Source organism: Mustela nivalis (assembly GCF_964662115.1).
Source record: "Mustela nivalis genome assembly, chromosome: 11".
In the NCBI taxonomy this organism is placed as follows: Eukaryota; Metazoa; Chordata; class Mammalia; order Carnivora; family Mustelidae; genus Mustela; species Mustela nivalis.
The window spans coordinates 84,775,244-84,837,093 of record NC_139030.1 but is presented as its reverse complement, the minus strand read 5'-3'; the positions used below and the strand labels follow the sequence as shown (position 1 = coordinate 84,837,093).

The following is a 61,850-nucleotide window of genomic DNA, read 5'->3' as shown; positions in this document are numbered from 1 at the left end:
ACAAAGGACCACAAACTGGGTGGCTTAAAACAACAGAAATTTATCCTCTCAGTTCCGGAGGCCAGAAGTAAAAAATCAAGGTGTCAGCAGGGCCAGGTTCCCTTGCATTTACCTCCAAAGCAAATCCTTTGCAACAACCTGTGTCCTTGAGGGCAGAGCAGAAGTGTGTTGGGAGATGATGAAGGCCAGGGCTAGCACGGTGATGCCGGGCAAGATACCCTGGCAACAGTATTACCTTGTACTTATTGAGACTTAAGAAATTCTTTCCCAAGGAAGGGAGGGGTTCACCGAGAGTCTCTGAGTGGGGATGACAGGCTTGGTCACAGATTGCATACAAGGGCTGAAGGCCGGAGAGTGGCTGATGATGACGGATTTCTTGCTTGAGAGGCCAGTGGTGTTACTGACAGATTTGAGGAAGCTGGGAAGGCAACCCATGCTGGGAAAGCAGCTGGTGAATTTGCTTTTAAAGACTGGAGTCCGGCCTCATTAAAGTATAGGAAGCTCCTCCCCCATCCAGACAGTGCCCAAGACTCGCCACCACCATAGCTATACTATTGTGCCACGTGTGTGTTTGGGGGAAGGGTGGGTAAGGTGTCAGACGTTGAAATCTCTAGGATTGTCAGTAGTCGGACAAGAAAAGCTTCTTGAAGCTCTGTTTTTGGTAGGTCTGCGGAGCAATTTCTACCGGCTATTTAAAATGATGTGTGCAGCTTTGAATGATTTATTATTTTCAAAGCTAGGAAAATATACAACTTCTTAGGCTTAGTCAATAATTAGTGAATAATAAACTCCGCCAAAGAACTTCTATAATTTTTCAAGTACCAAATGTTTTACTTCTTAGATATCTGTTTTTCTCCATCATTGACTGCTATTCAACCATTTAACTGGTTAATATGAGCACCCAAAGTAAATAAATGGAGACCTTTTAACCCAGAGACTTTGAGTGACAGCTTGAACTAAACCATCAGTCTTCCACCAAAAGAAAACACAAAAGCGACCCTTAACTAAGTGAAATGCGGGCATGTTTTGAAGGTCAGGTAATTTATTTTTTTGAGGGAGCGGAAGAGTAAAGAATTAAATTTTATTAATTACATGTATATTTTCAGTCCAATTTAGTTTTGCAATACTGAAGGACTGCAGAGAGTGACTCAAATTATTATAAATTACAGAAGAGGTCTAGACATGGTGAGCTTTCTAAATTAAAGTTGTTTTTCTCTACCTCCCAGGTCTTGGTGTTCTGTCCATAAAAATGTTTTTCTCTATGATAGTTTTGCACAATTTCAGGACTTCATAAACACCTGAGAAAAAATACATAGTTTTTTTTTTTTTCTCTCCAGATAATTTGGCCTTCAAATGGAAACCCTGTCACATGAACTCCGGCTTTGCACAGTCCAGGAAAATAGGCTACTGAGATATCCTCTGCAAACTACAAACACGCTCTTGCATGTGCACGATGACACACATATGTGCACTCACGGGACACCTGGGAAAGAAAATGGCTGGCATGAAGGCTGAGCAGTAGAAGCGGAATAAAAGCCCCAGACATACTGAAGAAAGCTCCCAGAGGCAGGCTGCCTCATCAGTAAAACACTTGTCATTTCCTCACTGCAATACTGAATTGCTCCACTGTTCTTACGAGATTGCATATTCATAGAATAGACTCTTCCGTTGGAAATATTGCTGCTCCATCCATGCAGGTTTTCATTCTGCCTTCTCATTCGTCCTTTCCCAAAACGAGTCATTGGAGGTGTGGGCTGTGATTCCACGTTTGGCTGTGTTGAGGCATCAGCCATGAAGAGATGTGAAAGGTGCTTTGTCCGGAAAGGAGATGCATTTCCGGCGGGAAAGAGGAAGGAAGGATTAAAAGCAGGAGGCGTGCCTGGTTTGCCAGTCCGCTCCCTGGTGTTTCCTCAGAAGGCAATATCACTCAGAAGAGCCCAATTAATGGGCATGCCCACTGGGCGATTGCTGAGTGTTAAGACATCACTGAAACTTTGGCAAGAGTGTGCCCGTTAATTCAGATTATTACATGTAGCCAGAGAAGAAGACAGAGCCTCCCAATGGAACTGTGAAAATAAAACGCCTCCTCTTGCCCACGAAATAAATGCTGGACAGAAAGGATATCAGTCAGAAGTAACTCCAGATTGTTGCCCACGTGTCTGGATGCCACTCGGCCGGTCCACTCACTTTTCTGACCGCTGCCGGTGACAGGGCACGGTGGCAGCCCAGGGGCACCCAGGGCAGGAGCTGTGGCCTGTAGGCACTTCTCAGTTGTGTCCAAAAGGCATGTTTGGCTGTAGTGCCCACCTTCCGGAAGTGTCATTCTAGTCTATTTTACATTATCTAGCATCATTAAATAGCAATGACTATTACCATGCTTTTCTCTAAATCTGTGTCTTTGTTTCTGCCTAGAATAACTGATGGTGATTTCCTGCCTTTCGAAATCCTGGTTCTGTGTTCATGCTCCTGGTCTCACTCCTGGCTTCTCTCTCACCTGCCTATGAACCCCATCCTTCCCTCCTCCAGTCTGACCCCCTCCTCCAGACCCCCTCCCGCCACCTGCTGTCCCCATCTCCACACATGCCCCACTGTGGGTAGGATGGGTTCACATATGGGACAGAGCTTCGCTGGTGGCCTCTGGGCAGGATTCCATTTTAAAAGAGTTCCCTCCAAACCTTGATAAGAATCTGCAAGAGTAAGAGTGTGAGTTTTAAATAATTGTCTGTATGGCTAAAACTCTATGGGATTTTATATAAACTATGAACAAATATTTCCACTGGGAAACTTAAAAAAGAAATAGTCCCCGATTGGCCAGTCAGGAGGAAAAAAAATGCATTCTATTGTGTTTAGAGAACCCTAGTAAATTACAGCAGATCTGACCTGCTCTGGAAAATCTGAAAGGGCCTGCTGGCCTCTGAGTTAGGTGGGTCTCCCTGTCCCAGGACCTCCACCTCTCTCAGCATCTAATTAGGCTTCAAGGCAAGCATCACCCCCAGGTCACAGAGCAGTTTAAAGATGCAAATGGTCAGAAATCTTCCAAAAGTTTGCTTCTAAGAGGCTTACAAGGTAAACCCCGGTCTGTGCTTAGACATATTCCTAGAAAGAAAGGGGTTTTATTGGTATATTTTCAGAGGGTAACAGACCTATGAATGGAAAGGAATGAACCATTATCGAGCTCACTTTTATACGTATTTATTTTGTTTGATCTTTATCAAAAGCCAACATGTGGACATGTGTTAGGGAGTCTCAGGGACATCCTTGACTTCAAGGATGACTGGCAAATGTAGCCTCCCTGAGTACCCAGGAAGAAGAGCGTCTGGGATATTTGATGAAAAAACTAGTGATCACTGTTACAGGTGCTAAATGGTAGACTTTATTATTCCTGTTTTACGGGTAAGGAAGTTAAGTTATCCAAGGTAACTCAGCTAAGTGAGTGAATGAGGAAGGATTTGGGGGTGAGGTACAGCATATCCTGGTATCCTGACACCTTCCCAAATTCCTGGCTAAAGCCTTGCAGTAATTCTAGTTGCAGTAATTCCCATCCATGGGACATTATACCTTCCTTTCACTTCATAATGGCATTGAGGTGTCTATGTCGTTATCCCTCAAGCATCAGGCAAGGGAACTGTGGGTCAAGGTTGTTCTGTAACATATCCAACTAGAACCAAGTAGGACTGTGATGCAGATCCCTTCCTTTTAGACCCCATTCCCTAACTTTGGCTGTCTTCCTATAATGCTTTCTACCCAGAGAATCAGCTCTGGATTCGTAATGGCAGCTGGATACAAGCTGGGGGAGGGCTGGGTCAACTAGGTTAGGTGTCAACTTTCCTTGAGTACATCTTGCCCTTTGTTAAGTACAGCTTTGTTCCACTCCTGCTGTTTTAAAGCTCAGTTTTCCCATCTATTCATACGGCTTTGACTGGAAGCCTAAATGGCAAAGTAGGCCTCTCTGTCGAATAATATTTACAGTGCTACTGTCTCCCATATATTCACAGACATTATTCTGCAAGAAAAGAGGGGTTGGGAATTATCATCTTAAACAAATGTTTATTGACCACCTACTTACAGAGGAACTCAGGACCGTGAGGTATGCCATAGGGTCTCTTGTCCTCCCTGGCTCACAGAGGGGCTGAGGAGACAGAACATGGCTATGTCAAAAGATAAAGGACTACGTGGGGTGGAGTTTGCTGGGGGCCACAGGACCAGCGCCAGTGCTGGCTGAGAGATGGGTTTTGAGCAGTCCCTAATGTGCCTGCCTCAGTCCTAGGTGATTTTACAGGTTATCACATTAATCCTACAGGAAGTCAATGGTGGGAATAATTACTGGGGACAGGGATGGACAGAATATCTTCAGAGAGGAGGTAGAGCTTGAGCAGGGTTGAATTATGTGGTGATTTTTTTTTTTTTTTTTTTTTTACCAGTAATGAAAGCTGGCTGAGCTGAAACCCAAAGCAGAGTTTCTCACTGGCTGGCTGCTCTAGGTCGTAATAGCTTCAGTGCCCACCAGAATGGAATTTTTCTGAGCCTGTGAAGTTGTGTGAGGTGCGCCTGGCAGGTAAGCCTTCGTTCATTGTCTTCTACCTGTTGCTTAACTGAACACACTTTTCTTCTCTTGGTTAGTTCCTCCAAGCCTCCCAAAGTTCTAGAAGCAACTGAACGAGCAGTCCCCTGGGTAGAAATTAGGCGGGGTTGGTAGGGGAGAGATCTTTTAAGTCCTTTTCCACGTGGGTGGTGAGATTAGGCATGGAGATAGTGGGGTCTATCTGAAATACAGAGGGAGGGAATGATTCTAGGAAAGTGGTCCTTGTATTTCCAAGTCCCTTTTCTGATGTCATTTCTTTTTTTTTTTTTTTTAGTATTTTATTTATTTATTTGACAGACAGAGATCACAAGTAGGCAGAGAGGCAGGCAGAGAGAGAGGAGGAAGCAGGCTCCCCGCTGAGCAGAGAGCCAGATGCGGGGCTCCATCCCAGGACCCTGGGATCATGACCTGAGCCGAAAGCAGAGGCTTTAACCCACTGAGCCACCCAGGCGCCCCTCTGATGTCATTTCTGCTGCTTATACAGAATTCATTTGGGGCTCATGCAGGGGAATCCCAGATTAATGGTCTTTTCCAGGAGTTAGGAAATAGTAGGAAACATAGCTAACATTTACATATATAACATTAACATATATAACATTTACTATCAACTTACACCCTTCCTACAGATTATTTGATTTAATTTTTACAATAATGTGGGTCCCTTTTACAGATGAGGACCCTGAGGTTTAGAGAGGTTAAATGAGTTACTTCAGATTACACAGGTAGTAAGAGATACACAGAAGGACTGGAACTCCCAACATTATTTTTAAACTTATTTTTAATTTAAGAGCTTTATTAAGATATAACTCATATACTTATAATTCACCCACTTGAAGTATGCAAGTCAGTGGTTTTTTTTTTTGTTTGTTTGTTTATTCAGATGTACAGATATCACTGCTATCAACTTTAGACCATTTTTATCTCTTGAAACAGAAGCCCGATACCAATTAACAGTCACTCTATTTCTCCCTAGCCCCTCTCTCCTGCTAGGCAACCAGCCTACTTTCTGTCTCTCTAGATTCGCCTCTTTCATATGAATGGACTCATACATTGTGTAGGCTTTTGTGACTGGCTTCTGTCACTCAGCAAATGTATTCCAGGTTTGTTCACATTGTTGCACGTATCAGGGCTTCATTCTTTTATATGGCTGAATAATGTTCCACTGTAGGGATGTATCGCATTTCATTTATGGATTTGTTGATGGACCCAAGGGTCAGTTCCACTTTTGGCTATTAGGAATAATACTGCTATGAGTCTTTACATCTTAGCATTTGTGTGGGTGCATGTGTTCATTTCTCTTGGGTGTACACCCTTCTCTTGGGTGTACAAGCGGAATTGCTAGATCATATGGTAACTATGGTTAACCTTGGAGGAACTGCTGGGCTATTCCCCAAAGCAAAGGCACCAATTTACATTTCTGCCGGTATGAAATCCTCCATGTTGACCACGAACAAGGTAATTTATTCCTTTGTCACTTATTTGCGCACAAAAAAATTCCATACAACTTAGTAAAGCTCTAATAAAACCAATTAGAAACCAGAGAATTTTCTTAATGAGAAGGCTTAAAGCTGAACTCGGGTTTGGAGGCTTTGTGCTTTTTGATTTGAAGACATCAATTGAGCCAAGTGATGAAGAGATAAATGAGGAGGACCGCCACATTTGTATTTCCCTCGATTCCCTGTGGCATTAGGGGGATTTTTCCTGCTTATTTCTAAGGCTGAGTAGTTTCTAGCAGTCCTCGCACAGGTGCTGCAACAGCCCAGGATTGTCTATTATTCTGAAAAGCCATTGACATTTGCTGAAAGACCGCACACAAAGAAGACATGCATAATGTCTATGCATATGTCATGCTGGTCTTGAAAAGTTAGGTACTCCGGCATCAAGTTCACTGCCACTTGATTGCAAGTGACACAGACCTCAAGGCCATTAAAAAAAAAAAAAAAGAAATAATAATAATAATAAAAAAAGAGAAACACAGAAAGTAATTTTTTTTTTTTCCTTTTGCAAGAGATTTTTGAAAGGGTCCTGAAAGGTGATTTTCAACAAGGTATACTTGAGTGAGTCCTGAGGCTTGCTGTCTGGGTATGGAAGAGCATTTCTTGAGTGCTTATTCTGAGTGCACTGGGCGGATATGAGAAGAACATAAGCCATGGTCTCTGCCCTCTGGGAATTTCTGTCCTGTGTTATTACAGAATGACTCAAGGCTAAGCTGTGACTGTAAATGCTACAGGGGTGGTGAGAAGGGACAGGTGGCGTGTGTTGGAGTGGCGGCTAAGAAAGCCGATGCAGGATGTGGGAACAGCTTTAAAATAAGCCAAGCCAGGACTTAAACAGGAAGGAATGACAGGACTATTCCAGGTGGGGGCAGCAGTGACCACGTGACAAAAGCCAGGGGGTATGTAGGGGCCAGGGAAAGATGGGTAGGCTGGAGAAGGTGTACGCGAAAGTTGGAGAAGGGGTTAGCCTCAATGCATCATGGCAAGAGCCCTGGACGGTGGATCTGGACCCGATTCTGCTTTCGATTTTGCTGCTAGCTAATTTTCGATGAAGGCTCTGTGCTTGAGCAACCTGGGGCTTCTGTTTCTTAATCTATAGACTATGGAAGTTGGACTGGTCCTGTTCTCAAAATTGGTTTCACATTACAATCTCCTGAATGTTTATTTAAAAATACAGATTTCTGGATCCCAGCCCTGGAGATCATATTTCCGTCGGTATGAGGTAGTGGTTCTCTTGGCTCCACATTAGAAACCCTCAGGGAACTTTTAAAACCAGTGATGTCTTGGTTTGCGCCCCCAGGGATTGTAATTCCACGGGTCCTGGGTGCAGCCAGACGTGTTCGGAGTGCGCCCAGGTGGTTTCAATGGGCAGCGATGTTGAGAACCATGATCTCTGGTTGATTCTGAAGTGCTGAAGGCTGGCTGGAGACTCCATTCCTCCTGGAATGGAAGAACTCTCTCCCCTTTCTGGCTCTGAAGGCTTTTGATTCCCTGAAAAGTATGCTGGGATCATGCAGCAGAGGGCCTTCACTGCTGGACTGAGGGATCTGTACTTTGTTTTACAAGTAGCAGGAGACATGTCAGATGTTTGAGCAGAGCAATCATTTATGACCTCTCCCCTGTGTACATTTCATTGCTTTGGAGCATGATCGCAACCTTTGGGGGAAGAAAGGAAAAGAGTAAACTGCCTCTTCAGTCATGCTTCTGGCTAGAGGTGATGGGTGCCAATTCTGTTGTGTGAGAGAGTCTTGTTCTCTGTGAGACACAGACACAGTCAAGAGAGATAAATGCCCAAGACATGGCCTGGGGGCGTGGGGCATGGAGTATGACCTTCACTAAAGTCATCATCCTTACTCAAAAAGATGCTACTGGGGGACCAAGACAGTGGTAGATAGGGTAGATTTTAAATTACATTTTATATTATATTCCCTTTTCAATTCTCCTTTTAATCCTCCGATGAACAAGAGGAGTCTCTGTTGACTAGTAGTTTGGCTCTGAGGGCTCTCTGATACTTGTGAAGGAGTATACTAATAAATGATATTCAGGAAGCACTGGTGGGATCCTTCCAGAACGTGGACTTGGAGGAGGAAGCCCTAATCTGTGCTCTTAATGCTAGCTGGTCTCCTCACGTCTCTAGCCTGTAACAGTCGAGGAGTCCACTAGATAATCTTAAAAATTCTTGTCAAGTTTGAAATTCTATGTTCCCATGACAATATTTCTAAAATACAGTCCCTTCCCTAGGAGACCGTTCATACCTGGTTACTCAACAATGGTCATGGTACCCACTTCCCCCCGCCCAACCCCCATCTTCCATTAGGTGTGGAAAGCTTGCGGGCAGCTCCCTGGAACCCTGGCAGGATTCACCAGCACCAGATTTCCTCAGATATTTTAAGGAATATTTTAAGGGATATTTTAAGGAATGTGGGCCCTGCAGGCTACAACATAAAAAACTTTCAAGGGGGAAAAACCAAACAAAATGTACAACTCGAAACAAAACAAAACTAACAAAAACCAAAACAAACCAAATTAACTTTGTAGTTAACAACTGAATATCCCCCCCAAAATATCCATTTTTTTGGGGTGTGGATGTGTTGTTTCTTTTCCTAAAAATGTTTTATTAGGGACAGATGATGAATTCTGTTTGAAATGTTTTTGCTGCCACTATATCTTTGCTTCGTTGGACCAACATGGAAAAATATCTCTTCAATCTCTCCCTTAACCATCTCCTCCCGGTCAAAAGCTAATGCCCACAGATATGGTTTGGTAGATCATTTGAGAGGAATTTTGTGGTTTTCTAAGTGTGCAGTTCTCAGCTCTCAACGTATATAAAAATCACCTTAATGTATCTAAAAATCAGAGCTGCAGGTCCTTGGGTCCCAGGCTCAGCAATCTGACTGAGAGGTTGTGGGAGGGGTCCAGGAGGCAAGGATCCCAGGTGACTGTGATGTTGATGGTCTGCAGAGATCCGTCCAGAAGTCCTGCACTAAGGGAAGGTATGTGATTCATGCATTAACTTCTCTGTTATTATATGTTCTCAAAATCTCTAGCCAGAGAAAGCCATCCTTAGTCTTGTGGTATATAAACCTAGACATGCTCCCTTTCTTTCCTCATTTTTACTCAGACTTCAAATGAATATCAAGGTCAACCTGATGGGATCAATATCCCAACAACAGAGGAAGGATAATGTAATGGTTTAAGGGTGTAAGTTCGGGCAGTTCAAAGCCTGCTTTCAAATCCTTATTTTCTAGCTTTGTGATCTTGGGCAGGTTGCTAATTCTCCGGTCTCAATTTCCCCATCATTAAAATGAGGATCACAACAGGGTTAATTGAGTTAAGCCCTTCCTACGAGGTAAGCATTCAATGAAGGTTAGGCTTTATTAGTATGGTTGTTATTTGGGAAGAAAAGAAAAGGTCAGGGGATGGGAGGTGTCATGAGAACGGAGATTGGACCCCAAGGGTTGCAGGTGGCCAGGGAGAAAGGCAGAGTTCCTTCTGAGAAGGGATGTGCACGTACAGCTTCTCATCTTTATCCCATGCGAACTTCTCTGGCTTCTTTAGTGCACTGAGAGGCAGCAAAAGTCAAGTGTAATGTGGGATAGGAGCAGGAGAGAGCTGCTGTGCTGTCTCCAGGATTCCCAAGGGTGGGTCTGAGTCTGGCATTCACACCACAAAGATCACTCCATGTCAAGTTTCTGGGCGTTAGGGGGTGCTCGGGGATATCATGCTGCTCACAGCTGAGTGTCCCATCTACAAACCTACCACGACTGTGTCCTGGGCTGTTCCTGACAGGACGTCCCCTGGGCAGTCTCTAGTGCTGGGGGGTGGCAGGGTAGCGGTGGGGGGTGGGTGGGGCGGGGGCTGGGGCTGGCTACTGCCTCCTAGAGATGGTTTAATGAGAAGGACTCAGCACACAAAGGGTAGTTGCTTCCAGAAAGCCAGTGGGGCTTTGTTAGCACATCACTCAGGGTTCTGACACACACCCTGATTTGTTTTGTCTGCGGGTGCCTACAGAAGTCTGCGCATAAATAATGCAGGCGTGGGGGTTGAGGAAACAATGCCCTTTATCCTTTTGCTCTGCGAAAGTACTGTAACTTAACTTGGGCAGAGAAGGCAAACCTTTATTTCCGGGAGGCTCAGGTGTGTCTGACTCTCAGGGAATGAATTAAGTTTGTTTGAGCTCTTAACCATGTTTTCTTTGAGTGGTAAAACCTGCTGACAAGGAAAATGGATAAATTTAAAGAGTAAAACGAAGGGGATTTCATATACAGAGGATGGAAAGTTCAAGGTGGCCAGTGTAGTTGCTGCTCCCTCTCTGGGCATTTGGTGATCCAGAGGAGGTAGGACACCAATTCTCCAAACTGGCCTCCCCTCCCTTTTCTCCAACTGTCATTTCCAGGAAAGAATGAGGTAGAAGGGAGCAAACACGAGGACAGAGCAAGGAGTTGCCTTTCTGGTATAAACTTTTGATGTTTAACACACTTTAGAATTTTTTTTTTTTTATCATGTTTGGAATTTCTTTTTTTTCTTTTCTTTTCTGTTTTAAAAGATTTTATTTATTTATCTGAAAGAGAGAGAGCAAGAGAGACCATGAACGGGGAGAGAGGGAGAACCAGGCTTCCTGACATGGGGCTCAATCCCAGGACCCCAAGATCATGACCTGAGCCCAAGGCAGACGCTTAACCAACTGAGCCACCGAGGCGCCCCACAATTTGGAATTTATAACCTCACCTTCCAATCTTGGAGTCCAAATAGTAGAAAAAGAATCTAACTACTGAAGTCAGGTGTTATTTTAAACACCAATAGTAATTGAATTTTACTGGAAGGCGCAGTGTTAAAACATACAGATAAACCAGAAAGTCACCACCTTCTGAAGTCCTGAACTACCCTTTCTCCCCCGCCCATCCTGGCATCTTGGCTGCTTTTTTTTCCAGCCACCAGGATACACTCTATTCCTGCCTTGTAGGCGCTCCAGCCCTGCCTCCTGCTGTCCGCCAATATGAATCCAATAAGGGGCCTCCCTCTGTGTCGCCAAACAAACCCCAGCTCCTGATGCGGAGGAAAGATGCAGAGACCTGACCCCAGCCAATAACAACAATGTTATAACATGTTCTAGATTTGCCTCTTAGGCGCGCGGCTTTGCTTTCCCCACCTGCCTTTAATTTTTCTCTTACCACAAGCCGATAGAGATATGCATCAAAGACTTATCAGATGAGCGCTCTCAATAGAACTGAAATGCTCAGTCCATCTAATTTGGCAAATTCTAAATAGCTACCTTCAACTAAGTTCAAAGAATATCATTGTTCCTATGTTCTTTCTTTAAAAAATACGGGAGGGGCGGGGGGGTGCAGCTCCTTTGGCTAACTGAATCAAGACAAGCCACTGAGAAAATGTAGCAAGGTATTTAAAAAATTGGAAAATACAGGAAAACTGGAAGTTAACAGAACGTTTTCAAACAGTAATTTAAGTTTTTGCAAAGATTTAGGGTTGGTCTGTATTCTGATGTCACCGAAATATCCCTGATTTAAACATAAGTACTTTAATAACTAGTTAGGGAAAGAAAAACTTTCTTTCCCAGGCAAGCAGCAATAGAAACCTTTCTGTTAAATTCCTTTGATTACAATAGTTCTTTTGTTAGCAGATTGTAACTTTGCCCCAGGGCCGTTGATAAGCTCCTATAATCAAGAGGACCTGTCCTTCTAGTGAAGTGTTCACCTTGAAGATGGATTGGAAAGAAAATAAATGCCTACTGCTTAAACTTTTTTATTTGTCTTTATGCATCTCTTTGCCTGAGAAGTCTGACAAAAATCAACATTAGTGTGGAAATAACGTAAAGCCAAAGCATACTGAATGGAAAAGATTATTCACACTTGTTGCTTGGGAACCCTTCTGAAATTAGAAAATAATTAGGTGTGTCCTTGCTGCTCAAAGCAGAAGTTGGGCAATTATCGGATTCATTTAAGTGGGTTATCAGGAAGAAAATACCCACTTTGGAGACCTACATGATTTAGCCTGACTTTCTAATGATCAAATGAATTAAGTACTGGATCACTAATTCATTTGGAAGAGGGTAGCTAACTGCCTTTGGGTCTCACCCAGGAGTTGTTTCATCAGAGAATGAGCCAATTATTTTGTAATTCTATTATGATTATTGTTTTATAATACTATTATTTTGAAACATTACAATTTTGTAATACTAAGGATTTTATAATGCTTTTTTTCCAGCTACAGAAATTCTAGGAGATGAAAGATGATTCCATTTCCTCCCATTTTAGTCGAAGGCATAGAGACTCAGGGTTACACACCTAGCTGGTCTGGATTAGAACCCAGAGGTATGAATTCCTGGGCTAGTGGACTGTCTGTCCCCTCCCATCGCCTTATTATTTGATGAGTAAAGACTTCGGCTGGGAAGAGCAAAGGAACTGAGATGCACGGTAACCTGGTCTTGCCGTGTTCTTCTCCCTGCCCTGGGCCCTCTTCTCTGTGTCCCTTCCAGTCCATTGGTCATAGTGATCAAGGAGAAAGAATGGAGAAGAAAGATGAGACACATAGAAACAGAGGGATTAAGAAAGATTTGGTTAGAGAGGGAGTCTGGGGAAATGGCTAAGTCAGATGGGGTGGGTTCCTCTCCACCCAAAATGGGAAGAAAAGGCCAACCCCCCTTCTCTCTTCCCTAGCCCATGCCAGCAGCGCTTGCTAAGCGTTTCTTCCACACTTCATCTCCATTTCCCCCTCCAGTGGATGAGTGTTTTCATTCCTGTTATGCCTGAGAAAGTTCCAAAAATACACAGAGAAAGTCTGGTTAAATGGTATTTAGAATTGGCCCCAGAACAGAAACTGCTTTGAAAAGGAGCTTGTTTTCAGTGTCTGTTTGTTTGCCAGGATCCAGCATCACTATGTAGGCTTGGGGTTTGAAATAAGTACTCGCATATCTATGTTTTATTCCAACCAGTCTCAAACATTTGACTTTTTTCATTGCCCAGGCCCATTTTCATGATAATACGGTGGTTAGAAATCCAAGACTTTTAACCAGGCAGACAGGAGTTGAATCCTGGCTGGACACCGTATGAAACTGTGGGCAAATTTGTTAATCACTATAGGCCCTGGTTTTCTCAACTGCAGTGGGAATCATATATATCTCCTGGAGTTAATAAGGAGTAAATGAGATAATGTTAATAAGAGGATTCCCACAGTACATGACATGGAGTCAAAGTTCATTATCACCATCATCATTATCACCACCATCATCACCATCCTCATCAAGTGAAAGCCATGCCCAAGGACCTGACATCTATCTGTTTACAAAATGTTAACCTAATCGAAGCTTTCATAGAATAATCTGGAATACACTTTCTATTCTGGTGAAGGTATAGCTATAAGTATTGGTGAAATTTAATTTCCCTTAGATGCATACGTTTGAAGGATTTGGGCAGAAAGAGAGTTTCTGTAGAGAGAATGGAACTTCCCAAGTGGTGTCATCAGGGATTTCTGGGGATGTTTCCTTTGCCATGCCTATGACAGGACCTGGAATTATACCATTTTTTGGTTCAAGTCCTGGTGCCTCCATTAACTAATTGTGGACCTTGTCAATCTTGGACTCCACTGAGAATGCTTTAGTGGGAACTGATTTATCAGGTTACTAGCCCATATGAGGGCTGGCTGAAGAGGTGGGAAGGGGAACATAATCAGAAATATTTAATACATATTGATGGTATTGGTGTTAATAATGGGCAGGCAAGGGATCCAAAGGTAGGAGAGGGGCAAAGCCTGGAGAATTTGCATAGCCGGGGTTCTTATAATTGCTCAGGATATGCAATTTTGCAAGAAAGCCAGAGCCAGGCAGATCTTCTTGTAGCTTTTGAAAGAGTGACAGATGAGACCCACATATAGCCTGGACTCTGTTTTGGGTGTGTAAGTCACCATGACACGGGACAAATTCTTTGACTTTTCTCGTGTGTAAATGGGGATGCTAACCACTTCCTTGCTCTCCCTGCATTGTGTTTCGTGAGATTCAAGATCATTGCATGAAAGCACTTTGTAAAGTTGACCTGAAATGGAAACATGTTCATAATTTTTTCATACCGGAGGAGATGACTGAATAATCAAGATCAGACGAGATCGGGTGTATTCAGGATGGTCTGACCATAGACAAATGACGGAGTAATCTTGATCTCACTTCTTCCTGCTACCCTTTCCAATACATCCTCTTTCATTCTGCTCGTTTTCACTCACTTGAGGATCAGGCCATGTGTTCCTTAGTGCCATATAACAAAAAATAAAAAAAGCCATTGAAATGATATATTTACAAGACTTAGCAGCATGCAAAGGAAAAATGGCTCCCTTTTTAGTTATATTAGACAAAAGGTAAACAAATGATCGAATTGAATTTGACATTTGTAGTCAGAAGAGGGCTTTACTTTTTCCCAATAACCTCAAAACCAAAGACTTGAAAAAATTATCTAATTTGCGGGCTGTAGGACAGATTTGCAATTAGGGTGGGGCGTGATAATGAAGACTTAGAATTGGAAAAGCAACCGGAGGGATTACAGCCTAGAAAATGCCTACAGAACCTATTCAGTTCTGCAAAGGAAATTTCCATATCGGAACAGCTCACTTGACCATATGCATTATAGCTCTGCCTGCTCCTCGTTTTAACTTTTATTAGGTTATTCCATCTGGCTCCTGGTCACCATTAGAAAGTATTATATGTGAGGAATCTCTGCAGACTGAGGTTTTAGTTCACTGAGAATTTTGATATTTCTACTTATCTTTATTGGGCTGCTTGTAAAGAGATTGAAGTTCTTTAACCAAACACTGTCTGTAAGTCCATATGGAGAGAAGATGATGGCTAAGTGATTAAGCTGTTGAAATGGAGAAAATGCAGAATCCATTAATGGTCAGAAGGAAGACATCAGGTGGTGCCCTGAGCTATTTGGCTGCTTGTTGAGGCTACCTAACAAGAATGGTGTGTATGTGCATGTACACACACACACAGGCGAGTTTGTGATATCCACCTTGGGCAAAATTGTGATTGAGGCTAAGACATTTCTTCTCATTCTCCCTTTTTCTTGTGTATTTCTTCTCCCTGCTTCTCTTTTCTGGCCAAATAATTATTCTCTCCCTGTCTGCTTCAACTTTTCTCTTCAAAGTCTGCATTAGGTGCTTTGCTTTCCTACACACCAAGTGTCATTGATCATTAACAGTGTAGAATGGTATTCATGGTGATGTGGGAACCACTTGCTTTGTCAAGTTCTTGCTTCAAAGAAACTCTTTGGCCCAAAAGGGTGGAAATGTTAACCAGGATATCAGGGGCAGAGGTCTAGTGCTTGGAAAAGTCACTTCACTCAAGGACTTGATGATATTTTACCTGGAGGAGCTCTTGAGACCAACGGAAGTGAGAGCCATTCTAGGGAGTAGGAACAGTGAGGAGGGGGAGGACTGCGGTGGGTTCACTGTAGTGTGCAGGACTAACAACAGTGGAAGCAAGCCCCAAGGAGAGGATTTTATCTCAGCTCTCGGAAGAAGGGCCCCAGGATGTGAAGGAGTGAGCTTTGAGGCCCTGGCAGGACTGTGAAGGGCATTCTTGTACTGAGTGGGAGTAAGGGAGGTGACACATTAAGGCCTCCCCAACTCATCCATACTCCTTCAACCAGTTTTGGGCTGGCAGGGAGGGTATCAGCTCTCTAGTCAAAATTAGTCCATATTTTCACTAGAAAATGCAGTTTTCCATCTTCTCTGTCATGTTGGGAAAGCAGTATCAGACTTGGGACAAAGTTTAGCCTGTGCCTCCCTTTTCTTGCCAAATGCTGGTTTTTGCTTCTTCATCACTGCTTCATTCTATCTTTTTAAAGGGGTGGTTGGGTAGCTTGAATTTGCTAACTTAGATTTTCACAGCTTCCTGGAGACTAAATAAATTCCTGCCTTGCAAGTTGCAGTTCTCAAGTGCAAGGTCATTCAGATGACATGAAATATAGCGGAAAATGGCATCATTCTCTTTTTCAATAAACATCTTGGGTTAGTATTCATTTGAGATATTAACAGTGCTCAGAGTAAACACCAAGGTTTTATCCCCTCATCTAAATGGGCATTAGCTCAAGATATGTCCCTTCTGTTTTGTCATGATTCATAAATCACCCGCCTGTAAAAATCAAAGGCTGAGAATATTTGGTTACCTGTGGCAGTGATGGACTTTCTATCAGTGACATTTGCCTTCCTGCCTTGGGTTCTTCTTAAGTACTGGAGCCTTTCTCCTTTCACCTTTGACCTGGACTTCCTGCCCCAGCATAAACATCTCCTCTTTATTCTGACAGATGCCCATAGAAGAGCAGTGAAATGTTATGAGATTTGGGTTTGTTTGTGTTTATTTGGTTCCTCTGCAAAGTGGTCTGGCTCTGTGTAATCAATGTTGTCCCTCTGCTTTATTCAATGGGTTCCGTGTAATGATGTGCAGATGCCAAACATGGCATGTTTGGGCAGAAGAGAGTTTAATTCTAGTCTTATTTATGCCTTGTGACTTAATAGCATTAAGGGTTTTGTCTCCAAGAAGCTAGTTCAGAGAGAAAGCCAGCCACTGCTCAGCACACTATAAATGCAGATATGTGCTATTAAAGGTTGGAGCACTTACTGAGCTATCAGTTCCAAGTTGGAGCACTTAAGAACTGAGCTAAGTCATTGTGACCTTTCTTTCCTTTATTTTTTGTTTCTTTTCTTAAATGACAGTTATGAGTCTGTCCCTCAATTCACACCATTTGACATAGACCATTTAGAAGGTTGGATTGTTTAAGGAGACCATTTCAAATGGTCTTGAAGTTGGGAGTTTGGACTTAAGCTCAGCCTGTAAACATCTTGTTAACATTCCGATTACAGAATCTGATAGGTGGGAGGTCTCTGTGTTGCTCCCTTGGTGATACCCTGGCATTAAGTGTCATTACTATGAACAGTGGTCTTCCCTTGACCTCAGATGTCCCAGATATTCTGGTAAAACAAACATAATACAAAATTTACTATTTTAACCATTTTTAAGTGTATGGGTCTATGGCATTAGTACATTCTCATTGTTCTGCGACCATCACCATCAACCAGCTCTAGAACTTTTTCATTTTCCCCAACAGAAACTCTGTTCCCATTAAACATTACTTCCTCATTCCCGCCTCCTTGCAGCCCCTGGCATCCACTCTTCTGTTCTCTGTTTCTATGAATTTGATTGCTCTCAGGTGTCATATTCCTAGAGGACCACAAATACTTCCCTTTTACCCCAGGTGATCACCCCTTCTCTCCCTGGAGATGTCTGATTCTGGTGGTGTGATGCAAATGTCCAGTTTCCTTCTATGCTTTTCCATGCTTACATACCTCCAAATAAACATGTTTCTTTAAAAAAAAATTGAAGAGGGCACAGTATTCTAACTATTCTGTAATTTGTTCCTTCTGTGTCATAATATGTCTTGCAAATCATTTAGGGTTTATTTCCTTCTTCTACTGGCATCAGTAGTCCATAATATAGATATACCATAATTTATTTAAATTGCTCCTGAATTGATGTTTAAATTTCCAGTGTTTCACTATGATACACGATCAATAGCACTACCCAACTTTTAACACCCTCTTTTTGTGCATATGGGCAAGTATTTTTTAAAAGCTTGATTCCTAAGGGGTGCCTGGGTGGCTCAGTGGGTTAAAGTCTCTGCCTTTGGCTCAAGTCATGATCCCAGGGTCCTGGGATCGAGCCCCGCATCGGGCTCTCTGCTCAGCAGAAAGCCTGCTTCCTCCTCTCTCTCTGCCTGCCTCTCTGCCTACCTGTGATCTCTGTCTGTCAAATAAATAAATAAAATCTTTAAAAAAAAAAAAAGCTTGATTCCTAGAAGTGGAATCACTCAGTTAAAAGGCATGTGAACTTACAATTTTGATAGATGCTGCCAAGTTGTTTTTCAAAAAGGCATCACTAAGTTACACATTCCCTAAATGAATGATGATGTTGCATTTTCTGGCATCCATTCCAGCATTTGATATTGTTAGTCTTTTAAACTTCTGCCAATCTGACAAGAAAACCCCTAAAATTTGCTATTCACATTTATTTACTATTGTGAGAGAAGAACCTAAAGAAGAAATAGAAATCGCTGAGGGTCAGATGGGGGAGAAGAGAAGGGAAGTGGGAAGGGGAATTGTTCTGGAGGTGGCGGGACTCCCTTAGGAATGTGCACGGGCTGGATGAAAGCCATTGGGAACAGATGTTCCCAAAGACATTTGGCTGGCTCATTTCTGCTGCATCTACCATGTGGCCTCTTGCTGTGTTGCTGGGGAGTGACCCAAGGCTACCTACCTGCCATGAGTTGACCACAGTTGCCTCTATTCACAGCAGAGGCCAACAGAATGGTGATCTCAGAAACAACAATGCTTTGAGTTATCCTGGGGCTTCCCTTGAATGTGCTTCATCCTCCATGCTCCCTCTGCCCAGACTGCTCTCTCTGCAACTCATCTGACCAATCCACTCATCCTGAAGTCATTTTGAAAGTCACTTCCTTAGAAAGACCTTCCTGAAGTCCTACCAGTCCAGTGCTTTTCCTTCAAAGCACTTGTAATGATTGTTGTTAAATGTTTTTCCAGTGATAATTGGATAATTCCACTGTTGATAATTGGCAGGAAAGCTGGTCTCTTCCTCTAAAGTATACGTTTACTTAATGTAAGAAACAAGTATATCAGATTCACCATGATAGTCCTGTGGCTGGCACATAGTGGGTACTCATTAAATATTTGCTGGATGAATCAAGGAAAGCCAGACACTTGCAATATAGAACATCACTACTCTTGGTTTGCAAATGAGAAAACTGCAGTTGAGAGAGGTTCAAACACTTATATATATTGAGTGATTGCTGGGTGCCAAACCCAGTTCTCAGCACTGTACTCAGTGTTCAGAGCAGTGACTGGTGCTTGTTTGAATCATTGTGCCTCAAAGCAACCCTAACAGGTAGTTAGTATCTTTATTCCCGTTTCACAGGTGAGAACATCAAAACACAGAGCCTTTCTTGGAACTAAATCGAGACAATTTACTTGGATCACAGCTAGGGTTGGTCCCTGATAACTCTGTAAGGAACAGAAGGCCAGTCTTTCTTCTGTTCCCTTCCCTTATAAGGGAGTTCCATATCCTGGACTTGCTTGTCTTGGTCCCCTTCCTTTGAAGGATGATTGGCTAATTGCTCTTGAATAAACCAAATGGGCCAGAGCATTAATGATCTAATTATCCTGCTAGGGTCCTAAGCATTTATTTTTAATTATTAATTAAATAAAATCATATTTATAATTATTCATATATTCATATTTATAATTAATAAAGAGTATTTTAAAAAAGATTTTATTTATTTATTTGACAGACAGAGAGCACAAGCAGGGGAAGAGGCAGGCAGAGGGAGAGGGAGAAGCAGACTTCCCACTGGGCAGAGAGCCTGATGTGGGGCTTGATCCCAGGACCCTGAGATCATGACCTGAGCTGAAGGCAAATGTTTAACCAACTGAGCCGCCCAGGCACCCTAATAAGTAGCATCATATTAGTTTTAGGTGTGCATTATAATGACTCAACAATTGTGTACACTGCTCAATGCTCATCAGGATAAGCATACTCTCTAACCCCTTTATCTATTTTACCCACCCCCTACCCACCTTCCCTCTGGCAACCATCAGTTCTCTCTATATTAGAAGTCTGTTTTTTTGTTTATCTCTTTTATTGTTTGTTTGTTTTGTTTCTTAAATTCCATGTAAGAATGAAATCATAAGGTATTTGTTTTTCTTTTGTGTGGCTTACTTAGCATTATTCCCTCTAGGTCTATCCGTGTTATTGCAAATGCAAGATTTCATTCTTTCTATGGCTGAGTAATATTCTGTTGTATCTATCCATCTATCTATCGTCTATCATCTTATCTATTCATCCATCCATCCATCCATCCATCCACGCACCACATCTTCTCTACCTTATTCATCTGTTGTGGGACACTTGGGTTATTTCCATATTTCTGCTATTGTAAACAATGTTGCAATAAACATAGGAATGCATATATCTTTTCAAATCAGTGTTTTCGTTTTCTTTGGGTAAGTACCCACCAGTGGAATTACTGGATCATCTGGTAATTCTATTTTTAATTTTTGGGGAACCTCCATACTATTTTCTACAGTGGCTGCCCAATTTGCATTCCCACTGACAGAACAGAAAGGGTCGTTTTTCTCTCCATCCTCACCAACATTTGGTATTTCCTATGTTTTAGAGTTTAGTCATTCTGACAGGTGTAAAGTGATACCTCATTGTGGTTCTAATTTGCATTTCTCTGATGATTAGTGATGTCCAGCATTTACCAGGAAAGAGGATTCCTGGGGGAAACAGTTTAACCAAAAGGAATAACTCTCCTAAGATGGAAATTCCAGGGCCTGTTGCAGACTGGGGAAAGATTACAGTGTTTCCTCACCTTTTTGACGTCACTTCAGAAAGGGCTCAGTCCCCAACTCTCCTTCTGGAAGAATCTGGTCTTGCTCGTGGCTCTGCTTGTATTGTTCCCTGTTGAAGCTAGTCCATCTCTAGGAAACGACTCAATTTCCCCATATGAGCGTTCTTAGCTTCAACAGGGAAAGTCAAGTTTTCAGGCCGGTGAAATCTCTTAAATTCTGCCCTTGTTAAATTTATTAGGTTTTGCAAGACTTTTAGAAGCATCTGTGTATACGATACATGTGCTTTATTTCTACCTCCTCTTAATTCAGTTTATATTACGACCTTATGAAAAAAATGTGTGATTCATCTAATAGTCACATTGGTCCTGGAGAATGATTTTTAAAATTAGTATGCATCTTTCAGTTATTTATATATCTTAAAATTCCTATCTGTATTTTCTCTCTTTAGCTACCCATAAAGCCATTACGAATTTATTGACAGTCATTTTCCTGGTACTGTAATCAGGCTCCATCTCTGAAAGCATGACAATTGCCTTTTAAACTTTTAATGATGTAGGATGATTTTTATTTCTAACATTAAGATCTTCAAATGATATATGTGCAATGAATGTAAATAGCAATGATAAGAATCACATAGTTTGAAAAATTTCAGTGACCATTTATACCCAGGCCAAAGTAGATTGGAGATTGAATATAATGGGAATAGGGAATATGGTTCAGTAAGAGAATTTAGCCTGCAAAGAGATTGATTGGACACCTACCTATATTATGGATTTTTGTGTTCTCAGGATCTAACACACAGTAGGTGCTGAACAGGTATTTATTGCATGAATGCATGGATAAGAATTGTTTTCCCTATCTCTGTGCCATGTTGACCTGTGTAACTTCTATAAATCTTAAGCCCTTTACTAAACTTTTTGTTCATTCTGCATACTTTTATTGAGTGTTTGCTATATGCCAAGCACTGAGTTTGGGGATACACTGATGAGCAAAACCAGATACAATCCTTCTTTGCTCTCTTGGAGCTTATGTGTTTAGGCGGGTTAGGCATTATGTGGCTAAAAAATAAAATCAAGACACATGTAGTCCAGGAAGGGAGAAAACCAGAGTAGAAGTAAGGGAGTAGTTAGTGGCCTGTGAAGGGTCTGGAGAGGTGAGCAGGGACAGGCCAAACAAGTTCATTGCAAAGGACTGAATTTTATTCCCCAAATTCCTACTTGAAGCTCCAACCCCCACTGTGACTGTATTTGGAGATAGGGCCTTTAAGGAAATAAACTAAGGTTAAATGAGGTCATAAAGGGGGGGCTCTCATCCAATAGGACAGTTGTCCTTATTGGAAGAGAAATACCAGGGATGTGTGTGCACAGAGGAGACCTTACATGAAGACACGTGGGAAAGTCTGCTATCGGAAAGCCAGGGTGAAATCAACCTTCTGTCAGTACCTTATTCTTGAATGCCCAGTCTCGAGACCGGAAGAAAATGAATTTCTCTCATTTAACTCACTCAGTCTGTAATATTTTGTTATGGTCTTGTAAGCTACTATAGCTATAGAGGCCACACTGAAGAATCTGGTTGTTACTCCAACAGCAATGGAAAACAGTGGAAGATTTTAAAACAGGGGGATCAGCATGATCAGCTTTGTGTCAAATGATTACTCTGGCTACAATGAGAAAACCCACTGGGTTGGGGCAGGGGAAGTTTCAGGAGTCCCAGTCTCAAGTGTAAGTCTTTTTCCATCATGCTGTTCAGAGTTGGTCTCACAGAGTTCCATTCACGGTGGGTTCTGGGGGAGGATGATGGTAAAGCCCCATGGTTTGGTCACCAATAATGGCTGTCACAGTTTATGGAAATCTCTTCTTCAATTCTCTGAAACTGCTGAGCAGAAAGATTCCTGCAGCAAAACAGGGGGCACTGGTGGAGACCTGGCTCCTTTCTCTCTGTCTGTCAGGTTATTTTTGGTTAACTTTGCAGGCCAATCAGAGAAGGGGAGGGAAGTAAATGGACTTCAAAGCAAAATGTGGCAAGATGCCTTTCTTGTCCAGCCTTCCTACCCTCTTCCAAGGGTTTGTTTGCTTCAGCCCTCAACCAATATTTCTAGGACCCCTAAGAGCAACTTTGATAAAAACAAAAAAAAAATCCCGAGAAAAACTTGGGAAACTGCTGTAATTACTAGTCAAAAGAAACAAAATTGATGAGCTTGTGTAGGTGGTAGTTTTAAACAGCTTCCCCCCCCCCCCCCCCCCGCTCATGGTTCTGCATATTGACAGTTTGGGCTGGGCTCTGTGGATGGTGCTGCTGATCTAGACATAGGGATTGGCCAGCTGATCTGGGGCTCCGGTCATGTGTCTGCAGCCAGTAGCTGGGTAGGGACTGGCTGATTGTCAGCTGGTTGTTCTACTTCATAAGGTCTGTCATCTTTCAACATGGTAGCTGGGACATGAGAGGATGCCCAGTGAACACGCACTTTCAAGTTTCTGTTTATGGCATATTGGCTTATGTCCCAGTTGGCCAAAGCAAACCCAAGGACTGGCCAGAATCAAGGGGTTGAGGAATAGATTCCACCTCTTGAGAGAAATTTTCTGTAAGGGACACAATGTATAGGGATGTGGGGACTGGGAAGGGAAGAGTTTGTGGCCAGTTTTACAATCAACCTCCCCCTCCAATTTCAGTCATTTGGTGTACAGTGCTTACAACTCTTGCCATATCCACATACTATCCTTGTTTGTTTTCTTTAAATCAACCTCAACTTTAAAAGTACCTATTTTAGGAGCACCTGTGTGTCTCAGTTGATTAAGTGTCCATCTCTTGGTTTCAGCTCCGTTTGTGATCTCACCGTCCTGAGATCAAGTCCTGCGTTGGGTTCTGCGCTCAGCGTGGTGTCTGCTTGAGAGCCTCTCCCCCTCTACTCTTAAAAAAATAAAGTATCTCTTCTTAGCCTCCACCTGAACAAACTTGTCTTTGAAATCGTGACTCAATGTGATATCGTGACTCAAAATCCATATGGTAAAGTCCTAACTCCTGGTAACTCTGAATGTGATTTTATTTGGAAATAGGGTCATTGCAGATGTAATTAATTAAGACAGGGTCATACTGGAGTAAGCTGGGCCTCTAATCCATTATGATTGGTGGCCTTATAAGAAGATAGGCATGTGAAGCCCAAGGCATCAGAACAGCATGTGATGACAAAGGCAGCTGTAAGCCAAGGACTGCCAAAGATTGTCAGCAAGTACCAGAAGCTAGGGAGAAGCAAAAGCTTCCCCACAGGTTTCAGAGGGAGCATGGCCCTGCTGACACAATTTCGAATTTCTAACATTGAGGACTATAAGATAATAAACCTTCATTTCTGTAAACCAACCAGTGTGCAGTATTTTGCTATGACAGACCTAGGAAATAAATAATTATATAAAAAATTAGCTTAAAGCATATGAAATTGTCACCATTGTATTTTTTAGGTAAAAAAGCTTACACAGCAGCAGTTTCAGATTCAAATAAATATCTGGCTATTGAAAAAGTTTGTGGACTCCATAAAATGATCCTGTATGCTGTCATTGGTCTATCATTACATTTTAGAAGATATTGATTTAAAATGTTCTATGAAAAAGTAAGGCATTTAAACTGCAGTGGGAATGTCTGGCTCTAGATGATGCTTCGTCTCCACAACGTCATCTTTTCTGGCTTCACCTACTTGAGGAAGCATTAGCATAAAAACTATATAATTAATTTGTGTGTGCTCTGAACCTAAAATCAGAAGAAATGAAAATTTTCTTAGTACTGAACCTGACTTTTCAAAAACAAAAACAAAAACAAAACCAAGAAAACATGAATTAATCTCCAATCTTGAAATATCAAAAAAAAAAAAAAAGGAGTGGATTTTCTAGACAAGACAAAGTGTGCCATTTGGCTTCTAAATAAGATGTGTGGATTGGCTCAAGTTTCTTTCTTCAAGACAGTCCCAATCAACTTGAAACTAGTTCGTAGAATTCCATTTCAGTCACTTTTTCATGGAAATAATAAAAAGAAGGGAATGAAATTTAAAATTTCTGAATCTTGCACATACTAGCTAATTAAGAGACTATCTGTCATGATTATTTTGAGCACCTGATCATTTCCATCAATCACCCAAGCAGCCCTGATAAGCCAATCCTTTTTTAATCGATGTTGAGCCACTGAAAAGTTGCCATAGATACCAAATTCTACAGCCATCACAACAGAAAGTCAGGTTGGAATTGGAAGTGACAGGTGTATTCATCACATAGTTAACAAGCCTTTGAAGGGAAAGAGAGAGTTTGTCAGAGTCCTTAGGCTGGGTATAAAAGATTGCAAAGAACACTCAAACAATTCCCAAAGAGCACTTCAAAAGCAGGGGGGAAAGATCCGTTTTTCATTAGAAATGCAGGAAGATGTTTGCTTGAAATTCAAGCTCTAAGTAGCAAGTTCCTTGAAGTTTTGCTTGGCTGTCATTTACCAGGGGTCACCAGCAAGTTATCTGAATAGCAGAGCTTCCGTTTTCTCCTCCTCTTCTTTCTGCATCAGAGTAAGGGTGGTTGAGGGTATGGGGCTGTAGTTACCATAAAAACAAACACCAAAAAACAACAGTCCTGATGGCACTGTCTATACATGTGAACATTTGAATATCTATGCATTTTTATGGATGTGTGTGTGTGTGTGTGTGTGTGTACTAGTTATCACTATGGTCGGGAAAAAAGTGTAGTGCCAAGAAATATCTTTAAGGAGTCCTTTGTTCATAAGCCAGTAAGTATTACTAGTAAAAATATTGGATGTTCAGAACTTTAGAGAGTTGGTAAAAAAAAAAAAAAAAAAAAAAAAAAAAAAAAAAAAAAAACAGAGGATTTCAAGTGAAGGAAATGGATCTATCCCAGAAGAATAGCCTACACCTTCTGGTGTGTTGCTCAGGCTGAGACAGACCTGGTTTTACCTCTTAGTGAGCTGGTGTTTCTCCTTCATATCAGCAGCTGGGCTGCATGGAAACACAGTGATGACCTTGATGCCTAGGATTGGGCACTGGAAAGGGAGTCAGGGGAACAGAGTCCTGAACCCAGCTCTACTGTGAGTTCAGTTCATCCAGGATTGGATGACCCAGGACGGGCAGAGGGTCTGCCTCGATTGCTAGAAGTTTCATTTGGTTCTAAGTCTCTTTGAGTCCTGATGGTTCTTTGTGTCTATACTACACAGCCAGCTGAGGCTTGTGGGGACACGTGCCTGACTTGTCTACCCTGCCCTGCCTCATTGTTGGCTGTCATCTGCTTCCTAATGTGTGTCACGGGGCCCTGTGGTGCCACTTTGGTTTTGTGCTTCTAAAGTGCTGGGTTTGGGGACCCTATCAGAAAACGAATAGAACTAGTTTAATAAAGGAGAGGAGTTTTCAGGAAGTTCCTGAAGGCTCAGAGCCAAGGATGGAAGTTTAGATAGAGTGCGTGTACCTGTGCAGGAAGTGATTCTGCTCATCCACAAGAGGGGTGGACAGCAGAATCTTGACTTCGATGCTCAACTTGTCCAAGCATTCTGTATCTCTGTTCTTTACAGCCCCCGGAAGGTGGCATCTCATCATAACACCCACACACCAGTAGAGAAGAAATGAATCCAAAACAAAGCAGGGACGATGCAATTTATTACACAGATATGTGATCTATTTTTAGTTATATTATCTATGAAATCTATTTATGAAAAATAACAATCTAGTGTGAGTCTGATATGAGGCACCCCTAATTTACCCTTTTCTTTTTTCTCCTATTTCTCAGTTCATGGCTATGGTCATAATTGGTCTGGGGTGCCTAATTTCTTCTTTGCTTACTTATATGTATGTAGTTCTTTTTATTCTGACACCTCAATGCCTTGCGTTCGTCAACATCATCAATGATTTTAATGCCGCGCAAAATGTAATAATGCCTTTTATGCTGTGCAAAATGTACCAATGCCTTCCTATGCCTGTATTTCAAACCTATGTAAGTGGAAATTTGTTATAGATTTTGTTCCATTTCTTGTGCTTTTTTTTTCACCGAGCATTACGCTTTTCAGATCCATCCTTATTGCTCTGTGTCCTCATCTCTTTAGTTGGACATTCACTCATCAAATTAGTCATTGAGAACATACTATGTGCTAGGAGCTGTTGTTAGCTAGAAGGTGGTCAGTGATGAAGTCTGCAAAGCCTACATTCTCCTGGGAGGCAATAGGCAATAAACTAGGAGATACATACATGCATAAGACAGCTTTGGGAAGTGATCAGCACTGTAAGGAGAATGAAACAGGGAGACATGGTGGTATCTGGAGGTCTGCTGTACTTACGGCCTTGGTCAAAGTCATTCGAAGGGGGTCAAATTTGAGTTGTGGGGGCACCTGGGTGGCTCAGAAGGTTAAGCCTCTGCCTTCGGCTCAGGTCATGATCTCAGGGTCTTGGAATCAAGCCCCTCATCAGGCTCTCTGCTCAGCAGGGAGCCTGCTTCCTCCTCTCTCTCTGCCTACTTGTGATCTCTGCCTGTCAAATAAGTAAATAAAATCTTTAAAAAAAAAAAAAATTTGAGTTGTGACCTGAGGGAAGAGCATTGCAGCAGAGGGGATGGCAGCGTGATTGTTCGCAAAAGGCTTACATGTTCAGAAGCAGGAGGCCATCAGAGGGTTGGTGAACCCCTCAGGCAGGAGTAGCTCAGGACATTTGGATACACTTTTAGCTTCTTCAATCCTTTGTCTCTCTTCCTGTGCCATGTTCTTTTTTCTGATCAAAGGCAGGGGTTTGAATGGACAGAGGGTAACTGGCATGGGCCATCGTCACTCAGTTCCTAAGGTACTCTGACACCAGTGAATCCGTCCTTCTTCCTTTTCTCCTCCTGCTCTCCCCTTCCTTCTCCCTTTTCTTTCTTCCATACCTTCCTTCTCCTTTCTTCCCCCTTCCTCTCCCTTTTCCCCTTCTCTCCAGCAAGCATTTACTGAGAACCTAAAGAGTATCTGGCACAGTGCTAAACACTGGGGGTACATTGATAAACATTGTTTTTACTCTGATGGACCTTGGGTTTTGAGCATTTTCTCACTTTTGTTGTATATCAGGATGTCCTTTTTCTTCCCATTCTCTCCAAAATGTAATGGTAATGAGAGAAACAGCCGTTCTCTTCTTGTTTTCCAGTAGGGACACCTGTCCCCACGACCACCTTCTCCTTTTCTGATTACCACTAATGGTTTGCAATCTGTCAAAGAATATTCAGAAAGGTTTTCTTTGGTTTCTTCTTGCAGGAACAGTCAGAAATAAATAAGTTAATAAAATTGTATTTGCTAAAAAAAAAAAATTGAGAATCCGGCTGTGTGTCACCACATAAAGATGTGCTAATCACGACTTCAGCAAATAAAAGTGTAAGTTGGAAGGAATCTGTGTGTGGTTGGCAGGGAGGATAGTAAACTGATGAACACAAACAGTGCCTTCCCTAAGAACGGGCTGGACTTAAGTGTTCATATAGAAGAGACTTGGTTAGAAGGCTGTGTACTTTCTCAGGGACACAGGGTTTGGGTGGAGTGATGTCTCTAACCTTAACTGCGAAACACTGGTTAACCCATAACATACCTGGTAAGTTGTCTGAGTTGTCTAGTTGTACATAAAATATGTCCAACACTTAGCAGTGTTTACGGGCATTCTCTTCCCTGTCTCCTCAGCCATTGCTTGGTTTGAAGTCTGTTCTTCCTTATTGAGATCACTCCAATAATTTCCTCACTGGTCTGTTTCCGCTGTCTTTTTATCTGTCCACCTCTTGTCTCCCTTAGATGTTGATCATCCATGTTACAAGCATGAGATTTTTTTTTTTTTAATTTTGTTCATTTATTTGCCAGAGAGACAGGCAGGGGGTGAGGCAGAAGCAGAGGGAGCAGCAGGCTCCCCACTGAACAAGTAGTCTGATGTGAGACTCGATCTCAGGACCCTGGGATCAGGACCTGAGCTGAAGGCAGACATTTACAATCTGAGCTACCCAGGCATCCACAAGCATGAGATTTCTAAAATATAAGTCTGACTGAAGTCATTCCCTCTAACTCAGCAGAGCTTCCTCTGATTGCAGAATAAAGCCTAGACTCCTCACCAGGAGTCCAAGACTCACAGGGCCTCTGTCTCACTTACCTTTGAGTTCACCTCTCCATGCTTCCCCCCTTCATTGGGCCTTTGTCTCTCCGCTTGGAATGCCCTTCCTCTCTTTGTATTTATAAATTCTTTCTCTTTTTTCAGGATTTAGATCAGGTGTTCTCTCTTCTCTAATTGCTTTCTCCCCACTCTCCAGAGTCGTTTGTCCCTCTTTAATAAGGTAATATCACATTATTTCATAATTATTTATTTACATAATTCTCTCACTGGGTATGGAGTTCCTTGAGGTCAGAAACTATGTCTTACTCATTTGTTACTCTAGTACTTGGCACAGCAAAGGTAGTTAATAAGTATTTATAGAAGGAATGTGTTCAGAGCCATGAGGCTGGGATAAGAACTAAGGGCTAGGAATGGGCTCCCCATATTCATTTCAGGAGTGAAGACCTAAGGTTGGCTCTAGGATGAGGACCCTGGTGATGATGTAGAATGGGCTGGGCTCTGAGTGGTCAGTCATATGTGTGTGTGGTTCTTACAGGCTGAACCATAGGATTTATGTAGGGGAATTAAATGAAATGAGATGGAAAGTCAAATTAAGTTCCTGAATGCCAGACTAAGGCATTTATCTACTTTCTCTGTAATAGGGAATGCTAAGTGTTATATGAGTGTAGAAATGACATAATCCAAAATGACCTTGGGAATGCTACAACCCAAAAGGTACTCTGGACCATGAATTGGCCCATTGTAGCTGGGCTGATATGGGAAAGCACAGCCAGAGAGACAGTGTGAGAAAGATTGGTGTGGACTGAGTATGAGCTGATAGGAATCTGAGGTGTAGAAGCGTCAGTTGGGATGGAAGGCAAGTCTCTGCAAAGTTTGTCCTGATTATTGAGCTATATTTCCCATTAGCTCTGTAAAACATTTGACATACTTTGAAGTATTTTATCAGTGGCCTTTGTCCTTGGACTACTTTAGAGCTCCACTAGGGTTAGTCTGGGACTGCTGGCTCTCTAAAGCCAAGAAGAGTCAGAAGTGAGGAGGCATGAGTTGAGGTTTGCACCAGAGAATATCCTGACCCCTGTGAGGATGGGTGACCATTCCTCCTCACCTGAAAGGAAGATCTGTTTTTTTTTTTTGTTGTTGTTGTTTTTCTTCTGTTGCGGTTAATGAGAATTTCATTCACTCAAACTTCTTCACTCAAATTCAAATCTCATTGCGCTTGAAGACAAAAGCTACAATCAAGCTTTTTGTTGTAGGTTTCATTTACTCAAGTGTGGATGGCCTAAGTTAGTGCCATCCCCACATGAGACCTGACATCATCCTCCCCTGGACTGGGTGGTTCTTGAGGCTCTACCTCTCAACCCTGATGACTCCAGAACATTGATGACATGCTGACATCAGATCTACAACCAGGGGCGGAGTAGAGGCAACCTGATGTCAGGGACTTTGAGAGGTTTACTTTATCTGCTGAATACATTCAAGACTTGATTGCTGATGGATAAATTGATATCAGCAATCAACAAAAGAGGCAAAAATGTTTGGGAGAAGTAAAATATTGGCTTACATTTCCACTGGGGTGTGAAGAACAGTATTGGACACCTCTCATGTCCTGGCTCCTATTCTCTCTGCCCATCTTGTACTATAATGAATGACACCTGCTTCCTGGAGGTGTGCCTTAATACTATTCCTCACCTGTTTCTCTGGAACTTTTCTGATCCAGAGATGTGGGGAACTGAAGAAACACACTTAGTACCTTAGTAGCTGTACACACAAGTATAGCTTGCCTGGAATTGTAAGCAAGTTATTGTCTGCTATGGTCTGAATGTTTGGGCCACCCCCCCACCCCCCATTCATATGTTGAAAAACTAACCCCTAATGTGATGGTATTAGGAAGTAGGGCCTTGGAGAGATGCTTAGGTCATGAGGGTAGAGCCGTACTGTGTGGATTAGTGCTCGTACAAAAGAGACCCCAGAGAGATTCTGCATCCCTTCTGCCATCTGCAGGCACAATGAAAAGAGAGTTGTCTGTAACCCAGGAAGTGGGCTTTCAGCAGGCACTAAATTTGCCAGCGCTTTGATTTTGGACTTCCCAGCCTCCAGAACTGTGAGAGATAAATTCCCTTTTATCATGAGCCACACAATTTATGGTATTCTCTTCTAGTAGTCCAAACAGGCTAACACATTGTCTAATGGAGAGATCCTTTCCAATGAGGGACAGGAGCTGGTGGACAAGTCCTGTCCTCTTCTGTCCCTCAGGTAGACAACTATGAGGCATATTTTATGCAGAGTGAGTTCCAGTTTCTACAGTGATTCCCCACCCAAGGATATGCCTTTGTAGTGGCCTCTGTCCCTTCCTTCCTTCCTTCTTTCTTTCCTTCCCAGTTTCACTCTTTAATCCCTTTCTCCTGGGATCACTTCTAAAAATAAGCATCCAGTATGGGAGCTTATGTCTCAGGTCCTTCTTTATGGAGCAGGGAGCAGGGGGGTTATCTTTCCTGTGAGGGGTTACAAAACATAAATGGGTGGCCTGATGGCATCAGGATGGGGTGCATCTTACCTACATGCCATACCATGTCATGGGCTCAGACATGTTTGTGAATTGTCTTCATGTGTGCAGACGAATTGAGCAAGAAAATGTGCTTGCCATGTGTTTGTGGACAAAGCAATTCAACCAAGTCAAAACATCACTCCCACTGCTGTCCTTATTGGACAATAATCATGTCAGCATGCTTGACTAGTGACCAGAGTCAGTGATGAAGGAGGGAAATGGAAAAGGTTGTTGGGCTCTTGGTCTTCAGCTCAAATAGGTTATTTATGTCTAATGGATGGTTTTGATGTTAGTCTCATTGAGCATTTATCATACTACACTGTATTAAATTTCTCAGTAATGAATGCATCTGAATTAAAAAGTGAGGATTTTCTGGTACGTATTTTATTTTCATAATTATCCTTCTCCTCTCCCTTCTTCCCCTGTTACTTCCTTTTCTTCTCCTCCTCTTTTTCCTCCTTCTGGCTAGGGGCTTCTTCTGGCTAGGTACCCAGTGACTTGGGTGCTTCTGACTTTCCAAGATAGTCAGTGCCTTACTTCAAAACATGGAGCTGTGATATGTGGTATGTCCCCCACCATCTTCAACCACATCACTAGCATGTGCTCTTTATGTCCTGTCCCTCCCTCCTGGCTTTGTTCTCAGTGCCCTCTAACCTCTACCTCAACCACCTCCAATCTCTAGTGATAGAGATAAGACAGATATAAAAATCTTCATGCTTTCTATTACCATCCAAAATATCTATTTGCTTCTCACTTTCTCATCCTGGGTTCCTGGCTGCCAGCTGAGTTATAGAGTTCCATCTTTGCTTAAGAGGAAATTTCCCAAACAGTTCCAAGCAGAAAGTAAAAAAGGAACAATTCATATATGTTAGAGTTAAGATACAATCTTTGTGGACAAGTCTCAGGAGAAGTCCAACTCCCATTTAAACCAGACTTACACTTTAAACATTTACCTCCAGCACCCCCTCACCCCCCAGCCCCTCTGGAGATCAGCATCCAGCACCTGGAAGAGTGGTCACCCTCATTAGCTCAGGTTCTGGCTTCCCATCATCTGTTCCAAATCCCAGATCCATTGTGCCTGCCAGCTTGTGCCTGGAATCCTCTTCCTGGTCCAGCTCCTTTGGATAGTGACTTATTCAATGAATGTAACATTCTCCTGGTAGAGTTATTGTCTCTTGGGGGACACTTCTCTGCTGGTGGCTGCTGCCCTTCCCTGGGCCTGATTGACAAATGGATGAAGAATCACATGGAGATGGGGCAGATGGAAAAAGAGTTGAACTATCCACTTTGCAGCTTTCACTTTGTCTCCAGGGTTTCTCTTGAGGTACTGTTGAAGCCAAAGGCTTTCTGTAGGTACCACTGAGTTTTCTTTGACCTGGGTGCATATGGGACTTGGCTTAGATGGGGCACATGTTCAGTCTACTGTAGGACAAAGAATCACACAGATGGATGAGCTGGACTTTAAGTGATTAGAAAGAAGCCATAGGCCCTCCTGGACTATTCTTAGTTATTAGCATAAAGATTAACACAGGCCAGGGAAGAAGAAATGGTTAGTTGTCATTCATGGTTAGGCAGGTAAAGATTTCACAATAAAGAGGTCCCAGACCTCCAACTGACTAGACCCTCCTCATCCATTGCCCAAGGGCCAAGCCTCCAGAACTACTGTTTCTTTTTTTTTTTTTTTCCCTCTCCCCCCACCCACCCAAGATTTTATTTATTTTAAAGAGAGAGAATGAGAGAGAGAGAGTGCATGAAGAGGGGAGGGTCAGAGGGAGAAGCAGACTCCCCACTGAGCAGGGAGCCAGATGCGGGACTCAGTCCTTGAACTCCAGGATCATGACCTGAGCTGAAGGCAATCACCTAACTGACTGAGCCACCCAGGCAGCCCAGAACTACTGATTCTTCTCAGTCATCTCCTGGCTCCCAGGCCGTTACTTTTGAATGCAAGCTTTCTAGAATTCATTAGGTTCATTGGCTTAGGTTGAAGACCTTCAACTGGGCTGGGCCTGGCAAGGGCAGGTAGAGGTATAAATCCCCTTTGTCTTATTCTTTTATTAATTTCTTAAGGAATATCTGATGTGTCTTTTTTTTTTTTTTTTTTTTTTTTTTTTTTTTTAACTATGCTCCTGGTTGGGATGCAAGTTGTCCTAGTTCCTTTCTCAGATGTCTGACTTGGTTTTTGGAGGTCAACCAGGCCCATAGGGTTAACTTTTTCAACTCTACAGCCTAAGGAGGTCTTATTTAACATTTAGAGCATTATGCAATGTTTTCTGAAGGTCAGCTTCTTTCCTTTATCTCACCCAAAAGTGGAAAAGGCAACCAATGGAGCCCAAATCAAAGAGTCTCTGCTGGTCCCTAAACACACCTGGGTCTTGAGTCTGAATGTTGTCCCTAGCAGCAGCAGGCCTGCCTTAGCCATGGTTGAGTGGTTTGGGAGAAGATCAAACGTTGCGAAGAAGATGATTGTGTGGGAAGTGCCTCCATCATTATGAGCCAAACAGACACATGAGAACAGTATTTTGTGAAGGTTCCAGATCATCGGTATCAGCATCACCTGGGAACATATCTGAAATGCAGTTTGGGACCTCATGCCATAGGTACTTAGTTAGAAATCTTGGAGGTAAGATCTCATAAATGCAGTCTCCTGAGTCTTCTGGGTGTTTCTGATGGATGGTCAAGTTTGAGAACCTCTGAAGTAGAGGGCCTCGAGCAGGGATTCTCAAAATTGGCTGCTGAAGTGAATTGCCTGGAGGGTGCCTGGATTTTTGGAAGCCCATTGCCCACGTGGTACCCCACAGGAATTAGACTAAAATCTCTGAGGATGGGATCCAGGCATTTTTTTTTTTTTTAAAAGCTTCCCATATGATTTCAGTGTAAACCCGGAGTTGAGAATCACTGGGCTAGGTCCTAGGAGAAGGGAGCAGCAGTGAGCCAAAAGTGTCTATGCCTGGCTATGCCCTTCCTTCTTTCTCTTCCTTTTCTCCAAACTCAGGGACTGCTTAGAAGAACTTACAAAATGCTCCCACTGTTGAATAATGTATTTCTTGTAAATCTGTGTTATCACAGTCTAAATATACATATGTTCATCATGTGTTATAATTTCTTCTTTTCCAGAAGTGTGTGTTTCTGACTAGTAGATCCAGGCTGGCTGGGCATTTCTCTGCTAGCTCTAGTTTGGCTCTTCGAAGCTGAACAGATTCTGCACAGGCCCTTCGGTTAGGTGTCCCCCTCCTGCAGAACTAAGAAATTACTCCAATCCTCTATCAGGCCTTTTGGAAATTCTCCGAAAATGTCTTTGGACTTAATCTGAGATGGTCCTGGGAATTACTTTGTAAAATTGGGCTCTACCCAGGAGAACATCACTGTGCTATTTGGCCCTTTTGGACCCCTCTTAATGCTGTAATTTGGTATCTAGACAGAGAAGCAGGGAGAATTTAAAAATGTTTTTGTTTCTAAATTTGAAAATGGCTAGGTCATGAACACATGTTCTAAAGGATCTTCCCCCGAGGAAGCTTTCAAAATCATAGCCTGTCAGTGCAGGAAGGGGTCTTGAGAGCATCCTTTCAGACTCCTTCATTTTAGAGATCTGGCAACCAAGGCCCAAGGAGGGTTAATACTAGCCCCAAATCACACAGCATATTAGCGGCAGAATTAATACCAGGAACCGGATCTCTTAACTCCCACTTGGGTGCCTCTGCCCTGCTCTATCATGCAGTCTCTTGTATTTTAAATTTTTTTTCCCCCAACATGGGCTTCCTTCTATTTTTCTATCACCCCAAGGATTTCTATTAAGGATATGTCTGTTTTATTTTTAAGTGGCTGATAGAACTCATCCATTAGATCATTGAAATTGTTCTGAGGATGCATTAAGCAATTTTTATACATGCTTGAGAACGAGTATAATGCAGGGTAACGAGATGTCAAAAGTCGTGGAAATGAGGGGATCTGAGTATAATCATAGAGACTCTGAAATAGGCTTTGGAATTTTCCGGGGTTTTTTTTGGAGTCCTTTCATTGTTTATGTTTTATTGGTTGTATAGTAATTGATGTGAAAAACCCAAATAGCCACATTTTTCCATTTGGGCCCATGACTCAGAACACCAAAGATCTTTTTGGGGGCATTTTAACCATTTACCGTACCTTTAATGGGGAAAAAAAAAAAAGGCTCAGAAATTCCTTTATTTACTTTTTCACATGTTTTATATTTTCTGGATTTCTTAGTGGCAGCTGTAAAAAGGGCTTTTCATGTGATCATTTCATTCAGTAATTTGTCTAAACTGAGGCCTTTCCCCTTTTTTCGAATGCCTGCCCAGCTGTCACTGTTGCCTGCTAGAGCGATTTTTCTCTATTATGTTGTCACTTTACACTCCCACAGGGTCCAATCCTGCAAGCCTTACATGCATGGAACTCACATTAAAGCCATTGGAAGCTTTAATATGTAAGAATGTGGGTTTGGGGCCCACAGAAAAGGCCTATTTTGAAACCTCAGGCTTGGGAGCATCTATGCCCTTTGTAGTTACAATGCTGGGATTCTGCCCCATCTCCTGCCTTCCTGGATTGTTGATATGGCTGATCGGGTCCATGGTTGAAGGACATCGAGGGCAGATTTGGCACCATCTGAAGTGTAGGCTTTCTCAATGTTGTGTTCTGAGACATCTTCCCTCCACCCTCACTGTACCACTCAGAGTCGGTATCAGAAGCAGGGAAGTGGGGATCCCAAGGGAAATGAGATGCATTCTATCAGATCTAGTGTTTTCTATGTTTTTTTTCTGAGAGGAGAGGGCCTGCCTCTCAGAAAATGGATTCAACACACATGAGGGGAAATAGAATTGTACACACAGCAGGAAAATACCTAGGGTGAGGGGAGAGAAAGCTTGTCAGCATGGAAAAGGTCCAAGAGTTAAATTTTTTCTCCTTTTTTTCTTTTTTGCTTAGGGGGTTTGCTTGCATATGAGATGGTTTTTGGGTATTGGGTTTAATTGATTTCCTGTGAACAAATCAGGACCAAGGAATTCTTGGGCCTGAAATGTTCTATTTTATCTTTAACTTTTATCTTTATCTTAACTCCTTTAAGAATCAAAAGCACCACCTCCACCTGGAAGGCCTTCAGGACTACATGAGACCTCCCTATCTTGGCTTTCCGATGCTTCTCAGAGCATCTATGATTGGGAGGGCAACTTCACTTGACCTACATGTAGTTGTAGGTCTGGAGGTTCAGTGGCCTATGCAAGTATCCGCTGACACAGATTATTATTGGGACAGGAAGGCATTGGTCTGAAAGAGGAGGCAGGGGATCTTCTCAAGAAGGAGATCTCTGAGACAGGAGAAGATTGGCTCTCTCTCTCTGCTTGGCCTGAGAATAGGGCTGGGAGAGCTGGATGCCTGAAGACTTTGTGAAACTCTCAGCACACTCAGAGTCATTACAGGGCTCAGGTGACAGAGGACACAGAACTGGGGACAAAGTTTCTTTCTCTTACCTGCTCACGAGTCTCCATGTAGTTCTGGCACTGAGGGTCCCCATATGGGTACCAGGTAGACCCCTGGAGAAGTGCTGAGCCCAACAGAAACTCACCTAGGGTACTGGACCACAGGGGGCTGGAGAAAAAGAAACTCCTCAGAACTCTTTAGGAACACAGGGGACAGTGAATAGTGTCTGGGTCTCCTTGAAATGACAGAGGGAGGTTTCAAGAACAGATGTGGGCTCAGAGCATGACTCACTGGACATTAATACTCACGTGAAGGTCATATACACCCCCACTCCCTTTAGAGAGAAGGCCATGGGAATGTGACTTTTTTAGAATGAAGGATAGACCTGGATGCTGCCAGTGGGAAGATGTGGGATGGGGGAGAAGCCCAGAAAGACCCTTTTCTCATGTACACATCCCTCTTCACACCCCTGAATCAGGCTGCCTCCCAGGATTGCTGCTGGAATGACACTGTGCTCTTGTCCCTATACACCCTTGTTCGTTTCTAACCACTCTGGATGCTAAGCACCTTCCCAAAGGGAAAAGTCCTCCGTTGTCTTAAATATTTATCCAGGTTTCCAGAGCTATTGACCCTGAACCTCCTGCTCCTGAGGGATCTATGCCAATTTGGTTTGTTTACATGCTGTTTTATTGTAGATGTTTTGCTGTAGTTGGTGCAATGATGCCGTGGGGCTGGTGCTAGAGTGCTTAGGTACACATGTGTCATTTAGATGGTCACAGAATCCTGTTTTGAGACTTCTTAAAATATGAAAAAAAAAAAAAAAAGAATCTTCATAGGGGAAAGAGCATTGATCTTGAAGTCAGAAGACCAAGTCAAATGGCTCTGCCATTTCTAGTTCTATGTTTTGGAGCAAGTTATTCAAACTGAGCATCCATTTCGTCCATCTGCATCCCAAAGTTTGTAGGAGGGTCAAGTATTATACACACCCACACTACAGTGTATAATTTATTGTATGTGTAATCTATGCATATATGTAACATACATATACTATTTATGCATATATGTTAAAAGTTCATCTATACATAAATTCTGGAAAACTCTAAAGCCCTAAATTTCATGTGTATTTGGGATTTTTATTTTTGAGATAACATGGTTCTCACAATTCCTGTTGAGTTCTGCTGAAGCACGTCTTCAATGACGTTCGAATTTTAAACAAGAAGCACTGTGATATAATAGCTCAGTTGTTTTAAATGGACTGTCCCTTCTCCTCTTGGGGAAAATGAAAGTAACAACGGAAAATCATCTAGTATGCACCTCTGTTTCCAACTTCGATTTACTGTGTAGGCACAGGAACAAAGAGAAAGGTAAGTCGATCAGCTGTAAAGGAAACGGTGACCTTCATTCATTTTTACTCTCTTTTTTTTTGTGACTGAGGAACAATAATAATAAATTCTCCTCCCTTGCCTATTTCAAGACAGAGCGATTTTAAGGATGTTTTATGACTTCGGCTTGTCTCAGTCCAGCCTGCTCCACTAGTGATGATGGAATAACCCTTGACGCTATTAGCATAAGTGAACGTTACTTTGTTAACTCTCATGGGGTCCTAATCAGCGCCAATTCTCCCTTTGGCATTGCCTTTTGGAGGGTGCAGCCAGGTGCTCTCCCAGATGTGAAAGGGAGAGAGCCCTGCCTACCCCCCCTCCCCACTACGATGCCAGAACCTTCAGCTGAACACCGGTTCATGCCTGACTGAGAACCACTCGAGTGTTCCTTGAGCCCCGCACACTGCTGCAGCTAATAAAATCTCTCCCTCCCCTAGTCCTGTGCTACGAAAACAGACACAACTGTTGGTGGGGAGAGCCTGTCTGTGGCCGGGGATGTGAAGACTCTGGCAATTGTGTTTCCTGGTATCTCTGCCAAGAGAGAGCAGGTCCTGCAGCCTGGGGCTTATCACCAGAGACAAACCTTCAGGACACATGTTTAGGGGTTCAGTTCTCCTTTTCTATGGAGTGTGTGTGTGTGTGTGTGTGTATGGTGGGGGGGTCCTTGAACTGTACAGATTAACTCTTTCCTGGGCAGGGAGTGGGCTAGTGAACCAGTGTGTTTACCAGCATGAGTTTGTGGGTGGGGAGAGAAAGAAGGGAAACAAAGTCTTGAGATGCTAAACTGCTGAGAGATGAAAAGCTACCCTGGGTTCATAATTCGCTTTACAGAGGACACCCGTGGGGTGGAAAGCAGCATCTGGGAGTAGGAAGACCTGAGATTCAATCCGAACTGGACTGTCCCTTGGATGTACTTAACCCTCCTATGTCTCGGAGTTTTGATCTGTAGAATGGAAAACACCGCTTCTCCTGCAACCCTTCCACGGTTGAAGCTTCCAATGACAACTTGCCTTTGTACTGAATTGCTTCAAAGCTTATAAAATGCACTTAAAAATAATAAGGTGAGCTATGATATCTCCCAAAGCATGGCCCCTGAGTCAGAATTAACCAGGAAGCTCCTTGACAGTCTCCAAGCTTGGACACATGAAAGTTCCCCATTCTGGGAATTGACATTGGTTCATGAGACATTCTAGGGCCGATTGCAGTGAGAGCTCAGTTGTTCCCATAGCACTACCCTAAAGAGACTGCCTTGGAGTTCTTGTCCTTCCTAAGTTTTGGGGTTCCATCTTTCTTCAGTTCTGTAAGTCTCTTAGTATTCTCCAACTAAATTCCCTTTCTGGCTTAAGGTAACCTCAGATTCCAACAGATGGAATTTCCAAGATTTCTCAGGAAGGTTCTCCTCTGAGGACCTTGGGATTGGCCTGCATGGCAGAAGTTTTCCTTGTCACCCAGCATTTGTTCTTACTCTGGGCTTAATAAGAACGATGGCTCCCACTTTGAGCAAAAGAGGAGACACTGTGGAGGTCTCTGGGGAAGTCATTAGCATTAGGGTGTTACCTTTCTGTAACATTTAGAAAACAGTCATACAATGAATGATTCAGTGGCCTTGGAACTTCTTGGAACTTCTTGACTGGCAGGACAAAGAAGTGGTTGAGTTCAAAGGCTCTGGAACCAGTTTACCTGGCTTCACATCCTGGCTCTGCTGCTGGCTAGCTCTGTACCCTCTGAGGCTACTGTGTCTCAGTTTCCCCATCTGTGAAATGGAGACAAATGTCATACCATCTCAGAGGCTGTTATGAAGCTTAATAAGCTGGGACACATTTTATGCTCCCAATGGTGCTTGGCACACGGGGAGTGTTCAGGAGCTGTAAGCTAATATTATTCTTATCCCAGTGCTGATAACAATTCTATTATCACCAAGGGAGCAAACCCTTGGGGGAAAACTTAGAGTGTGTTGACAGGAAAATAAAAGCATTTTTAAAAACCGAAGAATGAAAAGAAGGAACCATTGTTTGCTGGTGTCTGGAGAGATGTGCTAATATCAGAGTTCTCTTCGCTGGAGGGAAGATTTCTTCACAATGCTGACTCCAGACTGGACCGTTCCATCAAACAGCGGCGAGGTTTCTAGCCATGCTTTCCCTAGCTGTTGGGGAAGCAGCTATAATGGAGCTATTAGGCTGAGCACAGAGTCTACATCATGCAAGTCTGGCTTATCTGGGGTCCACAGAGCAAGCCTTAAGCATACGTGACTCTCGTGTTTCTAAGAGAAATGGAGCAATGCTCAGGGCTTCAGGACACCTTGGAGGGCATGTGGATTTATGACAAGTGGCATGTGTGCTCCACAACATCTATGTAAAACATGTCTACTTGCCCAACAATGACAAACTGCTCACCTTGGCAAAATAGGCATGATATTCATTTGGAGGCTTGCTTCTAAGAAAGATAAATCCCGCTGTCATTGCACAAAGAGATAAGAAAGACCGATGACAGTTTTTCATTGATAAAAGATTCTGTCTGTATTCTAAAAGAATTTACTTTCTTCCCCGCCACTGATACCCGCATGAGTTAAGGCAGAGATACACTATCTTTCATGTTTTTGTCAGAATGTGTTATTACTACGGGTGGCGGTGACTCCATTGCTTCATTTAGTGATCTGACTCCAGTGTGATGTTGCCTGCCCATGAGTGGCAGGATCCAAATGAAGTACACGCTCCAGAATTAAGAAGCAAGCCTGGAATCATCTGTGGCTGGAAGGGCCACTAAAAAAGGTGAACCAGAAATGGGAGAGGTTAGTGGCTTGTGAATCTTCCTGGAAATTAATCTTCCCTAGGAGAAGTTTTTAAAATTTGTTGCTGACCAGGGTGTTTCTGAAAAATCTCGCTGGGAAGACACTCTTGCACAATAATTAAGATAAGATAAACAGTAATCTAATTAATTGGTGCACGCGGAGAGGCTGGAACGAAGTTGAAAGAAGAGAATGAGAGAGTCACCATTTGTTCACATCCTGTCTACAGAGTATGGGCAGAGAGGGAAGTTGCGTTCCTCTTGATAGGTCTAAATCTGGGTGAGCAGGCACAGTCCTTACAGATAACCTGAAGCAGTATAAGAGCCAGGGTTTGCATGTCCTAGGGACTTCGGCAGAGCATTAACTTTAAATCCTTACAATAACCTTATGGTGCACATACTACTTTAAAAGAAAACATATTTTATTGAGGTAATATGGACAAGGCATAAAATCGGCTGTTTTAAACTCAACAACTCAACAGCATTTAGTATAGTGACAATGTTGTATCCCTACTGTTCTATCTCGTTTTCAAATATTTTCATCACCCCAAAAGGAAACTTGGGTACCACTTTGAAATCCATGTTGCTGCAGATGAGGACAGTCAGGCAAAGGGAGCTTATGTAACTTGCCTTCGGTCAGATGGACAATCATGGCACGTCTGGGATAAGGACACACTTGGGGTGCAGGATCCATGCTCTTGGCTGTCACTCTGCCGTGTCTAGGACTCATAAGTGTTAACCACTCGTGAAGTGACTTGGCCAAAGCTGGATAACTATCAAGTGGTGTAGCCCAGGCTGTTCAGTTCCCAAAGCTTCTGCTTTTTCTGCTGAGATAAAACTTCCATTGAGCTTATCAATCAAGTTCCACAGATAGCTGCCATATGGACACACCGAGTCAACATTCAGAGCCTGCTCACCCTACAGACTCAGCATGCTGAGGGTCAAACCCTGAGTCTTCCTAAGCAACACCTACCATCCCCCACAAGGTGTGGACACCCATTGAGGTCACACTTGAAATGGCCCGCTCCACTAAACATCTTAATTGCAACATTGATCTATCTGGAGTAGAAAGTATGTTTTGCTACTCTGCAGTAAAATGGCCATTTGGCAGAGAAATGAATCTCCCATCCAAGACTCATAATTCTTTTACTCTGTGGCCTACCAAAATATTTGGGTAATCACTCTAGCAAGTGCCATCCGATCTGGGGCGTCCCTACTCACAGCGGTTTTTCCGTAGCTGCGTATGCTCCACATGCATATAGTTAGATTTACAGTCCTTGGCCCTGGAAGCTGAAATGTGTGCTGCCCTCATAAGAATAGAGTTCGGTGCGCCTCGGACTCAGAATAGATTTGATTGCCTTTCCTTTCTTTCGCCATGTCAACACTCTGCAACAGCGCAGAATTCTGTATGCTCTTGCAACGTGAGTTGGGGCTCAAGAATTAGGCAGATCAAGGAGCCGTGAAAAGTAGCAGGCAGGACCAGTTAGGAGAGGGGGAACACACCCACTACGGGACAGAGATGAAAGCCATTTCTGACTGACATGGGCCGCGTTGCGGGGAGGCTGTTCGTAGAGACCTGGCAGCCTACTTAAAGCTCACCAAGACCTGAAGGGAACATCGCAAGTGGGACTCGACTGGAAAGCGTCAGGTTAGTGGAAGACGAGGATGTTTCTGACATCTGGGGCCTATGGGACAGTTGCATGGAAGCCTTGCCTCTTTGGGACCTCGGGCCATGTGCGTGGACTATATGCTGCCCACGTGACAGGGAAAAGGTGGTCTGGGGTTTGAAGGGCATGCACTCAGTGTGTTAAGAATAAACATGATGTATGTTCTGCAGGGAGATGCCACAATCAATCAGCAGCAAGGAACGTGCTTGGAGTAGTTTCGCTTTTATTGGTGGTCATGGATCTGCACTGTGCCACCCAACACCAGCCTGACAAAGAGAAGCCATAGAGGTTTTGGATTCAGGCACATCCTGGTTTGAGTACCAGCCATGTCACTTGTGTCACTAGATCACAGCCATCCTGAATCTGGTCTCAATTTCCTCATGTGTATCTTGGGGCTAATAATACTGATAATGACTTTGTTTTAGAAACTGATGCATAGAATACCTGCAAAGTACCCCATATGTAGTAGGTACCCAACATGTGTCATTGAGACCTATGCATGTGAGAAAGTGGAGACTCCTTAACTGTGAGCTGAGCAAATTAATTGGGCTGTATATTGAACATTAGTCTTAGCCTTCACAGCCTTCTGCTCTAACCAAATAAACCAGGCATATACTTACTGATGAGGCGGTTTTTTTTTTTTTTTTTTTAAGATTTATTTATTTATTTGATAAAATGCATGGCAGGAGCGGAGGGAGAGGGAGGGAGAGACTCTCAAGCAGACTCCATGCTGAGTGAGGAGCCCCATGCAGGGCTCGATCTCATAACCCTGAGATCATGACCTGACCCAAAACCAAGAGGCAGACACTCAATGGACTGAGCCATGCAGATGCCCCAGCGCTGGGTTTATATAAACTTTTGGTTCAAAGATGTGAATTAACATCAACGTTTTATTTTGGTGGCAATTAGCAACTCCTCACCCACTTTGTGTAAATCCAATTTGCATTTGCCATTTTGTGACAGGGCTGGCATCGCAAAGCTTAATTTTGGCAGGTAACTGTTGCAGTCGCCCAGTGGAGCTGCAATTTAGTAATGAAAAGTGTTTCATTTTAACTATGAAATTTAACACAAAGAATACAGCTGCTCAACCGGGCAGTGACAGTGTATGTTAATTTGATTTATACACACGCAGTGTACCATGCCTAATTTTGAATGCTGGAAGACTCCGGCACGGCTGATACTAGCTTTGTAAAGGAGACTACCATTCTGGGCCGACTTTATGTGTGTCAGTTGCCCTTCTTAGAGCAAATAAATCTGCAAGAACCAGCCCGTGCTAGAGAAACAAGAGAGAATATTCCCTTGCATGGCATGGATGAAGACTGGGCTTTTCTGGAGGTATCCATCAAGGTGTCTCTTCCTGTGTCTGATCTGTTGGCAGGTCCAGGGTGTTGCTGTCAAATAAACAGAAGCTGTGGAGTAGGAACTGGGTGAGGGCTCCCATTTTGCTCACGGCATGCTCTGTTTGGAGAGCCCACCTCAGTTACCTGTGAGGACAAAAGAGAGAGAGGTGCCCCCTGCTCCCAGGCTAACTGGAGTCTTTGAGAGCAAACGCTTATGTCAGCTGAGACCCATGTGAAATGTATTTGGAAATAAAAGCATATGAGTGGGGTGTGTGTATTGTAGAGTGTGTGTTGTGTTATATTAGAGTATGCATTGTGTGATAAGTGTGTGTTGTGTTGTATAACAGTGTATCTTGTGTGATGGGTGTGTGTGTTGTACAGTGTGTGTTGTGTGTATTACAGTGTGCCTTGTGTGATGGGTGTGTGGTGTGTGTGTGGCCTATCTGTGGAGTGTGTATGTATGGTATATGTGGCATGCGTGTGTCATGTGTGCACAGTGTGTGGTATGTGTTCATGTGTGTGTGTATGGGGGCCCAGTTGTCACACTTGCTTTGGCCCAACACTGAGCAGTGACCTTGGCCCACCACAGACATGTCACTACACGACCAGACCATTCTCCTTCCTCACCTTCCTACATCGCTGTGAAACCGGTCTATCAACACATAGAAGTGTACAAAGTGAACATTGAAAGTCGCCCGTAATCCTGCACCCCCGTGGTTACAGCTGTTGCTCCTGTGAGATCTGTGTTTCGGGGGTTTATCCATGTGAACAGTAAGCATATTCACCATCATTGGTGGGTGTCACATGTCATGATAACTCTCCATAGTGCCACTTAGTCTTCCTAATGATCATGCTTCGTGGCTCTATGATATTATGCCCAATGCTGTGCCAACACTTAGTTCTACTTTAGTGGTTCCATCTGGGGGGCTTTCAAGCTTTCAATATGGTAACACCACTATCCAGAATGTTCTCCCTTCCGTCAGGCCTGGACCTCTTGCTGCCTTCAAATTCACACTGACCGCTGTGACTGGAGGCTTTGCAGGGATGAGGGACACTCAGGACCCGAGGCACATCCTCACCAGCCCTCTGGGGAGGCCTGGGGTGGAGGGCAACAGATTGGGTCCCCAGTGAGATTCGCTACCGGCCACCTTCTTGGGCACCTCCACGAAAGCAGACTGCCATGCCCGTTCGCCCTTTTGTTTCCCTTCCTTTCCCTTAATCGCTGATTCCCAGAGGGGTTAGGGCTTGCTGAAACAATTTATTTTTCAGGACTTCCGGCAAGAGCAAATTTCCTAAAGGAATTGTTGCATGATTTGTGTTGGAGGCCTGGGCTGCCTTTGGATTCATGGTTCTCAGGAATTCCTGCAGGCTTCCACAGCGCTGGAAACTTGCTGCCTCCCAGCCCCCATCACGCTGTCCTTTGTTGGGTCTACACATGTGTGCTGTATTTTCCTTGAGCCGTCCGGTTGTGTCCACAGTCCCTCCTTATGAAGCCTCTCTTCCATGTCACTCCTTTGAGTACTCATGTCTCCCACAATCCCTCAACCTGCCCCCGTTGCGACCCTGAGCCCACACCTTCTCATGCACACATTTCCTACCTTCTTAATCCAAGGTCATTGACCCCTGAACTCATCTAGCTGTATGGGATTAATTTATTTCACCGTGTGGAAATGACCTGTGGCGGAGCAGGGCAATGGATGCTGGAGCAGTAGAAAAGCTCAGGGAGGGAGGGGACCATGGAAGAAATGTCTTTCCAGCACTTCCCATGTCTTGCCACACACTCCTTTAACACCAGAATCAGGAGGTGTTACCCTGACAAGGGAGAGTTGACCTTCCCCATTCCTCTGAGCTGATCTAGCTCTCTCTCCTTCCCACTGGCCCAGGAAGTATTTTTATCCTCTGCATCTTTCTCTACCTTCTCTTCTCTCCAGTTGATCTTTTCCAAGACCCAGTGACCCTTCCTTTAGGAAACATTGCTCTTGGGACAGAGTATAGCAGGAGTCTACCTTACTACCTTATCAGACTGACTGACGATGAAGTTAAGGGGCTTTGTCACTTCCCCTGGGCCGACAGTGCAGCGGCTAAAGGTTGGCTGGTCACATGGAGGAGGTTTAAATCCTTACTTGGCAACTCACTAGTTGTTTGGGTTCACGTTTCTGAACCTTAGTTTTCTCATCTGTAAAATGGGAATAACACCTATCTCAGATGACATGAGAAATGTGAAATATTTGGCAAAGTTCCTCAGTCATAACTGCCATTTATTGGTAAGGATTATTACTTGAAACTTAGCTCTATTTGGAGGGAATAAAATATTTCAAGGAATTTCAAGCTCCAGTGGAAGATTCTGAAGAGTGTGTGTGTGTAGATGTACATTAATGAATGCACACCTAGGCAGTTATTTGGTGGTGGGGGGGAATTGAAGAATCTCTGAAACATATAAGGGAAAGAGTCTTCTCTTAGTATTAACCTCATCCTTCATGGATGCCCATTCTCTTTGTCTTCTTTTCATCTTTAACCAGCTGGTTGTATGTTTCTTCCAAGCCTGATGCTTTCCGTGACCATACCTCTTGCTTTGTAAGTTTCCATGTTCCTTCTTTGAAATGTCCACTTCTGTCTGCCTTCCAGGCAGAGCACTGGTAGGCCATCGACCTCTAGGGAAAGCAGAGTGCAGGGCCCTGTACAGTGAACAAGGATAAAGTTGCTGGCAGGGCAAGAGCCTTTTGGAGAAAGAAGTCTTTTGGAAGGCAATTTCCTAATAACTACAGAAATTAAAGATATATTTGTCTAATTATTCCAGCTCTAGGAATCCATCCCAAGGAGATTTATACAATAGGTATCAAGAGGCATATTTAAAAATTCCACGGCAGCATTATTTTTTGCCAAGGTAGAAACTGGATAACACTTAAATGTTTACCAATATCAAATACTCTGTAGCCAGGAAGAAGAATGAGGTTGATTCACAGAAATCTCAAAGAGATGATGACATAAAAAGAAGAGGAGGGAAAAAAGCTGAGACGTATGTGGGTATGTTCCTTAGTGTAGAAAAAGGACAGATGCATACCACACGGTTGGTAGCTGTGTCAGCCAGTGAATCAGGGAAGCAGAAACACGGAGAATCACAGAATAAGGACATTTACTATAGGGGTTGCTCTTTATACAACTGGGGGAAGGAGCTGAGCAGGAAAGGGTCTATGAGGGGAGTTGAAGGTTCTGGAAACTAGCACATCCAGCATCAGGGGCAGGGACAGTGGGAGGTTGTTGACTGTTCCTGCCAAGCTGTCATTGAGATTGCAGTGAGGCCCCAGGAGGTTACCTGGAGTTCCTGCTGCTTAGCAGGTGGCTGTGGGGAAGACGAGCTGCAAATGGAGAGGAGAGCAGTGATGAGGTCATTGCCTTCGACCAACAGGACCTTCAGAGCTTGATGCTGCTGCCTCAGTTTGGTTTTGCAGATCTTACTTGACCTCACCTTCAGCCAACAACAACCCAGAACCATATAGGGAAGGGATTCTAGGATTTGGTGTTCTAAGAGTAACCAAGCAGACAGCAGAATACTCCAGAACAACTGTGTTTGCCTCTGGTGAAGGGAGCTGGAGCTAGGAGATCAGAGGCTACTTGTAGGCTCTGCTATATATGCAAGCATATTCTCCTGAGTCTTTTCCAACAAAAAATGTCCATGTGGTATGCTGCTTGTGTATGAAAATCAAAGAAAACAAACAAACAATAAGGAAACCAGATGATCTTAAGTTTTTTATTTTGCGAACCCTTAACAGTCTTCCACATGTCCTTCTATATAATTCCTTCCTGCTGTCTTCATGAAATTCTTTTTTATTTCCGCACGAAGTTGTCAATGATTTCACTCATTAAAAGAGAAGCTGAAAAGTTGCATGTATGTGCGAGTGCTGGTGCGTGCCTGTTCACACGCATGTGCATGTATATATTAGCATGTGTGTTTTGGGTTTGTGTGAACCTCCGGTCTGATCTACTCCTGGCCCCTTTCCCTCTAATGATGGGCTTTTGACCTATGCCAAAGACACCCAGGAGACAGGAGGGCCCGAAGGGGGGGCCTCAGTGAGATGAAAGCTCCCTGGGAGATGAACCTCATACACCACACAGGGGGCTTTTGTTCCATTAATTTTTATTGGGAGAGGCATATCCCCTGCTGCTTTAGACTGCCTCTCCCTGGGGCACGCAGCAAACTGTGCTCTTGCAAGTGCTGCTTGTACAGATAATTCGGGAAAGAAGAGGCAAGGTTAATATCATGGCATCTGGCACGGACACCATTGTTCAAGACCCTTGGCTTGCTCCTTTAGGGTTCTAGGGTGGTGGGGAGAAATTCAGGGACCATGGAGCAAGCTGGCACCCCATTAGTGAGAGGCACAGTCTCTCTTCAGATCCCGTATGGGTAGAAGTGAGTAGGAGTGCGTGGGCTCACATCGTCGGGGGAACTTGGTGTCATGGCTTCTTGTTCTCTTTGAGCCAGACCCCTTCAGCTCAGGCTGAGCATCTGCCAAAGAACAAAGGAAACCACCTGAGGTGAATGTTCCTCTTTCTTGGCATTCTTTCTTAGTGGGTCACCAGGTGTCTAATTATAGAAGTGTCAATGGTTTTCTGGTGGGGCAGGGGGGTGTCGGCAGAAAGAGCATCTGAGATGCCTGAGCAATGTGGATATAAACAAAGAGCTAGGACATGGACCACTTGAGCGCTCACTCCTTCTAAACTAGTCTTTACTAGTCAAGAATTTGGTTAAACTCTCTCAGAGCCCTTTGTCTCTCTCTCCTTATAGCGTACCCCCTTGGTGGTTTGCCAGCTCCTGGAGCAGGGACGAGTTGCTGGCTATGGATTCCCAGTGCCTCACTACAGTGGCTGGCTTGGAGTTTAATTCCCTCCATGACCACAAATGCCTCAGCTCAGCCCTCCACACATTCTGAGTTCATTTCCTACTTCTTGCTTACTTGCTTGCTCTACTTCTGTCATGATGGTTTCTTGATGCTTGAATGCATGGGGGCATACTCCAGCCCACAGGCTGTTGAATTGGCTGTTCCATTGACTGTTCCCTGCATCTGGGATGCTCTCTTTGATAGCCCCATAGGTGAATCCTTCCATGTCTCACCTCTCAGCCAGGCTGCCCCCACCCTGAATACATTGACACCATGCCTTTTACTTGCCTCTCCTCTGAAGCTTTAATCCCCCTGTCCTTTAATCCCCCCCCCCCCTTTAAAAGGGCTGTCCTCCACCTATAGGCTGTTCTTTGGAGCCACATGGAGGTTCCAGCCAGAGTGGCTGGGGTGAGGAGGAGAGCCTCCTCACAAGATGCCTGGCCGACCTTGTACTGTGGGTTCACGCAAGGGCAGACTATCAGCTGAGGCTTTCAATATCTAGATGGAGGATTTCAGAACAGAGCAGGTGGAATTTTTCATAGGGGTTTTGCTATTTTAAAAAATTGCATAAATTGATTAGCTTCTAACATACCTTGCAGTTTATTTTTTTAATTTAATTTTTTTGCTTATTGTTTATATCCTCACTTCCATTTAAAAATAGGCCTTTTGAGGGCAGGGATCCCGGTCTATTTTGTTCAGTAAAAATATATATCAAGTTTTAAAGAAATATTTGTTGCTATAGTTGGAATTGATGGACAATCTTTTGCAAAAAATTGCTTGGAGATATCTCCTATTTTTGGTGAAATTAAACAGAAAAGACCACTGGTCGAGTTAGCACTAAAATGAAAGGAGACTATTTTTCAGCATTTCCTCAAACTTGTGCAGTGGAGTATGTTAATGCAGAGATGGGATATGTAACCAGCACAGTCATCTTCACAGATAACAATAAGTGTTGGATTTCTCACCATTGCAGAGGGCTCTTCAGATGTCACATGACTTTTATTTGAGGTAGAGAGTATTAATTCCATTTTGCAGATGGGTAAACAGCCTCAGATAGCTTAAGTGACGTCTCACAGCTGGTAAATAATGTCATGAAGGTCTAGACTGGGTATTGTGAATGCTAGCCCCTGTCCTTTAACACCCGCCCCCCCCCCCCCCCCCCCCGCCTTTAAAAGGGCTGTCCTCCACCTATAGGCTGTTCTTTGGAACCACATGGAGGTTCCAGCCAGAGTGGCTGGGGTGAGGAGGAGAGCCTGGAGGCACAAAGTCGACCTTGTACTGTGGGTTCACCCAAGGGCAGACTATCAGCCGAGGCTTTCAATATCTAGATGCAGGATTTCAGAACAGAGCAGGTGGAGTTTTTCATAGGGGTTTTGCTATTTTAAAAAATTGCATAAACAATATAATTCATGCAGGGAGTGTTGACTAAAGCATCTCTGTAGAGGGTGGGCAATGTTGTCTTCAACCAGTTTGACTGTTTGGGATCTTTTGAGGGAAACATTCTTTGAGTGGTGGCTCTTAATGGGGGCAATTTCAGAGACATTAGGGAATATCCAGAAACATTTTTATTTTTCATAGCTGTTGAGGGGGTATTATTGGCATCTTGTGGGTAGAGGCCAGGCATGATGCTGAACACTCCACAAGTCACAGGGCAGGTCGACCATGGGGAATCATCCAGCTGAAATGTCCATGGGGCCCAGGTTGAGAAACCTTGCTTGCTTTTCTGAATTTCTGATTCTTTTTCCCAAGAGGGTGTGGCATCAGGGCTGGAAATCTCTCTTTAAAAGAATTCCTTCTTGGGAATTAATTGGCAAAGGGAACAAGGAATTATGACCTGCTAGGGCTGTCAGCTCACCACCTGCTGTAACATCAATCATGTTCCTGCCTGTGCCACCGCTGGAGGCAGAGAGCTGCTGTGCTGGACTGTCGGTGTGAGTCCAGAGTCTTCAGACTCCCTCCTTGAACCAGGAAGAGCAGGTAGAGCCAAGTGGAGGCTAAACTTTCTGTATTGTCTGTTGCCTAGAAGCCCCAGGCATCGCACAACTCAGATGAACTCTGGGCCCTAATGTGGGGCTCTGACAGTTCTCTGTACTGCTAGAATGCCCAGGGATATTTGTTCTAACTCATCCAATTGGTATTGAGATACTTTCCGAATGAAGGATAACACTGTCAGCTACTACTCTGGAAATTAGCATATGCCTGCCAGGGTTTACTCTCCTTGCCAATAAAGTCAAGTTGCAATATCTCTCTTAGACTCCGTGCTCTCCATTTCTTGGAGACTCATATCGGGTAATGGATACGTACATGCACATATTCACATATAAAAATTACAATAAAATGTTAGGGCTGAAAAAAAGAGAAAACTTTAAAGGTTATTTATTCTTACACTATTCCTTAATATGTGAGGAAACAGAGATCCTGGAGTAATGTAAATTATTTTCTGAGACTTCTGGGTTCGTAACAGAATAGGATGGGAACTGTGGTCTATCCAGCTCCTAGCTGGGCACTATTTTCACTAGTCAAAGATTTTTAGATTATTAGAGATATCAGGGTAGAGGTATCCCTCGTCTGGGTGAAACTCATTTTACATTTTATTTAGTTCACAGATTTGAGTAAGCCCAGTATCATTCGCATCACAGAGATGTGAGGGGTGGCCACTTTTCTTACTTGAGGATGCCACACATTTGATAAAAGGATTTTATACCATCTGGGTTTTCTCTCAGCTCTAGGGGATCTCTCTGCATTTTACATTTTCTCTGTAGATGACTTCAGCCTCCACTTCATAGTCAGTTACCACTCAGCCAATGCTTCCTTGAAGATGTGGGCTCAGTCTATCTCCAGACCCCGGTGTGTGGGGGAAAAGCAAGAACACTGGGAAAGGCAGGGTTAGATGTGAATGACAGGCTTCCCGAGTGAGGGTCTGATTGCTCTCCCTGGACCCGGAGCTCCACTAGCCTCTATGTTTCCCCAGAGTCTAACACAGCACCCAACAACTTACTATGTAATTAGGAGATGAATGAATGAACAGAAAAGGAGAATTCAGAGCTGCTGAATTGATGTGAAGAGCTTTTATCGACTATGAATTTGCTTATCTTCTCCCCTTATTTACCACCCATTGAAGAAGTTCTTACTCTTGGTTATATATAATCTAGAGGATGAGTTTTTTTGCAGCTGAAGACACTGCCTTAGTTCATTAGGGTGGCCATAGATCAGCTAGCTTATAAGCAACAGAAATTTATTTCTCACAGTTCTGGAGCCTGGAAAGTTCAAGATCGAGTTTCTGGGAGATTCAGCATCCTTTAAGGACCCACCTTTATTCACAGACTGCCATCTTCTCACTGTGTCCTCACATGGTGGGAGGGTTAAGAAGCTCTCTGGGGTTTCTTTGATGGGGGCACTAATTCTATCCACAAAGGCTCTATTCTAATCACTCCCCAAGGGCTTCACTTCCACATACCGTCACATCAGGGATTAGGTTTTAACATACGATTTTCAGGAGGACACAAATATTCAATCCAGAGCAGACACCAAGGCCTCCCTCTAGAGTTCCTGAATCATTATCTTTGGATGTGGAATCTGGGCATTCGTGGTTGTAGGAAGGTCTGCTGCTGGTTCTGTTGTCTGCTTGGGTGAAGGACCAACAGTTAACAAATTATTTGCTAGATGAGTTGTTTTTCTGTGAGAACACATTTTTAATATTCAGTAGGAAAATAGGAGACTCTTTGTGGTCCTTATTCCTGCAACACAGCTGTGGTAGGTGTTTTATAACTAAGTATAATCATTCTTTACCCAAGTGTTATAAACTCCTGTTACCACTCTGTGTTTGAGGGGTTGCATTTTTGCTGATCCACTAATGTATGACTGTCTTGGATACCCGCTTCATTCATTATTAAAAGCAAAAGATTAATTCATTTAATTGTTTTTGGTGAATGATCATAGTAAGGAAAAGAAATAGGCGAATGTCTCTGTCCTCACAGAACTTCTATTCCTTGAGGGAGACAGTTGATAAACAGGATGATAAAATATAATATGTAATATGGTTAGATGACATTAAGGGGTGAATTAACTATCTATTGCTGTGTATCAAATTACCATCCAACTTAGAGACTCAAAACAACACATTCCTTTTTTTTTCCTCTCAATTTTTGAGAGTCAGGAATGTGGGAGTGGCTAAACTGGATGTTTCTGGTCGAGGATCTCTCAAGAGATGGTAATTAAGATAGAGGTGGGGGCCATAATAAGTTGGAGGCTTGGCTAGGGCCTGGGGATCCACTTTCATGATGGTTCAGGCTTATGGTTCTTGGCAGGACTTGGTTCTTCTCTGGGTGGATCTCTCCAGAGTGGTGTTTGAGTGTCCTCACAACAGGGCAGCTGACTTCTGACCCCAGGGCAAGTGAGTCAAGCCTGAGAAAGTGCACAAGCAGAAAGCCACAGTGCCTTTTTATGACCTGTCTTAAAAGCAACATCCTAGCACTGCTTCTACATTCTATGTGTCAAAAGTGAGTCCCCAAGAGAAGCTCATTCTCAAGATGAAAGGCATTAGGCACCACCTTTTTAAGAGAAGAATATTTAAATTTATTGATATATATATTTTTAAAGATTTATTTATTTATTATACACATAGAGAGAGAGAGAGCGCAGGGGGGAAGGGTCAGAGGGAAAGGGAGAGAGAGTCCCAAGCAGACTCCATGCTAAGTGCGGACCCTAAAGTGGGGCTTGATCTTATGACCCTGATGTTACAACCTGAGCTGAAACCAAGAGTCAGTTGCTTAACCGACTGAGCCATCCAGGCACCCCCAGTTTGTTGATATATTTTAAAACTATCACAAAGACTAAAGGGAAAGCAAGTGGGGAAGGGAGGTGTGGAGTGTTGGCGGGGAGTGGGTTGTCATGGTAGACAGAATGGCTGTGGGAGACCTCCCAGAGAGGCTGAGAGGTGGGCACATCTCTGGAGGAGGCCAGTGTGGTTGGAGGCAGGAGATAAACCAGGCAGATAGAGGGATGCAGGGAAACAAATGGGGAGAGGCTTCTTAGATCTTTTAAGGACTTTGGTTTTTTACTTTCAGGGTGAAGGGAGTTAATGGAAGATTTTGAGGGTGGTACTTTTTATGCTCCATACAGAGTAGGGTAGAAGAGGGCAATGAGAGAAGCGGGGAGACGAGCTGGAAGCTCTTGCAATAATCTAACGAGGGAGAATCATGACTTGGCCTTGTAGAAGGTTGGGGGTGTATGTGGAGGTGAATAGCCGAAGATGCGGGGAGGAGGCTGCATTCTAGATGTAACTGCAAATCAAGATTTGCTGTTAGACTGAATATGGGGTGTGAGCAAAATAATAATAATAAAAAAAACACAACGAAGGGTTACTGCAAGGGTTTTGCCTTATGTAGCTGAGGGAGTGATTTGGCATTCAGTAACATGATAAGGAATTAACATGTGTCTCAACCAGCTTGATGTACAAAACTGCTTCAGATTTCCTCAAAGAAGAGGGACCTTCTTTTGAAGCATTTTAAAACTAGCACGAAGACTCAAAAGCAAACAGAGATGATTGGATCTTCTGATATCTATTTTTCAAATTAATACCCCCAAAGCTTAGAAAAGAACATGGACTTGATTATTTTTATTAACCATTGTTATTGGTGACCTAAAAGAGTAAGGGAGGTGGTGTTACTGTGTCTACTGACCCTAGTTAGTGAGCTTCAGTGATGGCCCAAAAGGAGATCTCTTGGCTAGAAGAGTAATCAATGCAGATTAAAATAGAGAGAGAGAGAGAGAGAGAGAGAGAGACTTACTTAAAAGACTGTTATGCATGCAAAGCAAGCTAGAGAACTCTTGCTTGGTTGAACATTCTTATTTTAAATGAGTGAAAATTCATTTATTCTTTCACCCACTTTACAAATATTTACGGATTGCCTAATGCATTAGGTGCTGCTCAAGGTTCTGATGGAAGGCAGAAGTATTGGATGGGAACATTTAAAGTTGCTGATATTTGGCCATTTGTAGTCTACCCAAATGGCGTTTTCTTATTGTTTGGGATAATAGGTGATGAGAAAATTTTTGATGTAGAGGTTGACTGCCCTAATCAACATGCCCTTTCAGTCTGTATATATATGTCGATATTCAATATTTTAATGTCCACTACTTGTGCATTCTGCTTGTACTCCGTAATGTTTCCCTTCTCTAATGACTTAGTTGTCCTCATTTCTGTCTCTTAATACCTGTCACACCTGCTCGTTGTGATTTAAACTTCATTTTCTTTTCTTGCCCTCTATGTAAATGGAGCACAGCTGTTTCCTGTCGCCTGTGTGTCCAGTGTCCTTTCCTGTACTTGAACCTATCTATAAGGTCGTATTAAGGGGTATTACCAGGCCTGAGGATGTACTTTATAACTAAGCACGTCACATCTCAGGCTTTCTGGTATCAGTTTAGAGTATTAAAGACCCGTCTCAGCCAGTTAGAGCCTGACTCTGAACCCCAGCTGTGTGGATCTTGCACGGATATGCTGTCTTGCATGGAACAGTTGTGACAAGCTTAAGCTACTGGTAATAGTGTTCCAGCCTTGAGGGCAGGTTTAGCTAAGGCTGGTTTATAGTGATGATCGTCATTTGATAATGCTCTTCAATTTCTTATTTCAGAGCTGAATATGAACCAAACTGAAACCATCGCTAGGCACACAGGCAATTTTATTTAAGATTGCAATAAGAAGTGGTTGTGTTTCTCGATTCCCTTGGGTTCACCTGCATTTTTTATTCCAATACAACATATGCTCAGCTCTGCACATCTCAGAAACACGACGTCTTATCACTCTGTTGGGAAGTTCCTCTATTCCTATTATGTGGCTTCTCTGGTGCTCTACAACTTCATTTTGCCTCGTCTCTGTCTAGAAAGCAACATTCTCAGAGGTTTTCCTGAGCGAAGTAATACAATTACATTGGAATAGCTGCAGGATGTGTCCAGGCTAGAGCACAGTGATTGTGCAATGTGGAACAGGGATGCCATTACTTTTGCCTGTCTTGCTTAATTAGAATTACACGCAGCATGACTTGGGTCCTATCCATACCAAGTTTATTGGGGGGTAACACCATGAGGTGGAGAGAATGTCTGTAGATATGGAAAAAAGGAATTTTTTTGTGGTACATAAACTGTTCGATGAATGGAGAGAGCATTAACCAGCACCTGCATTCTCAGGGAGTCATCTGATTGCCTTGAAACCCATTACACTATTTTTCTCCCTTTTCTTTATCACATTTGGCTACAGGCACAGCAGCTGTCTCTGACAACATCTATTGTTTGATTGCATCCGTTGCCTTTAAAAATCCAGGTCCGTGAGCCCAGTATCGACTTCAAATGGAATTGGTGCAAAGGGATAAGAACGGAGACAGCAGGTCTTTGCCAGGCACGGAATGATGACTCCATTCCAATCACATTTCCCTTTAATGAGGGTCCTGACGCGGCTCTCATTCCCCTGCAAGTGCCATGCTGCATCCGGTGTAATGGTTGCACTTGATGGATAATTTATGCAAACAGAACACAAACAAGAAGTCATTAAGCCACAGAACGAGGGTCCTTGACTTTTGCAAAACCAAACAGTTATTCTGATCCTGATGAGTTTAATTTTACTTTTGGTTGAGTACTGATGAATACATTATATTTAAAATAAATATTGTATTATCAATATTCATGATCAAACTGAATGTCATTTGGTGTTTAATACAGTAGCCCCCCCTCTATTCGAGGGGGATATATTCCGAGACCCCCAGCAGAGGCTTGAAATGGCAGATAGTGCCAGACCCTCTGTACACAATGTTTTTTCTTATACACACATGCGTACCTATGAAAAAGTTTAATTTATAAATTCGGCACAGTAAGAGATTAACAACAATAACTAATAATAAAATGGAACAATTATAATAACATGCTAGACTAAAAGTTATGGGAATGTGGTCTCTCTTGCAGAATATTGAACTGTACTCACCTTTTTGATGATGATGATACAGATAATAAAATGCCTATGTGATGGGATGAAGTGAGATGAATGATGTATTGTGATGCAGCATTGGGCTATCATTGACCTTCTGACTATACATCACAAAAAGGATCATCTGCCTCTGGACCATGATTGACCATGGGTAACTGGAACAGGAGGAAGTGAAACTGTGGATAATTAGGGGGAGGGGGACTATTGTATTTTTTGTTTTTTTTTTTGAGAGATGTATACAGATCATGATTTCCATAAAAAGTCACAAAGCATTCATGTTCATATTTTTAATCTTATCTTAAGTCTGTTTCAAATGGACTCTCACAAAGCTAGATGGAAAAAGAATGAGGTGAATATATTATTTGGATATTTCTTAATGTCTTTACTTTTCATTCGAATAGTCCTTGTTTTGTATATGCAGCTCTAGGACGTATTTAAATGTGAATTTGGGAATTAGAAATAAAGAAAGACTGGACAACATAAAGGAAAATGATAGTAAACATGATTTGGCTACCAAGTGATTAAAATCTACTTACAAGGATATTAAAATTTTTAAAAAAGTAAGGCTTTAGCGTGCCTCATGGCTTTGTTGTAAACCAAGGGCCACGTAGGTGTACAATATTTGGATGTCAGTTTACATAATATGTTGTGTTCTCAGTGTTTTCCAGAAGCCTGGCAGTTTATTTTAGTAATTTTAATTTTATTAGAACAGCGTCCTCGGTCCCGGTGGCTGTATGGCATCTCTGGGAGCACTCACGTGAAAATCATTAAAGTCTAAATGTTCCTGGCAGGTAATCTCACTGTCTTTTCATCTTTCATCTCCAGGAAGGTGGCCCCCATAGATTGTTTAAAGGAAAAGAAACACAGTAATATCAGGCACAAATAACAATGCTGTACCCAGACCCCTCCCCTGAGGAGGGGAAGACATGGAGGCTGTTATATCTGAGGAGTGGAATCCTGCAGGCTTCACCTGTAGGAAAGCTGGGGAGAATATTCCCCTCCCAAATCAGTTGCAGCGTGGCACAAGCCTTCTGGGCCTTTCAGTCCTAGTGAACCCCAGAGAGGACAGAGCCCCTAGCACCTGTGGTGGGCAAGCCTCCCAGACCCACAGCTGGGGCAGCTGTATCTCTAATAGTCATTTCCTCTGCCACTTCAGGGTGGCATGGCAAATAAGAGGAGCTGGCAGCTTGGGGGCCCTCAGCTTCGGGAGAGTGGATCTCTCGGGGAGCTCAGTGCGAGGTAAATATGAGAAAGAATTGGGGAGGACTGCAGTGGGGAAGGGAAGCAAGCTTTCTACATTGTCAGGGCCCAGACTGTTCCCCAGGGAAGGGAAAAAGGGAAAAGAGAGCTGTAAATACATAGTTCAGAGATGGAACAGACCCGAAGGAACAGGTCTGGGCAGCGGTTAGGCCTTTTTGTGGGTTGACAAGACAGTGCCACACCCTTGGCAGCTATTGGTGACATGTGTCTTGACTGTTTCCTTTGCTGTGCAGAAGCTTTTGATTTTGATGAAGTCCCAAAAGTTTATTTTCGTTTTTGTTTCCTTTGCCTTTGGAGACATATCTTTTTTTTTTTTAATTTTTTATTTTTTATAAACATATATTTTTATCCCCAGGGGTACAGGTCTGTGAATCACCAGGTTTACACACTTCACAGCACTCACCAAAGCACATACCCTCCCCAATGTCCATAATCCCACCCCCTTCTCCCAAACCCCTTCCCCCCAGCAACCCTCAGTTTGTTTTGTGAGATTAAGAGTCACTTATGGTTTGTCTCCCTCCCAATCCCATCTTGTTTCATTTATTCTTGGAGACATATCTTGAAAGAAGTTGCTGTGGCTGATATCGAAGAGATTACTGCCTATGTTCTCCTCTAGGATTCTGATGGATTCCTGTCTCACCTTGAGGTCTTTTTTCCATTTTGAGTTTATCTTTGTGTACGGTGTAAGAGAATGGTCGAGTTCCATTCTTCTACATATAGCTGCCCAGTTTTCCCAGCACCAAATTAATATGAGAAGAGAGAAGAACCACATGGTCCTCTCAACTGATGCAGAAAAAGCATTTGACAAAATCCAGCATCCGTTCCTGATTAAAACACTTCAAAGTTTAGGGAGAGAGGGAACATTCCTGAACCTCATCAAATCTATCTATGAAAGACCCACAGCAAATATCATCCTCAATGGGAAAAAGCTTGCATCCTTCTCGTTGAGATCAGGAACAAGACAAGGATGCCCACTTTCACCACTCCTGTTCAACATAGTATTAGAAGTCCTCGCAACAGCAATCAGACAACAAAGAGAAATAAAAGGTATCCAAATTGGCAATGAAGAAGTCAAACTCTCTCTATTCGCAGATGACATGATTCTTTATATGGAAAACCCAAAGACTCCACCCCCACACTACTAGAACTCATACAGCAATTCAGCAACGTGGCAGGATACAAAGTCAATGTGCAGAAATCAGTGGCTTTCTTATACACTAACAATGAAAATACAGAAAGGGAAATTAGAGAATCGATTCCATTTACTATAGCACCAAGAACCATAAGATGCCTGGGAATAAACCTAACCAAAGAGGTAAAGGATCTGTACTCGAGGAACTACAGAACACTCATGAAAGAAATTGAAGAAGACACAAAAAGATGGAAGACCATTCCATGCTCTTGGATCAGAAGAGTAAACATTGTTAAAATGTCTATACTGCCTAGAGCAATCTATACTTTTAATGCCATTCCGATCAAAATTCCACCAGTATTCTTCAAAGAGCTGGAGCAAATAATCCAAAAATTTGTATGGAATCAGAAGAGACCCTGAATCGCTAAGGAAATGTTGAAAAACAAAAATAAAACTGGGGGCATCATGTTACCTGATTTCAAGCTTTACTACAAAGCTGTGGTCACCAAGACAGCATGGTACTGGCATAAAAACAGACACATAGACCAGTGGAACAAAGTAGAGAGCCCAGATATGGACCCTCAACTCTATGGTCAATTAATATTCAACAAAACAGGAAAAAATATACAGTGGAAAAAAGACATGTGTCTTGAAATGACATGGGACATGTATCACTAGCTCACCTGGGAAAGACGACTGGTGGCTACATCCCAAATTTCTTGTTGATGCCAAAGGTATCCTTATCTAGGAATCCTTATTCCTCAAATACTTTAGAAATTCTACAGAAGATTCATAATCAAGTTTTATCTCTCCATTTACTGATTCTGTGGGTCTAGTGTAGGGTTTTGGTTGGTCTTTAACAGGAATCTTGAAGTGGTTCTTCTGTAGAGTGTCAGGTGACTCCCATGGTTTGGGTGCCACTATTGTAGGCTCTGAAGTCAGGGGTCCTGCAGCTACAGAACTGTCTCCAGTCTATAGCTTTAAAGACATCCTCACTAGGGCACCTGGGAGGCTCAGTTGGTTAAACGTCTGCCTTTGGCTCAGGTCATTATCCCAGGGTCCTGGAATTGAGCCCCATGTCAGGCTCCCCGCTCAGTGGGAAATCTGCTTCTCTCTCTGCTTTTCCCCCTGCTCGAGCTCACTCTCTCTCCCTCAGTTTCTCTCTCTCTTTCAAAAGTAAATAAAATATTAAAAAAAAAATAAAGACATCTCACTTAACTTATGGGTCTCTGAAGAGAGCTAATTCTCCTGGGCCCCCCTCTCTGGTAGTTTCCTTTTCCTTGCAAGGTCCTGAATCTTCACACAAGAGTTGGAGTGATCTGGTTAGATTGTTTTTAGTTTGGCTTCAGGGCCAAATTCCATCTAAACTTCTATATACTTATTTCTGCTCCTTGACCGTGAGTCTAGAGTCAACTCCTAGATGGTGAGTCTAGAGAAAAGATATTTTCCTACTCCATTTGTGAGAGGAAAGATATTTTTATATACTAATAGGAATAAGTTAATGTATTTAAAAATGGGCATAACCTTAGGATATGGATGTAGTCTTTAAGTTTTGCCTTGTGGACTGAAATTATACACACACACACACACACACACACACACACACACACACTTATCTATATATTATTTATTCTGTGTCTGTCATTGTTTACAACTCTGCAGCTACATTTCTCAGGCTCTCTTGCTGACCAGCTTCTGAGTAGGTGTGGTCAGTGGAGATGCGTGCAGAAGAGTGGAAGTAGGGAGATGGGGAGAAGCCAAGTTATTTCTCCCTCTCTCTGCCTTCATACTTTATCAGTTGTTGTATCTCTTCTGTGCTTCTAGCTCCCCACAGCTTCTCCCTCCATAGTTATAGCTCTTGCCAGGTAGCTTTTGAAATATTGCTGGGAACGTCACCTCCTCCCTGTGTTCTTTCAGTCCCAAGATGATAGCAACTTTCTGTTGCATTAATCCCTGGGTTGCTTCATCTGTTTTGCTTCTTAGCTCCTCAGTTATCTGTGTAGCTAATGCCTTCTGTAAGTTTACTGTTTAAAATGCCTAGTGAGGAAAGCTTCCTACTTCCTGGCTGCATTTGGATGGATTCACTGACCACAGGTAGACACTCTTGCACAGAGCTTTCTAGAATTTAAGGAAAGTGATGAGGTGCAGCACAGTGGATCTGGACTCAGAATACTAGGGTTCAAGTTTTGACCACAGGCAAATAATTTCATCTCTTTGGACCTCTGTTTCTTTGGCTGTGAAACCTCAATGGATAGACTCTAAACTTTTCTTTGTCCTTACAATAACTTTCCCACAAAGGGAGTAAGATTAGGACTTTAATAGGCTTATTGAGAGCCACAGAAATATCATCTATGATCTGCCTCATATTATAACTTATTATAATTACTCATAATAAATGCTCACTATATATAAATACTCATTATAAATACTCATTATAAATATAAGCACTCTTTTATGCTGAGCCCAGTCATAGCTTTTCAACATAATGATCTTGGCAAAGGATAAGATTTGGCAAGCAAGTCAAAACCCATTTTCCACCCATGATTCCAAGTCTTGACTTTTTTTCAGATACAGAGGCTGAACAGAGAGAGGCTAAATGCATGTCAGACACAGGAGGAAATACGTTTTTTATTTTAAGGTTATCTGGACATGATAGCATAGTTTCTATCTCTCACCTATTTATAGGTATACATATATATATATATATATACTCGCGTATTCTTAAATACATACAAATAATGGGTATACGTATGTGTGTGTGTACATATTTAAAATCAGAATTTAGTTGAATGAGGGAAGCAGCAGGGGATAACCTAATCCAACACTTTCATTTTATGGATGAGGAAAATGGAGCTCACTCACTGAAAACAGGGATATGTGTATAA

The 61,850-nt window shown here is 42.9% G+C and overlaps 1 long non-coding RNA gene across 1 annotated transcript; it reads left to right on the top strand.

Annotated features, from left to right (window-relative positions):
• The first annotated feature begins 1,341 nt into the window (after positions 1-1,341).
• On the top strand, positions 1,342-43,945 carry LOC309843482. The gene is made up of 4 exons (XR_014300154.1): positions 1,342-1,697; positions 2,413-2,703; positions 4,422-4,555; positions 43,760-43,945. It is a non-coding gene; the product is annotated as an uncharacterized lncRNA (long non-coding RNA).
• The last annotated feature ends 17,905 nt before the right edge of the window (positions 43,946-61,850 follow it).